Consider the following 72089-nt stretch of genomic DNA (forward strand, 5'->3'; position numbering starts at 1 on the left):
GCCTTTTAATAAGCCCATAAAGTACAAATGAGATCAAAACTTTACATCCGAGCATATACAACAACAAACTTTCACAAAATGTCACATCAGCTTCACATCATATTTCAAACTTTTCCTCAAAAACTCTACTTTCTTCCACAACAACAAACATTTACAAACCACCACATCGTCACCTACATCTATAATTAATTTATATTTATTTAGATTACTTTTAAAAGAAATTTAATTTTTGTATTGTGCATATATTTAAATGAAACAATAAATATATAAAAAATATGACTTTTAAAAAAGAACATTAATAAATATAAATTTAATAATAAAGCATTTAAGAAAATAAGAAATTTAGTTTTTTTTTATGTATGTTATGTGTGTGTTAAAATTTATAGAACTAATATTTAGTTCTTTTAACATCTATTCATTAGACATGAATTCAATTTAGTTAAACAAAAGGTGCAAAAATAAATTAAAAAATAAATTATAAAGTTTATGGTCAATTTTGCGTATAACAATGAGGATGAATTATACAAATTAATTAAAGAGAAGGTACCAAAAAGAAATTGAAGAAATATAAAAGTTATTAACCTAGTTCCATTACACACAGACGCCAAGTTTTTTAGTTTGCGTCTAAATTTCAAGTGGACGGGACTACCTTCATAATATTAGGTATACACACATCACTTTTGTTGTTCTTGTAGTTTTTTTTTAGTATCATACCATTTACATGATCGGTTACCTGGAATATATTACTTCTAATATTTTCAATAATCGGAAAAATACTAGATTAAAGGTTAACTATTTTAACTTATATTATATTATGCATTATGTAATTTAGTGTTATTTTAATTACGGTTGTTAAAATATGTTTTATAGTCTACAATTCATGGTTTATAAATATTATTTTTGTATTGTAGGTTTTTTTTATTTGTATTATTTATAAATTACTAATCTAAGTGTGGTGGTTAGTTATTAGTTTATTTGGTAAGCATCTTTTCATTCCACATATTCATTCAAGTTTATATACACAGGGATCTAGAAGATATGACCGTTCAAATTCGTTGTATTCATTTCCTCAAATATGAAACCATAATGCGTACAAATAAAGAATTTATCACTTTAATATTTTAGATCATGTATCAAATTAGTAATAGTTTGTATACCTGTAAGAGATACCTAAGGAACATGACAAGATCAGTGTAATATACTAAAATTCGAAACAATAAAATAATAAATGTCGATTGTTAGAAAATTGATAAACCGATGAACCGTTAATAAACGAAAAATCATGATTTACATATAAATTATATTTAATATAAAATATTAAATAATAAATTGATATGATAATCTAATTGAATAAATATTAAGTAGATTGTTGGTATATATATATATTTTTGAAGGGGTTTTCAAAATATAAATATATGTATTTAAATAAATTAAAACAGGAAAGGATAATAAAACAAATGAATTTGAGACCTGCACCATGTCATCTACGTTATTGTATGTTCGGAACAAATTCTTTGAGTTATCCTAATCCAAATCTAAGCGATTAAACTGAAAATTTGGTTCCTTATCACTTGTTTAAATATCATATATCGCTTCTCTCTTTTTCAAAAAAAAAAAAAAAAAAAAAAAAAAAAAAGAATCCTAAATCACCTCTGCTCATTTTACACAACCCATCATAAATATTCTTGAACTTATCCACTAATGAGAGATTATCTCAAATATTTAGTTTTATCTCCAACAACTAATTTCACAACAGCATTGGGAAGAAGAGTCGTGTACTTGTGTTTATCTACTTTGACCTACTCTTTTTATATCGATTATACTTACAAATTCTTCCCCACAAAACCCTACCATCTCTTCGATCTCTCTTCGTGAAATACTCTGTTCCAGCTACGACGACCGCCGGTGATTCTACTGCTGACGAACCGTCATGAACCGACCACCGACCACCTAGCAATCTGAGTTGTTTCTATTTAGCCATATTAGTTTTAAATTCCGACAACATACGCCACCACCACCACGTATCATGTACCACCAACAACCGCCGCAAGTCCGACGCCACCGGTGTCTTCGTTAGTTCACATCTAGTTTCCGGTAACATACGTCGTGCACCGCCACTCGTTTCAGTTTCCCGCAAGCACCGACCGTTTGAGTTCCGCCTTCGATTTGTTTTGTTTATAGAACCATCTCGTTTCGTGCATCACCGACTGTGTGTTCAACTGCTTAGGTAATCGTCTGATTCCTTTCTTCTGTTATGTATATGATTAAATTATTCGAATACGGCGGCTAGTCGTTGATTTGTCCGGTGACGGGAAACGTTGTTTTTTTTTGAAATAGTATTTAAAATATATAGTTATATGTACTATAAGTCATGCATGATTGCATGATATGAGAGAAGACTAAAGAAGCAATGGTTACTGTGTGTTTATGATTTATTATTTATTTATCTATTTTATTGGTGGGGTATAATAATATTATTATTATTATTATTATTATTATTATTGAGTAAAGTTATTTAAATTACTCTATTCTTTTATAACTATGTAGAGGTTTTAATCTATAAATTATATAACTAGCTATATTTTATAAGCATAAACGTGTTTGAGTATTTACTAAGACGATTATATCATAATACGTTATGTCCATCACGGGAAAATCAACGAATCCGTCAAAATAGTTATGTTAATACATCTAATTAGAATTGTAATCAAACCATAGGTTATCGTATGACGTGCACACACTTAGATTTAATTGATTGTGCTTTGCTTACTCAGTGACCATTAAGGTACGGTTTTTGTTTTTGTTTCCTTTTAGTATTATTTATACTCCGTTACTTTGTTGTACGGATTCTGTTTCTTGTTACTTCGTAGTACGGTTTCTGGTTTCTGTCACTCATAGTATAAATTATATTCCGTTACTTCATTACGGATTCTGTTTCTTGTTACTTGGTAGTACGGTTTCTGGTTTCTGTCACTCATAGTATAAATTATATTCCGTTACTTCATTACGGATTCTGTTTCTTGTTACTTCGTAGTACGGTTTCTGTTTTTGTTACTCTTAGTATCAATTATATTCTGTTACTTGGTAGTACGGTTTCCGTCTTTGTTACTCTTAGTATTAATTATATTCTGTTACTTGGTAGTACGGATTCTATTTCTTGTTACTTCGTAGTACGGTTTCTGTTTTTGTTACTCTTAGTATTAATTATATTCTGTTACTTGGTAGTACGGTTTCCTGTTTTTGCTATTTTTAGTATTAATTATAGTCCGTTAGTTTGTAGTACGGATTATGTTTTTATTACTCTTAGTATTAATTATAGTCCGTTACTTTGTTGTACGGTTTCTGGTTTCTGTCACTCATAGTATAAATTACATTCCGTTACTTCATTACGGTTTCTGTTTTCGGTTACTTATAGTATTGAATCTATTCCGTTACTTTGTAGTACGGATTCTGTTTCTTGTTACTTCATAGTACAGTTTCTGGTCTCTTTCACTCGTAGTATTAATTATATTCCGTTACTTCGTAGTACGGTTTCCGTTTTCGTTTAATTCCGTTACTTTGTAGTACGGATTTTTGTTACGCGCCAATTATATTTTGAGTTCATTTATTTTATATAATATATTTTAGTTATATGTTTTTAGTTTTTGTACTCTGTTACCTGAGCAATTTCTGACTTGTCGTTGGGGCGTCAACGACATGGCACTTATCGTGACAGTGCGTAATCAAAGTTCACGGCGTCTCTAACTAGTACTTTTGAAGTATTAGGGCCACTTAGAGGCGTATAGATCGATCTTAGCTCCGACTCCTGACTCCTGACTCCTGACATGGCACTTATCGTGACAGTGCGTAATCAAAGTTCACGGCGTCTCTGAAAGTACTCATGTAGTACCTTGGCCACTTAGAGGCGTATAGATCGATCTTAGCTCCGACTCCTGACTCCTGACTCCTGACTTCTGTTTGAGATGGAACAATGTGTGCACGCCACCCACACCGTCTCTTTGGTGCATGGACTAGCTAGCTGTGTACCCCTCTGTTTAGGCTCTGGGTGCTTCCGTATTACACGACCTATTTATTTTAACATCATCGTCGTGTATTTTAGTAATTATATTTTGTTTCGCTATATTTCTGGTCCGTTTTGATATGTGTATATGTATTTGATTAAATTTGAGTATATTCAGATTTCGTCCCGATCGTGTATCGGATTATGTTTCGCATTTAATTATAGTTCAGTTAAATGTTACACGTTATATGTTACACGTCACACATTATATGTTACAAGTTATATGTTTCTGGCCCTGGGTGTTTTTGTTATAGTTCTGATATATTTCCGCATGCGTTTGACCATGTTCTGGCCAAGTGTCGGATCATACATCCGAATTTTGTTAAGTATATGTTTCGGTAAAAAGGGTTGGTTTCGAGTTTGAATTGAAGTTCGTATATTTATTCTCTTACGTCTGTCCTTACCTATACTATTGTTCTTTCCGTTACTGGGCAATTTTTGGCTCAGCCGTGTTTTCTTGTTTTGTTTTTCTTATTTTGTTTTCAGGTAATCCGGGATTCGGGGAATTTAGTGACGAGAGATAAAAATGAAGTTCAAGCTTCTAAAAGTTAATTCATTTTGTTTAATAATATGACGTAGGTTGCATTAATTTTTGTTGTATTTTGGATTGTGGCGTTGATTTGATATCTGTAATGGTAACACGTTAGCCTGTTCCGGGTTGGGGTGTTACAGTTATGGTATCAGAGCAAAGGCTCTTTCCTGTAGAAAACTTAAACCTAAAAGTAAAACCTGTGAGGAAATGGGTAGACGTTGGGTTAGGGTTTCATGTTTCCTGTCATTATTCATCATTTTGTGATTTTCCCAATGTCAGTAAGAAACCCGTCGTTGTTAGCAATAGGCGTCTTTTCAACCTTATAAATTAGTCAAGTACAATGAGTTAAGTTATTCTGTCTTCTCCACCGCTTGCGCTCTATGACTTAAGAAGTGACTTCCGAAGACATTGTTTGAAGCCACCAAAGAGATCATGACTTTGACTAACCCTCTTTACACTCGATTTAGACCTTGCTACCTCGTATGCCTCGAGACATATTCCGCAGGACCTATAATCTAAATAAATATGAGAATTGGTGTTAGTAAACACCTTTAAGTAACCGACATCTTTCATCATTTGTTTGTCATCGCAACGTTATTTCTTTGTAATCATAGCTAGGACTTTGAGATGCATTATGGGTGGACAATTATGACACTACTGTAAAGTAAATTGACGATTACACTTGATCAACGTAATGGTGAATTTACAGTTACATATGTGTGCTATTGAATTCCTATGATGTGGATTAATGTCTTTCTGAATCCGTAAAGACACTGTAAAGTAAATTAACGATTGCACGTCGCGAATGTAACCGTGAATTTATACGTACGCATGAGTGCTACTACAATCTTATTTTGCATATTAATATTTCTTTGAATACGCCAATCTGACCTTGTCATAAGTTTGCCATTATATAGTTATAGGTTTATACGACTTTATTAATATAAAACCACTTTGAATGCAAAACTCATGTTTGCGACCCCGTTCCAATATTTTTTTATTGTTTACGTCATAGTACCCCGTAATCCGGTTAAATCGGTTTGATTTTGTATAAATTTTGATTTCTCAAGTTCAATCTCTGTTTATCTGACGTTTCAGGAAATCCGAAGTTTTAGTGTCTTGTATTCGCATATCTGAATTTATGAAGTTTACATTCGGTTCGGTCTTCGTTATATTTGAATTTACTTGTTTCCATTATGCAATTTCAAGGACGAAATTCTTTTAAGGGAGGTAGTATTGTAATATACTAAAATTCGAAACAATAAAATAATAAATGTCGATTGTTAGAAAATTGATAAACCGATGAACCGTTAATAAACGAAAAATCATGATTTACATATAAATTATATTTAATATAAAATATTAAATAATAAATTGATATGATAATCTAATTGAATAAATATTAAGTAGATTGTTGGTATATATATATATTTTTGAAGGGGTTTTCAAAATATAAATATATGTATTTAAATAAATTAAAACAGGAAAGGATAATAAAACAAATGAATTTGAGACCTGCACCATGTCATCTACGTTATTGTATGTTCGGAACAAATTCTTTGAGTTATCCTAATCCAAATCTAAGCGATTAAACTGAAAATTTGGTTCCTTATCACTTGTTTAAATATCATATATCGCTTCTCTCTTTTTCAAAAAAAAAAAAAAAAAAAAAAAAAAAAAAGAATCCTAAATCACCTCTGCTCATTTTACACAACCCATCATAAATATTCTTGAACTTATCCACTAATGAGAGATTATCTCAAATATTTAGTTTTATCTCCAACAACTAATTTCACAACAGCATTGGGAAGAAGAGTCGTGTACTTGTGTTTATCTACTTTGACCTACTCTTTTTATATCGATTATACTTACAAATTCTTCCCCACAAAACCCTACCATCTCTTCGATCTCTCTTCGTGAAATACTCTGTTCCAGCTACGACGACCGCCGGTGATTCTACTGCTGACGAACCGTCATGAACCGACCACCGACCACCTAGCAATCTGAGTTGTTTCTATTTAGCCATATTAGTTTTAAATTCCGACAACATACGCCACCACCACCACGTATCATGTACCACCAACAACCGCCGCAAGTCCGACGCCACCGGTGTCTTCGTTAGTTCACATCTAGTTTCCGGTAACATACGTCGTGCACCGCCACTCGTTTCAGTTTCCCGCAAGCACCGACCGTTTGAGTTCCGCCTTCGATTTGTTTTGTTTATAGAACCATCTCGTTTCGTGCATCACCGACTGTGTGTTCAACTGCTTAGGTAATCGTCTGATTCCTTTCTTCTGTTATGTATATGATTAAATTATTCGAATACGGCGGCTAGTCGTTGATTTGTCCGGTGACGGGAAACGTTGTTTTTTTTTGAAATAGTATTTAAAATATATAGTTATATGTACTATAAGTCATGCATGATTGCATGATATGAGAGAAGACTAAAGAAGCAATGGTTACTGTGTGTTTATGATTTATTATTTATTTATCTATTTTATTGGTGGGGTATAATAATATTATTATTATTATTATTATTATTATTGAGTAAAGTTATTTAAATTACTCTATTCTTTTATAACTATGTAAAGGTTTTAATCTATAAATTATATAACTAGCTATATTTTATAAGCATAAACGTGTTTGAGTATTTACTAAGACGATTATATCATAATACGTTATGTCCATCACGGGAAAATCAACGAATCCGTCAAAATAGTTATGTTAATACATCTAATTAGAATTGTAATCAAACCATAGGTTATCGTATGACGTGCACACACTTAGATTTAATTGATTGTGCTTTGCTTACTCAGTGACCATTAAGGTACGGTTTTTGTTTTTGTTTCCTTTTAGTATTATTTATACTCCGTTACTTTGTTGTACGGATTCTGTTTCTTGTTACTTCGTAGTACGGTTTCTGGTTTCTGTCACTCATAGTATAAATTATATTCCGTTACTTCATTACGGATTCTGTTTCTTGTTACTTGGTAGTACGGTTTCTGGTTTCTGTCACTCATAGTATAAATTATATTCCGTTACTTCATTACGGATTCTGTTTCTTGTTACTTCGTAGTACGGTTTCTGTTTTTGTTACTCTTAGTATCAATTATATTCTGTTACTTGGTAGTACGGTTTCCGTCTTTGTTACTCTTAGTATTAATTATATTCTGTTACTTGGTAGTACGGATTCTATTTCTTGTTACTTCGTAGTACGGTTTCTGTTTTTGTTACTCTTAGTATTAATTATATTCTGTTACTTGGTAGTACGGTTTCCTGTTTTTGCTATTTTTAGTATTAATTATAGTCCGTTAGTTTGTAGTACGGATTATGTTTTTATTACTCTTAGTATTAATTATAGTCCGTTACTTTGTTGTACGGTTTCTGGTTTCTGTCACTCATAGTATAAATTACATTCCGTTACTTCATTACGGTTTCTGTTTTCGGTTACTTATAGTATTGAATCTATTCCGTTACTTTGTAGTACGGATTCTGTTTCTTGTTACTTCATAGTACAGTTTCTGGTCTCTTTCACTCGTAGTATTAATTATATTCCGTTACTTCGTAGTACGGTTTCCGTTTTCGTTTAATTCCGTTACTTTGTAGTACGGATTTTTGTTACGCGCCAATTATATTTTGAGTTCATTTATTTTATATAATATATTTTAGTTATATGTTTTTAGTTTTTGTACTCTGTTACCTGAGCAATTTCTGACTTGTCGTTGGGGCGTCAACGACATGGCACTTATCGTGACAGTGCGTAATCAAAGTTCACGGCGTCTCTAACTAGTACTTTTGAAGTATTAGGGCCACTTAGAGGCGTATAGATCGATCTTAGCTCCGACTCCTGACTCCTGACTCCTGACATGGCACTTATCGTGACAGTGCGTAATCAAAGTTCACGGCGTCTCTGAAAGTACTCATGTAGTACCTTGGCCACTTAGAGGCGTATAGATCGATCTTAGCTCCGACTCCTGACTCCTGACTCCTGACTTCTGTTTGAGATGGAACAATGTGTGCACGCCACCCACACCGTCTCTTTGGTGCATGGACTAGCTAGCTGTGTACCCCTCTGTTTAGGCTCTGGGTGCTTCCGTATTACACGACCTATTTATTTTAACATCATCGTCGTGTATTTTAGTAATTATATTTTGTTTCGCTATATTTCTGGTCCGTTTTGATATGTGTATATGTATTTGATTAAATTTGAGTATATTCAGATTTCGTCCCGATCGTGTATCGGATTATGTTTCGCATTTAATTATAGTTCAGTTAAATGTTACACGTTATATGTTACACGTCACACATTATATGTTACAAGTTATATGTTTCTGGCCCTGGGTGTTTTTGTTATAGTTCTGATATATTTCCGCATGCGTTTGACCATGTTCTGGCCAAGTGTCGGATCATACATCCGAATTTTGTTAAGTATATGTTTCGGTAAAAAGGGTTGGTTTCGAGTTTGAATTGAAGTTCGTATATTTATTCTCTTACGTCTGTCCTTACCTATACTATTGTTCTTTCCGTTACTGGGCAATTTTTGGCTCAGCCGTGTTTTCTTGTTTTGTTTTTCTTATTTTGTTTTCAGGTAATCCGGGATTCGGGGAATTTAGTGACGAGAGATAAAAATGAAGTTCAAGCTTCTAAAAGTTAATTCATTTTGTTTAATAATATGACGTAGGTTGCATTAATTTTTGTTGTATTTTGGATTGTGGCGTTGATTTGATATCTGTAATAGTAACACGTTAGCCTGTTCCGGGTTGGGGTGTTACAATCAGTGATGACCATGACGACGTAAATATCAAATCTCCTCAACATATATGCTAAACTCAGCGAAGCATTTTACAAAGACACGAAGTTGAGCTCATAATCACTATCTTTTTCTAATGCCTAGTTTTAGATAAAAACAATACAATATAATTTTTGAAATCGAAAGATCCTTGAAGGATTAGCCCAAATAACAGACAAATCCACCTCCTAGGAACGGAGGAAATGCAATGTTCAGGTGGATTTGGACTGAAATGGGCGAAGGAGGTGGAGATTATGAATCAATATAGTAATAAAAATATGTATATGTTAGGAATTTAATTGGTATCCTAGAAATTGAATTTTTTTAGATGAAATTACGAAAGATGCGTTTCGGGTTCCAACAAGTCTACAACTGATGCAGTTTCGAGTCTTTTGATGTGAGGTTAAAAGACAGATGGTGGGGGTGGCGCACAATGGGTGGTGGTGGTGGTGGTGGTGGTGGATATTGGATGTTGGTAGGGTGATAAGACGTGTGAAGATGGTGAATACTAGCTTATTATTTAAGACCATATAAGCAGTTTTCAGATCTTTTTCTTTTTTTTTAAACAAACTGTTTTCAGGAACTTATGTCTGCGAGCCCGCTGACGTAACCTTCCTGCAGATGTTTGAAGCAAAAACAAACACAACCTTATTAACTTAATGAAAGATTATAAGAAGGCAAAATAAGAAATCCCAAACACCCGAATCCCAAACACCTTTATATAATAACTATTATTATTATATATGTATACTTTCTATATAACTATTATTTTATTTTGATATATTTGTCAGGTTAGCAAGAAAAGAAAAAGAAACAAAAAAAGAAAAGGCAAAAAATAGGAAGATAACTATTGGCAGAAATCCAGTATCTTAATTGAAAAATCAAGGGTTTGCAGATTAAAAGGAAGTCCAGAAGATGTGGATGAGTGCATTGGTTTACTCACTGAAGCAATAGACACTATGGTGAGTTATCTTCATTAATTTAAATTTAAATTTGGATTATTCCGTTTCAATTATATACATTACATTATGGCTTACCAATACGAAATAACCAATACAGAGTGGTGTCTACGACAAAACCAAAGAACTAGATTGTAGTCTCCTGGCCAAAGCGTATTGCTTACGGGCCTTGTGCACACAGGATGCACAAAACTCAAAGGTATATATAATACATCACAAAAGGTTCAGTCTAATATGCACAAGTGATTATTATTATTTTTTAGTTAGTTCATTCATATGCTCGTCTATCTTTGCTAACTTCATACATATTATGGTACGAAAAGTTCGATTTTGAAGACATTCACAGGGCTTTATACCTTTGGTTGATAATACTTTTACCTTGCTATATCATGTTGGCGATATGCTATCACTTAAGGTTCGTTTTTTTTACCTCTTCTTCTTCTCCTCGTCCTCGTCCTCCTCTTATCTAGTTAATGCCTTTTTGTTATAGGGCCGCATGGACTTTCATAACGATATATATGAGCTAATGATCAGATTTTGTAAATGCAAGAATTTTCATATAGAAAAGGATTATTTGGTTACGCTCTTGACAACTAAAAGCACAAGATGCTCTTTGCACCTTGCACGTGAACGATGCGTTTATCTCAACAGTTTCAGATCACTACCAATCATCAAATACTATGGATTTTTGGAGAAGTTGTATGACAAACTCATAGTTCCTAAAACTTAGTTTTGAACAGTGATTTTCAGGGACAGATCACTCGCGTATAACAATTGATGATATTCACAAGACTCTGGCATATCCTGCCCCCGAAGTTATAGGCTAAAACGCCTTCTTATTTTTATAAAGTGTTTGAGAACACATAAGTATTAATTTCAGCACCATGGCTCAGTTTTCTAGCACAATGATAGTTGTTGGATCCAAAGGTATTGATGATGAAAATGGATTTGGAGATGTCCGATCCGTTAAGGTGTACAAAGCTTTAAGCTTTCAGTTTGCGTCTAACTTACAAGTGGATTGGACTATCTTTATAATATTGGGTATCTACACCACTTTTGTTGCTCTTATAGTTTTACACTTTTACTAGTATCAATTCATTTACATGTTAACATACCTAGGGGGTGTTTGGGTGAGCTTTTAAAACTTGCTTATTTGCTATTTGTTTGTTGAAAAGCAAAAAGTATTTGGTAAAGCAAATCTAAAAGCTTCAAAATGGAGCTTTTGAAAAGTTGTTTTTGCTTTTTTAAAAGCAAATAAGCATAAAAGAAAAAAAAAAAAAAACCTACAAACACCCCCCTAGAATATATATTACCTCTTATATTTTACAATAATCGGAAATAATACTAGATTAAATGTTACTGGTTGACTAGGGAAATCCTGTAATATTCTTATTTTGTTTGCAATTGTTAAAATATTATACTCTACACTCCATAGTTTATAAATATCTTTTTTATATTTATAAATTACTAATCTAAGTGTGGCGGTTAGTTATTTGGTAGTTATCTTTTTATTCCATTTATTCATTCAAGCTTATATACACATATGTGAGTTCAGACGATGCTGCATGGCCTTTATGATAGGCCAGAACAAAAATCTAACAATTATGCTGAACTCAGTAAAACAGTTTTTCCATAGAGACGCTAAGTTGCACTCAGAATTGCTCATATATGTCTGTCGTTTAATTTTAAGTGAAAGCAACACAAAAGAATTTTTGAAATCAAAGATCCTTGATAAATCCACCTCTTAGATACGGGGTAAATGCAACGTGGGAACGAAGGAAATTCAATGTTTCCATTGTATTTGAATTGAAAAGGGCGTAGGAGGCGGATATTATGAATCGGTTTAGTAATAGTTGCAGTGGGTAGACAGAGATTATGAATCAAAGTAGTAAAAATTGCTTACGGTGTTTCGAAGTTATTGTATATGACTTTCATTTATGGTACTTTGAAACTTTTTTATTATATTTGTCCATATTAATTTTAGGGTAAACATAAATTATGTGTGTTGTGAATTTATTAGGTATCCTATAAATCAATTAATTTTTTTTTGGATGAAATATCAAAAGGTGCAATTCGGGTTTCAAGTCTACAAATGATGTGGTTTTCAGCCTTTTGATGCGATGCTAAAAGATGCGGTTTTAGGAACGCAACTTTTGGCCAAAAGAACTGCACCAATTTCCATGTTGTGTACTAGTGAATGCTAGATGAACCCGACAAAAATTCATTATCATTTTAAAAAATATATTCAGACTTGCTTATTACAAAATTCCAGTTAATTTTTTTTTTCATTATATAGAAAAGTTATAAACTACACCAATCATGGAGTGATAGAGTAGCCCAATGTATATGAGACGAGTAACGAGTTTCCAATTCTAATTCTTCCTATCCGAAAACCGAATTCATAATTCAGCTCGTTCTCTTTGTCTAGAGACACGAATACGATTGCTTGTCGGATTCTTTCTATTTTCTATATTTTTTGGTTTTTCCACACCTGAAGATTTGTGTAGGAAAATGGTATATACGCCAAAAAATCATAATTAACAGATTATGTGACATATTGTGTAATAGACTAGTAGTGACCTCTCTGGCTTTGCACTATGATCATACTAATCAACAAATAATAAACAATAATAAAGTGTTAATTACTTTACGGCAGTGGACGGGTGCTTTTATGGGACTAAGGGGCTGTTTGGTAGAGTCTGAATCTGAATCAATAAGAGGTAAATGTCTGAATCGCTCAGATTCAGAGCGTTTGGTTCAAACCTTAGGTCTGATTCGGTCAGATGTTTTGCCTCTGAATGGTTCAGCGTGTAATGGAATCTGAATGAGAACAGATGGTTGCTGAATGGAATCAGGACCAAATTACCCTCCATAGTTCATCCCATAGTCTCTATATGGGATGAACTATCCCTATAGAGGTAAGGCTGTCTACATCTTACCCTCCTCAGACCCTACCATAGCATTGCTATTGATGGGATATACTGAGTACGATGATGATGATAAGTTCATCCCATAGTCACATAACGAATTTCGATCTGGAACCCAGTACCAAATAGCGATTTCAATCAAGAGATTGGTGTTCCATAATTTTAATTGATTCATACCGGATGCTATTAGGATCGTGAACGTAGAGACAAACTTGGAGGTTCTCCGGTGTTGATCCGGTGCCGGTGTCGGTGGTGTAGATCCAGTGCCGGTGTCGGCAGTGGAGATCCGATTCCCGTGTCGGCGATCGTAGAACGTAGAGACAAACTTGAAGATTAATAAAGGTGTGGAGACATGGAGATGGAGGTTCTCCGGTGGAGATCCGGATACGGTTCAGGCATCGGCGATGTTGAGATTTGATTTTGGCTGTTGGAGTAGGTGGTTGAAAAAATGAGATTTGAGGGCTGTTGAGTTTGCTGGTAGAAAAATGGAGTTATACAATAAAATCGATGTTGAGATTTGATTTTAGTATATACAATAAATAGTTAATTTCTAAATATTTTAAGTTCTAAATATATAATGGTTATAGATTTTAAATTCTAGTTTTTTGTTTAAACACTTGTAATTTTTTTCTTTAATGAATATAAATCCAGTTTGTTTAATATCTTTTAGATTTTTTGAATGAAATTAATAGCAAATTTACGTAAAGGGGTAAAATAGTAATTTTGCATAGTTATTCAGATGTCTAAACAAACAGATACATTTCATTCAGTTCTTATTGGTTCAGATAATCTTACTCATTTAGACCTCTTACCCATTCAATACTTACTCATTCAGACCTCTTCCAAACAGCCCCTAACTATCTTGCATTGCAGCCGACTTCGTTATTTCTTCACTCCACTAACGGCCGTCAGTGTAGAAAGAATCCACACCATCCACTTTAATTCTTTTAATGTTAAAAAATATAGGATGTTTTTTCAGTTATAAAGGTTTAAGCTAAAAGAATACTTGTCATTTTGTGTTAGGTTGTTATCATAAGCTTATTATAATGTATGTATGTTTGTGTGGAATGAATTTTTGATATATATTTATAATAATATTTTATTGTGTATTAGAATATTTTAAAAAGGAAAAATTCCCAAAATAAATGTTTATGAAAACGTTTTTCAGGTTTTAGGTGTCATTTGTAATAAATTCCCAAAATAGGCATTATAATCTAGTCGTGACGAGTAGTTTGTATAACCAGTTAAAACTTGACATGCGTCTTTAAACTAACCGTAACGAGCATATTTACTAACCATTTACTCGTCACGACTTAATAAGTTTTATGTCTTGTAATCAACGCCCACGAATAATTCATAAGTTCTTTAGTCGCGACGAGTAGATAGTAAGGTTAAACTAGTCGCGGCGAGTTAAGTACTAATAAACTACTCTTGTAGGGAATGTAAACCAGGTAAACTAGTTGTTGCGACTAAGGGACTTATAAATTACCCGTGGACGTTGATTACGAGGCATGAAACTTATTTATTCGTGACGAGTAAATGATTAGTGAATCTGCTCGTTACGGTTAGTTTAAGGGCACGTGCCAAGTTTTAACTGGTTCTACAAACTATTCGTGTGTAATCATAAACTATTCATCACGACTAGTTTATAATAACTAGTATCGGAATTTCTTGCAAATGACACCTAAAAACCTGAAATCATAAATGCTTGTTTTGAAAATTTTTCTCTTTTAAAAATGTACTACAAGAATATACAAATGGTAGGACACTCACTTTATAAGTGAGAGGTAGGGGATTCAAACCTCACTATCACAAATTTATATGGGAGATATGAGAGAGCCGGGGTTTGAGTCCTGATCTCACCCGGTTTTACCGGCTCCTCGCTGTTGTGCCATTTGGCGGGCGTGGGGTCGGGTTTTATCCGGTGAATCCCTCAATAGGTGGACCGCTAGGGGCTTTGTCCGTTCGGACTAGTGGCCGGCTCGGGCTACCTTTAGCCAATGAAACCGCGTACGAAGTACCCGACGTTACTTAGTTGGTTGTTAAAAAAAGGGTTATTTATGTAATATGATGACCATATAACCCAATTGTGATATACCCTAAATTTTACAACAATGCAATCTAAAAAAAATATTCTCCTATAATATATGAACAATTCATCGTATACTACATATATATAGTTTACCAACAACCTAGAGAAAACAGCTGGAAATAGAGGCGTGTATGGGTTGGTTTTGGACCAAATCTATAACCATAACCGAATAATGGATAACCATAACCGATCTGTTATGGCGGTTTCGGTTAATCGATTTTCAAAGTTACAGCGAGTTGGTTATGGGTCGGTTAACTGTAACCAAGACAATGTAATTGGACCTAAAAGTTTTGTACCAAATATTAAAAAACACAACATGACATAATCCAACAAAATATATTATTAAAAAAACGACTTTTATAATCCAACAATGACATTCAAATTATTTCGATTACAAATGGTGAACAGAGAATAACAAAATGGTATAATCCGACAATATGTTTGGTGAAAGTTAATCCCAAACATATTGTTGGTTAAATAAATGGTCGGTTCGGTTATGGCGGGTTTGGAAACCAAAACTGACCCGCATTTGACGGTTTTCAAAAATTCATTAAACCGACCCACCGATTACGTCGGTTATCGGTTAAAATCAATTCGATTAATTATGACCGTTAAGTTGTTCACCCTAGTGGAACGACTGAAACGTATATTGATCGGAAATCTTATCCTTAGAATTTGTTGGATTATTGAAGAGCAATTTAAAGGTTTTTTTTTTCTTTTGACATTCTTAGTGTATTAGTTGGAGATTTGTTGGTAATTACTAATGAATTAACAAAAACTATTAAAAACTATATTTCTATTTTATTATTTTAATACGTATGTTGGTGAATGGTTATCCTAAGTACATTCTCATGTCATGAAATTAATTCTTGAAAGTGGAATAATTTGTTATCATGTAATGAATAACGTTGACAAAAATCTAATCTAGTGGAATATATATACCATCGTATTCATTTAGAAAATTAAAACAAAGTTGGTTTCGATTTACAATATGCGTGCATCCATACCTCTTTATCAATAAGTGGCATAATATGACAAAAATTGATAATGGATTATAATATCCGTTGAACTTTTGGTCAAATAACAGGAAAGTAATGGTTAAAAGTTAAAATTTAAGATCTTATTGTTTCACGTTTAAAACCCTGACATAATGAAGTTTTCCTACGGTGGTGAGTTTTCTCCTTGATAGTGCACTTGTGTGAGACAGATCTGAAACATCAAAATCAGTATAGACGATTGATACCCCGTCTCAAAAAGATTCACTCGAATATACAAGGATAGTTCCAGACACTGTTAAAAGAAAAGGATTAATAGAGCATAATACACGTATGCAACGACCAACTAGACAATTAGACATTCCAACCTAACTTTTTGGGCATGAAATAATCGAATGTTCCCACTTTCTTTTTAGATTAAACTAAGAAATTCTTTTTGTGTGCAAGCATGATCCTTTTTTTTAATGGTTGGTTGAACAATTTAAAAAATAAACTGCCATCAAGACGGTAGAAGGTATAATTACATCTATAAATATTATAACTTTTAGACATCCTAAATTATTAAAATTACAATAATGATTCCATGTTAAAACTGTGATGTTAGCCCAATAAATAGAATGTTAGATATATGTCAAGTTAAAAGTTCTTGTCAGAGTCTAATTTCAAGTAAATACTTCAAGCAAATTGGAAGCCACCTAACCTTTTAAATCACTGTAAATATCATTTTTACTAAAATTGTTTTAGATAGGAATGACAATATTGATAAAGTGACTTATTTTTTATATTAAAAATATGTTAATATTAGTTTTGTTATTATCTATTTATTTAGCTTTATTTTTATTTTTATTTGTTGTCTGATTTTTTTTATGATTTGTGAAGTGATTTATCGAACCGTTGCGAATTAAGCGCAGGTTATTACATGCTTGTTAAAATATTATTGGTCTTAATACAACCAAACTAACTATAGAATATGTTTTTGAAGCAAGAATTGCTTGGATGTGCATGTACGCCAAATTAGTCACTAACATAACCAAACAATGCTTAATCATTACCATCACTTAGCTCGTATCTTGCTTCTTCATCTTGGTTGTATATTTGTGAAGTACAATTATTTTCTGATTAATTATTCATAAGTTACAAACTAAATAATTATTACACACACACGTATATATATTACATAGTAATACTGGTGCGTTAATTTTCGTCTAAAACATTTATTTGTGTGTTTATGTATTTATTTTGATTGTGAATAAGTCATCTTTGTCTTAGTAGAAGTATTTCAGTGACATGTTTCGGTCCTCTTCCAATTACTTAGAAAAAGCGAGCTACCGATTAAATTTCATCGTGTTTTCGCTTTAGCGTGTGGGTTGGTACCACTATTCACGTTATTTTTATATTAAGCACGTTTAGTATCAAGTTAAAGTTAATGTAGACATCATTACTTGATATAATTTCAGGTTTTGTACAACCTAATTATTGGTTTCTTGTACCATTAGAGATCTACAGCAATAGATAATCCTTTCTTTTGTTTCTTAATGTGAAAAGACCTTTGTTTTATGTAGCGTGTGACAATGAATATGCCTTTTTCGGTATAATTAATCAACAAATTAAACATCTTAATGATTGTATATTTTTTGAACGGTCAACAACAGAAATTGTTTAAATACTACATACGGGGTAATCCAATGACTTAAAAACAAAAACGGTAATAAAACTAAAGTAAATAAAGTACTAACTATAATCGCTATCATTTTTAGGTAAATAAGACTTTAATAATCTAAACTATAACCCAATGTTTACTAACAATTCATACTTATAATTAAATCAATAACACTCTTAAATTTCGTTTCCGTTACAAAGGGTAGTCCCACACACATAACCGCCATAAATTTACACTTGATTTTATCTTCATTACACTCACAAAAATTGTACATTTTTCATTTCAATTATACTCATCTAAGTAGGTGAAACCGAGTGAAAATTAAGTGTAAATTCATATCAGTGTCAGTAATAAAGTTATCATCATATCATCCATTTAAATAACGATCAACGACTTAGTTTCTTGAATACCGACTCGTAAACATGCCCCCAACGACCAACAATACTAAAAAAACATGATTAATCGAAAACTATATTACTCATCACAAAATTGTCAAATCAAAATAGCTGATTGCTAAAGAAGTTACACATCCCACTAAAGGGCAAAACAGTAATTTCATACCAAAGACAAAGATCTACTTAAACCCTACAACATGTTACAACATTGTTAAGAACAAACAACCCAACAATAATATGGAACTCCAAATGTCCATCATTTTCTTCATCTTAACAATAATAATAATAATCTCCACCTCCGGCCACCCTTCTCCGCCCACACCAAACCAACCCGATTACATCCGAACAACGTGCGAGGCGACTCGTTACCCCGAAACATGTTTGAACTCTCTTTCTAAATACTCAAAAACCATCAAACACGACCCTAGTCGCCTTGCCACCATGGCAATCCACGTAGCCTTAATCAATGCCACCCGAATGTAAAGTTACGTGTCCAAGATGTCCCGCCACGGGGCTTCGGATAACATGACGGAATCCATGGCAATTCGGGATTGTTTGTCCGTGTTTGGAGATGCTGTGGATGAGATTAGCAAGTCGAAGAATGAAATGAAGCGGTTGGGTTGGACCGGTGAGTCTATTAGGTTCCAGCTCAGCAACGTGCAGACGTGGATGAGTGCGGCTTTGACGAATGAGGACACGTGTATTGATGGGTTTGATGAGGTGGATGGGGATGTGAAGGCGGAGGTTTGTGGTCGTGTGGCGGGGGTTAAGGAAGTGACGAGTAACGCGTTGGCGTTGGTTAATAGTTATGCGGATACTATACGGGCTTAGTATTTATTAGCTAGGGCCGTAGAAAAAATAGGCCCTTAAAATATAATTTTTAAAAAGTACAAAGATAATTAAAAATTTTGGGCCCGGAAAAAGCGGGCCCCGGTTTGTTGATGGTCAAAAGGAACGTTAGATTTCTGCTAGTGTGTGATTAGTTGAGTGAATATATTTGGGTGTCTAATATCTATGTTGATGATAGTTTGACGTTTTGTTATTTTGTATGTACATGATCAATATATCATCATGGATATAAATCGTTTGTTAATGTAATATTGAAGTTAAATAAGTTGATCGATCTCGTGCTTAAATTCTTTGAAGTTAAATAAGTTGAGCTCAAGAATGATATATTAACACCCTAAAATCGCACACACATGGATTCGGATACATAAACACAAACTTCGTAACTAATAACGATACTATGATTCACACATAGAAATACAAATTATTTTAGATTTAGGGTGCGATTGGGTTTGGGTATGATCGGGTATTGAACCCCAGCATATATTAATACCTCGTTTTTAATACATATATTGAAAATTCACGAATGCCATGTTGCCCAAGCACAGATTGTGAGCTTTCACCTTAGGCTAACCATTACTGCACAAATAGTTAAGAAACATTAAAATAAGTGCAAGGCAATCTTAAAGCCCATTCACTTCCGTTTAGCCACTGTTGTAGCCAAATTATGACACATGTCGTAATAAGGTTTTGCCAACTCAGTTTTGCATGTTATTCAGTGTCGGCCCTTTGATATCTAATGGTGCCCGAGAGAATTAATAATGCGTCAAAATGTGACTGGTCATGGACTCATGTCTATTATGGTAAACAAAATTTTTCATAGCCTATTTTGAAAAAAAAATGTTGGCCAACATATGTATTTTGGTAATTATCCCTAGAACGATAGGGAAATAAAGGTTTATTGCATTTCTTTTAATATCCGTATTTTATGATCGAAAGAAAGTTAGATGATTCGAGTTTTTGTTTTTGTTTTGATATATGTTCTTTCATATATGAATTATTTTCGAAAGATTTATATGTTTTAAATATGTATTGTTTGTAAATTTTATGTAAGATTATAATGGGCTTGAAGTCCATTGTTGAAAGCTTTATAATTATGTATATAAAATTGGTTCATGCAATTCAAAATGATACAATCAATCCACTTGCAGTAGAGCCCGGTGCTATGGCCCAATATACATATGAGTTACAAAATAAATCGGCACAAGACTGATGCACATGCCTACCCATGTAACACGTAAGTAACCCGAGATCCACCTACAATTTATAGGAAATTTCTTATTATCTTCGTAATTTTTTTCCATCGTTATATCTATGCGAAAATTCCTTATCGCTCCCTGTAAAAAAATTTAATACTACCCGACCAAAAAATTCATTATATAGCGATAGCCCAACTCTAAAAATTTCCGCTCCATGGAAAAAAAATTAGGCACACCACTGCTCAAAGGAGTGTGGAAACACACAAGGAAATTCTGAATTAAATTAGGGGTGAGCAATAACCAAATCGTTAACCGAAACCGAACCAAAAACTGACGAAACCGAACTGAAAACTGCCACACCAAACTCTTGCAATTTTATTTATTTATTTTTTATATATTCAAGCCTTTTTATCTCCATTTCATATATTTTATGTATTAGTACTTTAATATTATTTATATCTCAATTTTATATACTAATATCTCAATTTCATATATTTATACATTCATTTCATGTATTTAACCATATATTTCATGTATTATTAAGCAAAAGTTTAGCCTAAGTTTGATACTGGTTATTGACCGAAATTAACCGAACCGAACCATGCACACCCCAAATGAAAATGGTAAAGAGATGTAACTTCAGTTCCTTCAGAAATGGTAAGATCTTTGGCACAAGAAAGGGGTTGATCCGTATCATGTTAACTTGGTTCTGCTAACTTTTTTATTCTAGTAATACCGGGCTCTCCTAAGCAGAGCCGGAACTCAACAATCGGGGTCCAATATAGGGTTATCGTCTTACGACCACATGTTTAGACCACCCGTAGTTGCATGTTATGGGCGGCTTTATGGGCTAAAACGCCGGGAGCACACTTCCCCCCCCCCCCCCCCCCCCCGGCGGCGTTATGGCTTATTTTTTTTTGGGCATTTTGGACATAACGTAGGTGGAAGGCAAAAAAATATAATAAAATAACAAAGTTATGGCTTTATGGAGGCTTTGTGACTACACCATATTTTTGTATAAGACCCTAACTCTGACTGGACGCAACGTGTCGAATAATACCTGCGAGTGAGGCTTTATGACTACATATGGTCTTAATGTCTAACGTAACATATGTGGTTTATATAGCCTTTCATAAAAGAAAACTATATAGTCGCTTGTGGTTTATATAATTGATAAAAAATGAGAAAAATAACTATCAAACTAAATGGACCCAATATTGAATTTTCATTTCTGACCCAATGTGGTTTATACGCTGGGTTGAAATTTCCAAGCACATTCGTTCACACCTAGGCAGTTAATGCGGAAAAATATCGGATATCGGTCAAGGTGTGCGAAGGTAGGCTCAAGCTAAGATTCTGCTCGTGAGCGTAATGGTATAAGCCTGCCTGACTGTGAGACCGACTGGTCGAACAGAGACGAAAGTCGGCCATATACTTGCCGAACCTTGTTATTTAAAATCTAATAACACACTTATCCTATTCTCGCTCAGCCTATATTGTCGCATAATTGGCCAAGAATGTGTGTACTATCCATGGAGTGGAGTGCTCATCCGACATGGCATGAATCACCGAACCTGCACTCAGGAATAGTAATGCTTTGAAAAAGGCGTGATTAAAAAGGCGTGATATTTCTTTTTCATCAATCAGTAGCTGGTTTTGGAGCAGCAGGAAGAGAGAGATAAATCCTAAGGTCGCAGCTGCCTTCTTGGATGGGTTTTATCTCTTCACTGAAACACTACGATAGTTCAGCTAAGAACTCTGGATCCATATATGAGATATCGGTTATCGCAGTGAGATATCGGTAATTTTAATATCATGTAAAATTCATATATATACCAATTTAACACTAATATTCAGTATAGTCTCAAACCATTAACAAATTAACCTTTTACAGGTTGCAAAAACACTAACAATCGTAGCAAGTAATAATTGATTAAGACTTAAAACACTAACATTGAATACTAAAAGTTGATAATTGAGACTTAAAACATTGATATCGGTGATATATCGGTCAAATATTAGTCCAATATCGGTCAATATCGTTGATATTATCGGTACTGATATTCCGAACCGATATTCTGATTTATATATCGCCAAGGGACCGATAACCGATATATCACTGATATATCGGTGATATACCGGCGATATCAACTACCTAGATTCACAGAAGCAAGGGTGTGAAAGAAGCAGGAAAAATCAAAACATCCAAACTGAAAAAATCAAAACGAAATAAAAACCGACGGTTTAGTTTTATGTTTTTTAAAAACCGAACAACGGTATGGTTTTGGTTTTGCATGTAATAAAAACCGAGAAAACCGAACCGAATTTCTATAAGTATTTTTTTTATTTTTTATTATAAGTAATTTATAAGAATTTAATAAATATATAACTCAAATAACCAAATGTATAATAGTCTATTAGTTAACAATTAACAAAATTATTTATACCTAAATTCATTATTTTCGGCATGCTTTCTTTTCGCCCTAAATATTTCAAGCTCAAATGGCCAAAACCAAAAAAACCGAAACCGTACCAAAACCAAAAGTCCGTAATCGAATAAACCAAAAATGAAAGGTTATAAAATTCCAAAATCTGAAGTTTTGGTTTTCGGTTTGGTTGAAATTTCCTAACACATCCACAGAAGTCCCACTTGTTTATAATATGAACTTTACACATACAATTCATTTTGGAATCAAATATCTCATCTTTGAAAGTTAGCCACCACCAAAAATACCACAGCTTATTCTTTATCATGTATCCCCCAAACCAACCGCCATCGGCACCTCCACAAGCATACAACCAACCACCACTGCAGCCTCAGTATGTCGCGGGTTTCCCAGCTCACTATGCGGCTCCTCCTTTAGCCAAAGCAAGATGGTCCAGCAGTCTTTGTTCATGCTGCTCCGATGTTCCAAACTGTAAGCTAGTCTCACTTTTTAATTTCTTGAATTCTATCGGTCTTGTGGTACGAATAATATTAAGCCGGTTGTTTATGATATATATTGTGTTTGTGAACCACAGGTTGCTTAACATGTTGGTGTCCGTGTATAACTTTCGGACAAATAGCTGAGATTGTGGACAAAGGAAATACTTGTAAGTTGATTATATATGTCATGCTTCAAATCTTCAATTTCACTTACTCATGTAATTAGATATATATGAATGTGTTTAGGAAAATAAACGTTTACAAAACAAAGGGTTACTAACATGCAAAGGTATAAAGGATAAAATATAAGTTGCGTAATCATTTTTATAGTTATATATATATACACACACGTTGTTTGATTACTATATGTAACTAGTTATATATGTTTCCTTAACCTTATACGTAATTTGTTATATGTTTGTAATTAATTTAACTTCTTGCATAATTATTGCCCGGAAGATCTTCGTGTGCGTTAGACGATAATCCCCCTTTGTATGTTAACTCACCCTAAATGTGTGTGTGATTTTTTTTATTATAAAAGAGATATATGATATTTAGAACTCATTTTGAAGAGTACACAAGTCGAACTCAAACTTGTAAAGATAGTCACAAGTCAAACTCAAGTTTTAAAAATAGAACTTAAACTGCGTCAAATTCAAGCTCTCTTAAGTTAGACGAATTAGACTCTAACTATTGATGTCATTTACATATTTAAACATTAAGGCTTGACTAAGTAAATTAAACAACATATCTTTAGCTTTTTTTTTTTCGGAACGCTAAACTCACACATCTTTTCATCGAACTACTTTTAAATTTACACCTTTTGTTAACCATAGAAGTTAAACCCTCGCCAATCTGAAGAGACACATTTCTCCAACACCTTGTTACCACCATGGCCCTTTGATTCAACTGATTTGAATAGTTGCATGATAAAACATATTGGGATGGTCCTATTTTATGGTTTGATTTTTTATATTTAAGAACTTTTCGTGGGTGACAATTGATACGACATAAATACGAAAAACTGTTGTGAATGGTTAGATATTTTAATATTTGAGTGGAGATAGATTTTCAAATTTTGTCCTTTAAACATATGCAATTTATGATTATGAATCATGTCATTTAAATAGTTTATTTGCAGACGATGTGCTTTACATGGCATGTTTGTTTGATCTTCATCCTTTTGACTAACCGACATCCAAACCCCGTTAAGTCTTGGAATGTGAGGGCATTTAAGTCTTTTTGCGTGTACTATTTAAGTATGTTTGGATTTAATTGAGTTTTTTATGATAGTTAGTGTAAATGACAAAAAGAAATTGTATTTTGTCATATAAAGGATACCGCCTGCAAATAAACTTTTTAAATAACTTGATTCATAAATTGCATTATATTTAAAAAACAAAATTCGTAATTCTGTCTATAGTATAATTGGAAAAATACTTGTTTGAGTTTATTATGATCTTCGGTATTAGAACCTCATTAGCTCTTAGAACGAAGCGCTTAAACAATGAGGAATTTAAGGGGGCAACGTCCTCTTGGCCAAGGTCAGGGGCAGCATCCTTGAAGTAGAGTCCAAGGAGTCACAAATTTAAGGGGCAGAGCCTGGAATTTGGCATGTGAAATTCATTATAAAAATTGGGCAAAAATTTGAAGTAATCTTAATTTCATATTGATAATTATTTAAGGTAGTTTATGCTCTAACCCTGCATATACGGATGCTGAAGGTAGATTTGAAAGTGTCTTTAACGACTCTTAGATTATCCAAGCGTTATGAAGTACGAATCTCTTAGAGCATTTACATTGGAACCTATATGAAACATCATCTTCTTGTTAAATTATAGAGATAGAGACGAATACTTCCATGTAAATGCTTTTACATGAACACCATATGAAACATCATCTTCTTGCCTGATAGGTATTGAAACTAAATCGAAGCTCAAAATGAACAACAATTGTGGAATTGAAATATTATTACGGAGAAGATGATGATTACAAGGATCTACAAGATAACTAACCACCTAAGTGGTTCCAGGGCTATGCCCTTCTCAATGCATAAGCATGAGCCAACAAACTAACCAATTCTATTCCTTCCCCTCCACTAGAGACTAATGCCATATTTACAGAACTACTAATTACACTAACCCCCCTCTATTAATAGACAATGACAATTATAGTAGACGTAGGATATGATTCCTATCAATACTCCCCCCTTCGAAAAAGTCTTATCCCCAAGACTTTGATCAGAAACGGGACCCGGAATCCCGATTCGTCTTCTGGTGGCCGCGGCTGCCCATGCTTGACCCAGAGATGCCACGTAACTGAAAACCTCAAACACGGTCTGTTGAGAGGACAATGATACAGTGTAGCTTTTCCCCTATCAAATGGAGTGAACACCAAATTCAGATCCGTTCCAACATGAAAGTTGTGAGGCGAGCATTTCAGCGAGTCCAAATCCAAACAATCCAGTTCCAGAGCTAGTGTCAATGTCACATCGTGGCCCACCACCATTCCTGAGTCCAAATTCTTGGGTGTATCATCCAACATAGCCCCATCAACCCTTACCGGCTTCAAATTTGCAAGGCTGTTTGAGTTTTCGGAGGATCGCGAACATGATACTTTTGCCACCAATTCTCTTTTCTTCTTCTCTAAAGTGTGGATATCAAAATTCAGATTGGCCTGCTGAATCCTTTCTTGCGGATCGAAACCAGTGAACTAAGGCAATTGCACCTTGTTCATAGCCTCAGGCAAACCCACAGGAGGAGCAACCGGACCAGATCCCTTCCCCGAACCAGAAAAACCTTCATCAGAAAGCCCCGAGCCCAACGAACGTGTGTCGTGGCGATGCTCCTGTGAATTCATCCAACTCAAAACCGCCTTACGGAATTCGATCGATTCCAGACGATCTGCTTCCAAAACCTTCAACGTTGCCTTAATTTCGGTAACATCCGATTGTAATTGTAAAATTTGTTGCTCATGTAGATCTAAACGAGATGATTGATTCACCATGATTTGAATCTGAAATTGAAGGAGTGAAATAGGATATGAGATTGAATCTGAAATCAGATCTGAGTTTGAATCTGAAATCGGATCTGAGAATGAATCTGAAATCGGATCTGAAATTGAATCGGAATCGGAATCGGATCTAGATCTGAATAAAAACTCAGATCTGGAATTTGATGATTGAAAGGAGAGTAGAGGTGAGGCAGGTCGAACCAATGATAGGTATTGAAACTAAATCGAAGCTCAAAATGAACAACAATGGTGGGATTGAAATATTATTACGGAGAAGATGATGATCACAAGGATCTACAAGATAACTAACCACCTAAGTAGTTCCAGGGCTATGCCATAGCCCTTCTCAATGCATAAGCATGAGCCAACAAACTAACCAATTCTATTCCTTCACCTCCACTAGAGACTAATGCCATATTTATAGAACTACTAATTACACTAACCCCCTCTATTAATAGACAATGACAATTATAGTAGACGTAGGATATGATTCCTATCATTGCCCATGGACTTTGCAGTCGATTGAAATACACAACTTTTGTGTGTTCATGCTTGGTTAATTGTTTACATTCACACAAATATTACACCGGCTTTCGATAAACCATAAACCAATAATTACGTTTATTAGTAAAATTTCCTGTTAGATGTTCAGATAATCATATGCATAGTAATTATATGCACTAATGTTGAATACATGCAGCTTGTGGAGTACATGGGATAATCTATGCATTAATAGAAGCTCTCACATGTTGCGGATGCATGTATTCTTGTGTGTACCGAACTAAAATGAGGAGTCAATACGGATTGCAAGAATCACCTTGTAACGATTGCCTTCTTCATCTTTTATGTGAACCATGTGCATTGTGTCAAGAGTATCGCGAGCTCAAGCATCAGGGCTTTGACATATCGATGGGTAAAGACACTTGCTCTCGCTCGCACCCATATATCTAAATGTTTGCATTTTTTCCGACAACATATATGATTTTTAAGTTTTAACGTTTACAAATAATTACAGGTTGGCAAGGTAACATAGATAGGCAAAGTTATGGAGTGCAAATGCCGCCAATGGCCCCAGTGGGAATGTACCGTTAAGTATGTATTAAGATTAATTAAATGTTATCATAAGTTTGTTATTGTAAGTTCTTCTAAACAATACTCGTCAAAAATGTATAATGATATTGGTTTTTGTATGTATGAATTTTCGCGCAGTGAGTTTTGTTACGATTTGCAAATTTCTTTTTTCTGAACTTGCTTCTCTTAACCGAACTATATTGAGAACTATTACGTTAGTTATTGTTAGCTATAAAAATGAGCTTGTTGCAAGTTATACAAGTGGCTGAACAAGAACTTTATCCGGGAGTCGTTGTAAGGTTCTTTACCGGTTTTACTCTTTATATTGTTTTTTTCTAGAACGGTCTCATATTTTGTATATAAAAATTCAATAAATTCCTGTGACCCGAGGATTAGTGGACCATCTCGATCCCCTCTTATTACGCTGATATATAAAAGTAGTATCAAATATTTTTAACTTCTTGCTTGCATATGATTTGAATTTGTCATATGACTCGTACATTATATCTTGGCTGGGTTATCACTTTTCGCTAATCAAGCCTTGAAGCTTTATTTCGAGTGTTGGTTGGCTTCGGGCAATTTGTTGAATAATAGACTACTCGGATAAAGTGCAGAATTAAGATGTATTAAACTAAAGGTATTGGTATTGAGCAAAACATACATTTTTTTGTTTAGATAATTTCATTTTTATAGCTTAATTTATGTTGCATGTGGTTTATATATAACAAGCTGTAATTAATCAAATGAGAAAAATAAAATTATTAAACAAACAATTAATTTATATCAACCCAATTTTTAATTTATTTTTTTCTGACCCTGACCTTTCCTTAATATATACGTTGGGTTGAAACTTCCAAGTAGATGCACAGAAACTTAAGTTAATTTATTTGTTCATTAAATATCGTTTAAATTGTTTTGGAGTCATATATATCATTTTTCAAGGTTAATATTAGCAACCACCAAACAACTACAGTTGATTCTTTATCATGTATCCCCAAAAACAACCACCATCGGCTCCTCCACATTCATACGACCAACCGCCACCACCGCAGCCTCAGTACGCTAGCGGTGTCCCAGCTCAATATGTGCCTCCTCCTGCCTGCACTGCCAACTGGTCCAGCAGCCTTTGTGCGTGCTGCTCAGACGTCCCGAATTGTAAGTCTCAACTTTCGGATCATAACTCATCACTTTAAGAGTCTTCTATTGGAATTGTGTGAATTTGCGACTTTTAGAAATTGTATTAAAAAATGTGTGTTATCATCAGTGGCGAATCCATAAATTTTCGCTATAGAGGCAGAGAAATGGGTCGGTTAATATTGATGGGTGGCCAATAATTAAACAAGATATATATGTGACCTTTTAAATTGTTCTCTTAATCTTAATAACACAATTGCTTTAAAACCTAGTTGGACCAACAATGCTTATGCTTTTGCTATGTTTAATACAAAAAAGACCTATAGTATTGTTATATTATGTAAAAGCACTAATGGTACCATGGTAACAACAAATGTTAAAGTTCATTCTCTTTCATAATTTAAATAAGATGTAACCTAAACAAACAAGTTATTTTAAATTTTAATAGTTTTAACAACCATGTTAAGACTTAATAGTTCAGCAAAAAAGTATACTTTCACTAAAGAACCGGGCAACTGGTTCGATTCTGATTTTTACCCTAAAAAAGTTGAGCCGGCCCTGAAAGATACAAGCATGTTGATTGCAATTTGTTTGTGAACTACAGGTTGCTTAACATGTTGGTGTCCATGCATCACTTTTGGACAAATAGCCGAGATTATCGACAAAGGAAACACTTGTAAGTTCATTATCCATGCTCTTTAACATGTTCTTGCTCGTTTAGTTCTTTACAAATGTTTGTAGATCTCATTTCAAAATTCCGAAAACCACAAAATTTGGTTTGTAATTTTTTTATGGCATCATGACAAACATGCTAGCTAATGATATGCACTAATGTTTAATATAGCTTGTGGAGCGCATGGGGGACTCTATGGATTAATAGAAGCTCTCACATGTTGCGGATGCATATATTCTTGCACATATCGGACTAAAATGAGGAGCCAGTTTGGATTGCGTGAAAGTCCTTGTAACGATTGCCTTGTTCATTTTTTTTGTGAACGATGTGCCTTGTGTCAAGAGTATCGGGAGCTCAAACGTCGCGGGTTTGATATATCAATTGGTAAAGACACTTGCCCTACGTACATAATAATATGCTTTATACTTAATATAATCATCCTATTTTTTTTCACAATTTGAATATGATCTTAATGTTTACAAATAATTATAGGGTGGCAAGGTAATATAGAGAGGCAAAATTATGGTGTACAAATGCCACCAGTGGCCCCAGGGGGGATGTACCGTTAGGTAACGATACATTTTTTTTAAACGCTGTTGTATTCAGGCTCAGTGGCACGCCTCATCATATTCCAAAGTAACGACACATCTTGTATTAATGTATTGAGAGTGATGATGTATTATTTGAAATTTGTTTGTATTAACGGTCGTAATTAAAATTGTATGAGATTGCCTTTTGGAGTGTGAAGTCTTATCAAATATTAATCTATTTATATTTTGTTGTATTCGTGAGGGTTAAATTGACTCTGGACTGTAGTAACAAAAGTGGACCCGGTGGCCATGTGTTGACAGGAGACATTCAACGATATGATTCATCAAGTACAATTTATTATTGTTAGATAAACATAAGCATGTGATAGCAGCTGGAAATGCTATATAATTTACTATGTATGATACTTAATTAGAGCATTAATCTAATGTCACGTTTTTCACGAAAATGTGACCATGCTAAGAGCGGAGCACTACTGTGGAATTCGGTTAACCAACATGTTAGGATCTGAGTGAAGCCGCCCATACCCAAGACCAGGCACAACCGTGCTGGTTAGAGATTTGAGTGAAGCCGAGGATGACGTGTAGCTGAGAAAATTCGATTCATCATGACCAAGCACGACCAGACTTACACATATGGGCAGATGAGATAGAAGAGTGTTTGACGTGTTTTATGCTCATTGATGGGTTTTAATTGTTTACTGGGTAAAAACTAATCAAAATTTAATCGATTTAACAAATAAATTGGGTTATGTTTCTAATCCAATCACTAAGGGAGCATGGCGCACCCTCAGGCCTCAGGTACCCCTATCAAGGTACTTGAAACCCAACGGTACACTGCAATCAACATTGAGGGTACACAATGAAAGATGTGGATGTGTGTTGTGATACCCGTTGGAAGGTGGACTTTGCTCAACGACTATCTGGTCATTATGAATTATTAAAAATTGTTATATTATATTAAATATGTATATGACACTATAACCATTTCACTCAAGATCTCATCCTTTCTATCTTTAGATTTAGTTTCACAAAATACCATCAAGAGTGTGGACCGATGATGATGATAAGGAAACGGCATGAATGAATCTGTCTAATAATAAGATGGCCGTAAGTGGGCAATTTTGGCGGCAATTTAGCGAAATTCCAACAAAATTTAGATGTAGCAAATCACAGTGAACATCAAATCAATTTTAAGGGGAGGGGCTTGAAATTCAAGGTTACCATACTCAACAAACTCTACAACTGCGCATTTAACAGACAAACGGAGCTTGAAACAATTTTTGAGGCGTGTCACGAGTACGAAACGCACCACCACATATCAACATTGATTTAATCACTTGGCGGCGTTAGACGTTATTGCGGATTAGTTATTTTTTTAAAAGTGGTTATACTATTTTATGTCTTAATCAATTTAATATTTATTTTGTCTTTATGTTAATTTTGTTACAAATTCGCATTTTATAAATTCTAATAAAAGTTTATTAAGAAAAAAATGTTTAGGGTATATGAAAGGAGTTAGTGCATCAATTAGAATACTTCACACTACAAGAAATCCGCTATTTAGTAGCGACGCTGGACAATAGCGGCGACAGTTAATACTGTTGTTATTGTCTGGCATCACCACTATTGGCTTGATCTGTGCGCCCCATTCACAGCTGCCCAATCATGACCATTGATAAAGAGAAGATCTAATGGTTGCAATTCCTTCTCGTCTTATCCTTCTCAAACAAGCACACCGCCATCAAACATCATATCATCACCTCCACCGTCCACCATAAAATTCATATCATCACTTCAGTCGGCGACCACCGCGGTCAAGAACGTCAATAGCCAATGTTAAGAACCTCAAGATGCAAGTTCCGGCCACCTTTAGTACACTGCTATCAAGCTCCGGCCACTTGCAACTTCAACCAACATCCACAACCTCTTGTAAGTTTACGTAAAAGTTAAGTAGAAGGCTTCACATACACACTAGCAGCGAAGCTTTGATCTTTAGCGACATGGTAGTAGCGCCGACTCAATAGCGACGACCCGTCCCCACCAAGAGTGTTAGCGGCCATATTTATATTCTTGGTTGTCGCCTCCATTACCCATTTTCTTTGTCATGTCAAACAACAATCATCTCCGGTAAATCTAATAAATAACAAAAGTTATCAGAGTCTGTGAATAATATGATATAGACAAACCTTACTTCTATGTCTAATAATACACTTCTATGTCTAATAATACAGAGAGTGTTTTTAACAAAATAAGGACTTCAAAACAAAAAAACATAATAGTATAAAATAATAATATATTTGAATAGTTCAAAATGGTTAAAAATGCACAACCTTTCACTCTTTCGGATGTTGTAAATTGTAATCATTGTGGGTCCAATACTCGGATTCACACACTAAAATCAAAGAAAAATGAAGTCTTCCAAAAGTCTTTGGTCTTCCATCCAATCAGAATCAACTCCCTTTTACTTTCTGGAAACAAATCCCTCCAAAGGCATTTTTTTTTAATTTTTTTTTTCCTTTTGGAGTTATTAATACGCTAAGACCAATTAAGGTGACGGGTTCCAAACAATAAAAGATGAGGCCATTGTTTTAATTTGTTCTTCTTTTTTTTTAATTACTAACATATATATTTAATAATTTTTAATAATTTAAACTACTAATGTCATAACTTGGCCATGTTGGAACATGCATTCAATAAATTATTGGTACGGCTATGCATTCCACGATTGATCCTTGTGTGAATGAATTATGATCCATCAGTTGTGTACTAATTAAATGTGTTTAAGCCATATGCATCGTTTTATATTTAAGGTAACAGATTATTTTACCTCATTAACAAACTTATTGGTCACATTCCTTCAACTAATCTTCTTTGAATATTATTCCAAGCTTCCTTTCAATACAATTTCAAAGCAATTTGTCATTAATTTATGTCCATTGATGATGTCTCCCCAACCTTCAAGAAATTTTCATAATTTAAAACATATATGGATGTCTTTAATTGGACCATCGAAAATGATGGCTCAATTAATGACAATCTTAAAATTCAACTTTACCTTTGACACACAGTTAGTGATTTATAATCATTATCTTTGTGTTAATTACCTTCATATGCAAGTTACTTGAGCAAACAAAGCTAGAAACCAATGGATGACCAATCCAACAAACAAATATATATATCTTTACGGTTTGGCAAATAGTAGGTATCAAGAATGTAATTTTCGTAAGAAAGGGTCAAAACCATACGAAGTATCTAGGCATTCTATGTTTGTTGACCGTTTGAAAAAAAAAACCATACGAAGTACGTATCATTAGTGCCATCCGTGTAACCGAATCTTAATTAAAAAAAGGATTATTTTGTTGATACACGCTTATCCGTTTATTAATCAACTTCGTCTGAATCCTAAAACTATTGTCTTAGATAACAAAATGAGACACAAAGAGAAGCACAATGAGAGTAAGAGTAGATCATGTGTTGTGTTTTCAATTTTATATGTATTTTCTATTGAAGTATTTTTAACTCCTCTCTCCCTCTCTCAAATGTGCTTACGCATATATATATATATATAGGTATTGGATCATTTCAGAAGTTTTTTTACAGCGAGAAGTGCGAGAAGTGAAGGTGTAACTCCATTAATCCCTAATTTCACTCCATTTATTATGTGTAGGTGTGTTGTGTAGGTGCGTATGTACGTGTGTAGGTTCGTATGTTTGTATATGTGTATGTATGTTAGTATGTGTGTAGGTACGTAGGTTTCAATGTGGCTTGGTACATTTCTATGTGTATAGGTAGGTTTGAATGTGTATTAAGACATAAATACAACCAACCTACATACATGTAGGTAACATCATAAGCAAGGGAGTGAAAAATTAGGGGTTAATGGAGTTAAACATTCACTTCTCGCTGTAATATATATAATGGTTCAAATAAAAAACAATTGTTTTGTGAGAAGTGTAAGGATGCTTTAAAATAAAGTTCATCACCTAAATAAGACACTGTATCATGTAAATAGGAAACTATACAATTTTTAGAAACTAGCAATATCAACCACTAGATCCTATATTCAAGGGTCTACATCTATTCATATGTTTCTTACAAAACTATTGTTTTTTACGTTAACCCTACCACACACACACACACACACACACACACACACATATATATATATTATAGGATGAGTATAATTTCAGAACTCTTAAATTATTTAAAAATTCTAAGGAACTCTTAATAACTAACGTTTTTTATAAAAAAAAATTTATGTTAATATTATTTGAGTGTAGTTTTATCACTTTTTATATTTACATTTATGATTACAATTATACAAATTAGTTTTTACACATATCTAATTTTCTTTAACACACATGTAAGTTTATTATTACATAAACTTCACATATATGTAAACTTATGATTTATATATGTAAATCAAAAAATTATATATTTAACATGATAAAACTACTCTCAAATAATGTTATAAAAAAATTAAAATTAAAAAAAATATTTGGTTTTTAAGAGTTCATAGAAGCTCTTATATATATATATATATATATATATATATATATATATATATATATATATATATATATATATATATATATATATATATATATATATATATGGCTGAGTTATAATAATAAAAATAGTAACCTAGGAAGAGTAAGTATAAATCTAAGCCCTTGTATCTATGATCTAGTGGTTGAGATTGGTAGGTAGTTTTTAAACTACCAAATAGTTTCCTAATATCTAGGATTTAGGCTACATAGTTTCCTAACTCTAAATTTTATGTCATTTCTACACTTCCTACAAAACTATGTCTTTTTATTTTAACCATTTTCTATATATATATATATATATATATATATATATATATATATATACTAGTTTGAGCCCCGTGTATTACACGGGAAATTGATGAACATTTTAAAATTTGAACATTAATCAAAATACAATCGACAACACTATTATCATATATCCCCAAAAGTCTCCACAACCACCGCCACCACCAAATTACGGCCAACCGCCATATGCCACTGATGTTCCTTCCCCTAGGGTACCTCAGACCTCTTGGTCCAGTGGACTATGTGACTGTTGCCTTGATATCCCTAATTGTAAGTCATTCAAACTATACAATGTAATATTATTAACTTTCTTTTCATGTTGAACATATAGTAGGAACATGTATTTATCATATATTATTTCATTTCACTTTTTTAAACACAGGCTGCTTAACATTCTGGTGCCCTTGCATAATTTTCGGACAAATTGCCGAGATAGTAGACAAAGGAAATAGTTGTAAGTAGTATGCTTAATATATTTGAATATTTTGGATAGTTTGAGATCGATGCAGATTAATTAATATTTTGATTTGTGTATACACAGCTTGTGGTGTACATGGAGCCATATAGACAATCAGTTGTTGCCTCTATTCTTGCGCTAATCGGACCAAAATGAGGCGACAATATAGATTGCCCGAAGAGCCTACCAATGATTGTTGTGTTCATTTCTGCTGCGAGCCATGCGCCTTGTGTCAAGAGTATCGAGAGCTCCAACAACGCGGATTCGACATGTCAATTGGTAATGTTCATGAAGAATTTGGTTGAAAACTAATATATTTTTTAAAAGTTATTATTATTATTATTATTTTGTTTTCTAGGATGGCAAGGAAATATGGATAGTGAAGAAACACTAACCGGACCCCGGGCAGATTACGGGTAACCTGGGGGTTAGATAGATGTTTCCCACGAGGGGTTAGACCCGGCAAAGATGGTTCTTCTGATAACCTACAAAACAGACACCGTGAGCTTGTCACTGAGAAGGGGGGGGGTTCCTCCTTGTGACCACCCTCCGGCGTGAGAATCAGACTAGATTGCTCTTTAAATATAAATGTATATTAAGAGATTGCTAGAGCAGATATCAGGTATAATATGATAAGATGTGTTAAGATCAGATGATCATACCATTTGTGGTATTTATAGCCGGAGGTAGGTTTCCAAGGAGGTGTGGCCTGCTGAATAGTATTCCTGTTCCACCAACAGTGGCCTACGCACGTGCCATGCTGGTAGTTGGTGGGTAGGCAGCGGCTGATAGTGACCAGGCCTGCTGTGTACTATTCCTTTTTCACCAACTACAGGCTATGCACGTGGTATGTCAGGAGTTGGTGAGTAGGTAGCGGCTAATAGTGACATACAGTACAAGAGCATGCTGCTCGCCATACTGTTGTCAATGAGCTGTCGTATCTTTGGACAGATCTTTTGCCCATACCTCGTCAGGTACAGTAAAAGATCCTCAGTATCGTACGGACTGGCTCATTTGGGCGGGAGTATTCCCCCTCCCGCCTTTGTGCGGGAATGTTCCCGGCTTGCTCATTCCTTCTTCAGGTGACTGCTGAATTATTATGAGAGTTAAGCCTTGTGCGTGTAGCCATGCTGCGCGGGTGGCCTTCCCTGATGGCCGGTATCCGTAACTGCGGGAACAGGCGGAGTACCTGGAAACCATTGGGAGGCGTTTCCTGCGGGGACAGCTTGCGTACCGCACGTGAGGACGTCACGTCTCTGAGCGTGGTGGGTCCTGCTGATCCAGTTGGTTTCTGCGCAGACGTTCCTTTAGTTTAGTCTTGCGGGTTCAACCGCGCAGACGTCCGTTAAGGAGTCTTGCGGGTTGAACTGCGCAGACGTCCCTTTTCAAGGTGAGTCTGTGGGTCCAACTGGGCTCTGCTGGGACCTACCTCTTTAGATAGGATGATGCCTAACAATGGAGTCCAAATTCCACCCATTGCTCATGGAGGAATGAGTCGTTAGTTAGCAATATTGTTTTAGGGTTAATACTTTAAGAAAACTAAACATATGCTTTTATCTTTTACGAAAAAATCTTTCAATAACTTTAAAATCTTTTTAATATTGTAAAATTAAACGAAAATTTACTAAACTAATTTTGTATATTAATATCCTAAATTTGTCTCAATATGCACACACTTATAATTTCTTTAAATCAGAAATTAATAACTTGTTAATTATTAAATTAATTAGTTAACAGTTATTGGTTTTGAAAATTATATAATTTTCGTGCATTTTAGACATGTTTATAGACTTCAATATACAAACATTAGTTTAGTAACTTTTGTGTTGGTTTTATAAATCTAAGGGAACTAAGTACAATAAAATTAAATTGTGGGTCTTCTCAATAAAAGATAGGGTTGTATATTAGTTATTTTTATTGTTAACCCATTTTATTTTTCACCATGAATGTAAATCTCAATATGATATCATTGAATATTGCTTGGTATTTGCTTAGTATTTTCTATGATTGCATGTGTGTACAAAGTTGTATGTTTGTTAACCTGGCACAAGGGCATTTTCTCACATTCGTGGACTTCCTCTTTGATGAGTTCTTGTGTGAGTCAAATTTGTAATGTCGAAATCAGTATAAATAATTAACATCTTGTCTCGTCTGAATATTGAGGGTGTCTTCAAAGTACAAACGCTTTTAGACTATGTTTTGCGGGGCTTCGTTGGGGCCAACAGGGGGCTTTAGCCACGTCACTCGCGAACACCATAACATCTTCTAGCGATGAGGGGCTTCATCCCACTCGTGACCGCAAAGGAAGTTGAAGGGGAATGTTTGGTTATTATGGCTCTCGAGCATGGGCTTTATCCACAACATGGTCAAGTGAACAAGCTAGGGCTTTATCCGAAGCTTAGTCATCATCCAATCGACATGATGTGACGTATGGGACGAATCTGGGGTAACGAAGCCCCACAAATTGACCCCTCGACGACTTCAGTGAGTTGACTTTTTGAAAATAACCACATACCCTTCTGCATGCAAACTTAATATATATATATAATGACGAACTTATCGATGGAGCTATTAATTTAATGCTATTTGATTACAGTCGCCAAAGTAATCACATTTCAAGTATCAATATTAAATTTAAGAATCGGGCGTTTAAAAATAAAAAATTCCTACGAAATCTTCCCACGATTGCTTAGAAGTCTCTGGTTTGCATGTTACTTTTAAACTTTTAGTTATAAACTTGTATTGTGTTATGATAGAACTCGTTTTCCTTATTGAATAAATAAGGGCTAATATACGGCTGTTAGAGGCACATATAAAGAGATATTGGGTTTAAACCTGGGCATGGCAAAAGAAGCAATTTAGATATATTGATGTAAAGAGTATTTTGAATGAGTAATGTTTACCGTTAAAAATAATATATTTACCGTTTGGTTAGTAGATCAGAAACCCGAGAGATACTTTATTATATGATACGAGTAGACTTTTAAGCTAGCTAATGAAATCGTCATATGTATTATTAATTGTTGTTACATATACACAAGCTTATAATGAAAAACATAAGCACAAACAAAGAGTAGAATAGGGGGGGGGGGGGGGGGGGGGGGGGGGACTTTGTCAAAGCTTCAAATTATAAACTAAAAGCTAATTAATAATATTATGTAAATAAACAAGCAAATTAATCCAGACAATTATTTACAGTCGAACCTCTATAATTAAATACACGATAAATTAATAACCTCGATAAAATTAATAATTTGTTCGGTTCCAACTTGAGACCAGTACAAAATTGGATCCCAATCGATAAAACATAATAATAATAATATTTTTTTTTTGAAAATATATTGTTCCCAACGAAACTATAAGTTAATAGTTACAAAATATTCTAAAATTCTAGAATTGTCTAATAAAAAATAAATCTATAGGCACTTGTTTTTTTTTTGTAAATCATTGTGATCTCTCTTATACTCGCATATTAGTTTTTGTTGTTGATTGCTCATCGTTGATTTTTTAACACCTTTTAGTTTAGAAGCCATAGTTGATGTGATTTTAAAATTTATCATTAGACATTTTATATTGATCAATCTAGATCTATGTACATTGAACTTGACAATTTCATTAACGTGTGAATGTACATGAGAATTTTGAAGGTCTTTGTTTATGTTTTATTCAAATAGGTAAGTGAACAGACATGGAAATTTTGAAGGTCGAAACATTAATTTTAGAGTTACTCACGAATATAAGTAACTCTTTATATTAATAAATTATTAATTTATCGTTATTATAATATCTCGCTAAATTAATTAAATATTTTGATCCCAACATTATTAATTTATAGAGGTTTTACTATATACGGTATTAGAATAAGTTCTAATGATATTTTATCCTCAAAAAAATGTTCGGATCAAATTAAATTTGTAGAAAAATTGACAGTGTGAAGAAATTTTGACCATCAAATTCTTTTATTCCATGTACAATGATCAACCCTATTAACATGCAACAATTATCGCATCTATGCAAGTCCTATGAAAAACATCGTAAAAAATCATTGGATAAAATCATTGCCGAAGAATAATTTCTAGTGTATAAATAGGACACTTATTATCAAATTAACTCAAAGGATAATTAAACTCGATTATCCAATAGTACCATTCTATCGGATAATTGAGTTTAAAAATGAATTCCTCATCCCCAAATGACAACAAGGACAAAGCTCCTCAACCTACAAATGATGCCCAACCGACAACTGCCACGCCATCTTCAAACCCTTCGTCTACATCTAAACAAGACTCCACCAAAGGTGACCAGCCGGTGGTTGGGGCTCCACCACCACAAGACGCGTTTCCTATTTGGTCTACAGGTCTTTTTGAATGTTTTGATGATATCCCAACCCGTAAGTATAATTATATAATATTCTTTTACTTTAATTATATCAAAAGAATAACTATTCATTTTACTAATTATGTATATATGGTTTTAACAGTTCTTATAACCTTCTTTGCGCCTTGTGTCACTTTCGGGCAAATAGCGGAAATGGTAGATAGAGGGCAAAATAGTGAGTGTTCATTGATCAATAGATATTTAGTAGTTATACAAGTTACAAGTTAATTAATTTTCTAAAATCCCGATGTGTGACAACAGGTTGCGGTTTATATGCTATGCTTCATGCTGGTATACTCTACTTCACGGGTTGCGGGTGTTTATTATCAGCATACTATAGGATCAAAATGAGCCAAATATATAAGTTGCCTAATGACCCTATCTTTAACATACTAGTACATTTAATATGTGAACCATGCGCCTTGTGTCAAGAATATCGTGAGCTTCAGGCTCGCGGATTCAACATGCAACTAGGTAACAATATTATTTATACCCGTCCTTATCATTTTTTTTTTAAATTTTACAATTTATAATCATGTGGATTAACTTGCACAATGTGTTTAATTACTATTTTAGGGGTCGGGTGGCGCAATCAAACGCCGGAGATTCAACAAACCGGAGGACTCATGGTGGCACCAAAGGTTCCTGGAGGAATGACTCGTTGAAACAAAGATACATAATCAACATTGGGAGTTGAGGAATTAATCATGCTTGTTTTTGAACATAATCAATAGCTATTTGGTAATCATTATGTGATTATGCTACAATGATTATTATTTACTATGTTGCCCTTAAGGTTTTTTTTAAGTCATAGAATCTAGAGGGCTGTTATGTTCTGTCAAGTCTTTGGTTGTTAAAGCTTGTAACACATTATCTAGTTTGATATTAATGTAAAACAAACAATGCTTAACATGATTATTCCGTTCATAATTATTGTTTTTTCATTATTTATTTTACATTAAAAGTTTTACTAGATACCATGCTATGTCCAAAACTATCATATAATGTTTATCGTGATACACCTAAATGCAACATCAATCGATTATATATACCTTCTTTACTTTCGACGTATCTTGAAGTGGAACCAGGGGTGGCTTTTCTTACCCTCCGTTTAGTGGGATGTATCGGATTTTTCTGTAAAACCCCAAGTTTTTCTTTATCTCGACTTTTGTTCAAATTTAACTCACACTGTTTCGTCCAACTATAAACGTAAATATTTGTTGGTTTGCTATATATTGTTCGTCCAACTACACACGTAAATGTTTGTTGGTTTGCTATATATTGGTCATATATACGAATAATATTTATACGATAAATGAACCCCCGTTATTTATACGATGAGATAGTTTAATCCTCAAATACCTATACACCTTGAGAAGAAATTTTGATGTGTGAATCCCCAAAAACGAGTTTTGTGAAAGAGGCAATCCATTTCCTTAATCAAATAGAAGGAAAAAAGGTGGAGAATATGAAGATGAATGAATATTAATAACGCTATGAATGTTCGCATCATAATGAACACATTATGATTATGATGATCACATCACACAGGATATTTAGAGAGAAAAAATTAACACGATATGAAAGACAATTGAAGAACAACTCTTTGACCCATGAGAAGAAAATAATTATATAAGAAATTTGACATATGAAGTATTTCTGACCATCAAATTCATTTATTTCATTTGATAAACCCTATTAACATGCAACAATTATCGCATATATGCAAGTCCTTCCAAAAATACCGCAAAAAATCATTGGATAAAATCATTGCATGAGAATAATTTCAAGTGTATAAATAGGACCCTTATTGCATTAACATCAAATCAATTGACAGGATAATTAAACTCGATTATCCAATAGTACCATTCTATCGGATAATTGAGTTTAAAAATGAGTTTCTCAACCCCAAGTGACAACAAGGACAAAGCTCCTCAACCTACAAATGATGCCCAACCGGCGACTGCCGTGCCATCTTCAAACTCTTCGGCTACATCTGAACCAGACTCCACCAAAGGTGCAGCTGGTCCACAGAGCCAAGCTGTGGTTGGGATTCCACCACAACAAGACCCGTTTCCTACTTGGTCCACAGGCCTTTTTGAATGTTTTGATGATATCCCAACCCGTAAGCACAATCATATTATATTCTTTACTCTATTTATTTATATCAAAACAATAAGTGTTCATTATACTTGTTATATCTTTGGTTTTAACAGTTGTTATAACCTTCTTTGCGCCTTGTGTCACGTACGGACAAATTGCCGAAATGATAGACAGGGGACAAAATAGTAAGTGTTCATTGTTCAATTGACAATTAAATAATTTACAAGTTAACTAATTTTCTAAAATCGCAATGTGTGACAACAGGTTGCGGTTTATATGCTGCGGTTTACACTGGAATAATGTACCTCACGGGTTGCGGGTGTTTGTTGTCAGCATACTATAGGATTAAAATGAGCCAAATATATAAGTTGCCTAATGACCCTCTCATTAACATACTTGTACATTTAATATGTGAACCATGCGCCTTGTGTCAAGAATATCGCGAGCTTCAAGCTCGTGGGTTCAACATGCAACTTGGTAATAATATTATTCGTACCCATCTCATTCACTTTTCGAAATTTATGTTTATAATCATGTGGAATAATATGTACAACGATTTCATATACTCGTTTAGGGGTTGGGTGGCGCAATCAAACGCCGGAGATTCAACAAACTGGTGGACTCATGGTGGCACCAAAGGTTCCTGGAGGAATGACTCGTTGAAATGAAGAGAAATGATCAACTTGGGGTGTTGAGGAATTAATTAATCATGCTTGTTTTCTTGAACATAATCAATTTTGCTATATCGTAATCAATATGTGATTATGCTACAATGATTATTATTTACTATATTGCCCTTAAGGTTTTTCTAAGCCACAGAATCTAAATCTAGAGGGTTGTTATGTTCTGTCAAGTCTTTGGTTGTTGAAACTTGTAATATATACATTATCTAGTTTGATGTTAATACACAACAAACAATACTTAACATGATTATTGGGTTTGTAAATATTGTTTTTCCGTTTTTCATTTTACGGTTATAGTGATGCCATGTTATGTGCATAATTGCTTATAAAATGTTTATCATGATACATAGATACACTTAAACGCAACATCAATCGATAACAACCGAATGTAAATATTAATATAAACTATACTTTTTTATCATATTTATTATGTAATTATTATATATAATAATTAAGAACTTTGGTGCCTTTAAGTCTCGATTGGGCTACTTGACCGCACCTTATTGGTCCTGACATTTTTTTTTTTTAAGTTACGGTACCGTAAGAAACATAACGGAAGCCGACCGAGTGTCAATTTTGTGTTATTTTTCTTTGTTTTAATTTCGGTACGGTAACGAATATGACGAAAACCAACCGAATTCGTGTAGATTCACATCTTCAACATCCGAGACCAACAACCCTCGGGCTTTACCAACATCGGAGTTTACTGACCGACGCCACCTCATTAGTCGACCTCAATTTTTAATTTTTATTTGATCCAAACTCTGATTCTAATATTCTATATACTATCTGTTTATGATTTTCCATATTTTTATTTTTCATGATTATCATGTGTATATGTTATAATTGGTTCTTGATTACCAACACCAGAGAAGATATTTTAGATATGATTGTATTACAAAATTTATATATTTCTGTTGTAATCTATTTATATAAAGAGATTCTTCAGTTTACAGAATCATTCACCAACATGATTATATATTATATAACAACATAATCAACAAAGTTTATTCTTGGCACACTATACTTAGAAGCACATGGACTCACATGAGTCCATAATTATAAGTACTAGCAAACCATTTTTTATGGTACGTGAATAATACTGGGGCTGAGGAATCTTTATACCAACAAGTGAATCTGGGTTCAACCGAGTCTCAACAAATTTGGTAATATTTTGAACAGCCTCAACAAGTGAATCTGGGTCAGGGATATCTTCGTTCATCTTCTCATACTCTAAGGTCCATGTCACTGTGCTGTTGTCGCAGGTTCCATATGCACGCTTGCCTTGAAGCTCTTGTAAATCTTCAACAAATCTCCATCAAACAACTTATAGGTGATCAATTTGTTTGCCTCATCCACAGCTTCAATATTATGTTTGACGACTAGACTTTTTCCATCTACAAACAATCAACAAACCTTGTAAACGAACTGAAATGAATAACTCATTGTTCATGTTCGTCCATTAGTTTTTATCGGACAATCGAATGGTTAGCGAACAACTAAACGAACGACATTTCAAGTTCGTGTACATTCACTACGAGATGAGCTTATAGCTTGTTCGTGAACACAAAATGAACACAAACAATCTTTTATTTGACATGGTTAACCGAGAATGGTTAGTGTCAAGTGTCAACAGTTCGGTCTAGCTACCAAGTTTTAGCCTTTTTTTAACAATCAAATTCATATGTTTAACTAACACATATACTCTTATATATTTTGTTTTATACTAATAAATTTGCTTAAATCTATAAGATAATATTAGAAAATTCATTAAAAACTATTAAAAATCATAATGAACAAACTTAAACAACCAATAATTAGCGAACGCAAATGGATGAAACGAGCACAATAACTTACACAATTATACGAGCACTGCATATGTTCGTGTTCATTTATTTATTTAATTGAACGAAATTTCTTGTTCATGTGCGTTAATTTATTAACGAAAAGCATAAACAAACTTCCTACAAAACAGTTCATCGAACTTTCGGTTCGTTTAACAGTTCGCCTTCGGTTCGTTTTGAATTTTATAAAAGAACGTTTTACAAATTATCATATATACCACTAATAATTACAGCTTGTAAAGTTTGAGTGAAAGTATTATTGAGTCTTACAAAGGACATAGTTCCAGTTGATGATGGATCCCACTGAACCCCATTCACCTTGTTGTAACTCACAACTCTTTTAAGTACTCAGGGGCTAAGATCAAAAAGTCAGATAGCCTGTACCTGAAGAGTCCATGAAGGACATCTGCACTGCATTTGATATCAACTTGGATAACCTTCTTCCCATTTAAACCCATTCTTCTCACACTTATTATTAACTGGGAAATATTGTGATGAATAATACTCTAGTATCCCTTAACCATTATATAGAGCTAGCTAGTATTTGCTTTAGAAATGGATAAAAAGCCTAAAAAGATTGGGAATGTACAAATACTAAAGCCAATATTGATGATACAACCAACTTACGTTTATGCAACTCATTGACTGGTGGTGCGTTAAAGATCGAATCGAACCCATGGTTGCTTGGTGGTCCATTGGTTTTGGATGTTTCAGTTAGATATATACTCCCAACTTGTAACCTAAAATAGACATGGGAATATGTCGATATCAATCGTGTTGGTCTTGGTTCAAAATGTATAATCCTCTATTTTGTTCTTGAACAATTCACTTCTGCATGGATGTTCCTATTGTTAAGAATAATGTTCTTGTAATACTTTTTTTATTATTTTTTTACCAAGATTCGAAGAACAACGTCAGTGATTAGTTCCCTTAGAAAATTTAGAGGATCATTCCTCCGGCCAGGAGCGAGACACATGAAATTTAATGTATCGTATACCCAATACTTTAAGATCAGCCATTTTCATAGAACAAAACCTTTTCTTGATATGCAATGAAAATTTTTTGAGATACCCGTGAATTTTTCTTCTGTATATCTTCTAGTTATCATCTGCTTGACATAAAAAGTTTTGCCACACTCTCAAATTTCGACTAACAGAGTTTAACCGCGAGGCGTGTGACATACCAGGATCTAGCTCATATATTATACCAAACATCCAATATTCAAAATATTATTTAGGTCTCATTCAAACATGAGAAAACAAAAACCAAACCATAGAATTTAAAGTTTTGCGGAAGCGTAAAGTAAACGGTTTAAAATAATAAACCACGTGCTCAAACATGCACAACCCATCAAATGTAAACAATGTGCAATAAAAGTCCATGCAACAAGTATGACTCCAAACATAAGCAATCAAACCCGCTCCTTAGCACATCTAGCAACCTGGGCAAGTATAAATACTCAAGGGTCAACACGAGGTTGGTGAGTTCAAAAGTTTTAGTAAAAAGTAGTATATATATTATATGTAGTATACGTAGCATAAGTAAGCACTTTTCAAATATACCAGGGTAGCTAACCCATTTACAAGCTACTAGACGTTTGAACCGAAGCTGACTGTATGTATGCCTTCTTACCAGGTCTATCACCAACACTGGCGTATAAAAGTTAGGTAAATGTAACACTCGTTTTACGACATCACAGCCGTGCTAGTGCGACTAGCCCGGGTGGGGTTTATTAAACCCAGTAGTACTACTCCAAATAACCCCGCGATCCCATCCTAACGGTTCAAGGTATGTAAGGACTTTAAGTGATATGAGGGCATCTAGTATACACTTGTGATATATAAGAAATTACATAAATCCAAAATAAGTTGTTGTGTTTTCCTCCAGAACACCAGTATGTAAGTACGTCCGTGTTTTCAATCCAGAAAACATGTATAGGCAAATGTATTGTGTTTTCATTCCAGAAAACAAGTATACTAAAATAGTTTAGTGTTTTCAATTTGGAAAACATGTATACAAAAATAGTTTAGTGTTTTCAATCTAGAAAACAAGGAAAATGTTTGATGTTTTCTTTCTAGAAAACAAGTATACGAAAATAGTTCTGTGTTTTCTCTCCAGAAAACAAATTGGAAAAGGCATGAACTCACCTGGTGTCGCGTGTAATAGACTTTTCTCAAAGCCAAAAAGATGCACTTGACTCGCTAACCGTTACCTAGTACAAGTGTTTAAGTTATGAGAACGTGTTCAACAACACATGACTCTTAAACCCAAGTATGGGCTCACACACAAACAAAAACTTGACACGATGACTTTTTGGTGATAATAAGTAATGTCAACTGTACCAAAAAGTCTTAACATGTATTCACACAACATATCATGGCAATTAAACCAGATATTCATCATACAACTCAACTTATGATCATTCAATTCACGAGACAGATAGCATGTATAAACGAATTTTATTCACTAAGTAAAACTTAAGGATAAATTATACAAAATTTACCACAGTAGCATATAAGAAGTAGGTTTCTCAAGCAATTTTTAGTATATTTTCTCATGCACACAAAACTCACAATAATTCAATCATTGAAGATAGGTACAAACAATTCAGCAGATTGTGCAACAATAAGTTGTTTCATGGGTCTCTCAACTCATTTATCCAAATTGTGCAAGGCCAATTGGGTTGTCTTTTAGACCCATAATTCTAAGTTCCAGAAGTTGAACCAACTCATTTGGATTTGTTAATCTCAAGTAATGATATCGGGAAAACAGACCATAATTTGAATTCCCGCATCAGCTTTGACACATGTTTTTGTAAAATCATAAACACTATTCAAAACTTGTCCAAATATTACAAAATTTACCTTTCTGGAAACTAGACTCAGAATACTATATCCTAGAATCAAGAATCGATCAATAATCATCGTTTAACATCAAGTTAGAAACCAATCAATAAACGAGAACGAATTTGTCAGCAAACTGTTATCATCAAAACTCAAATCCTAACATGTTTATGTCATATCTAGGGTTCTAATTAATCAATTAACATCATAATCATCAAAATTACAGAGATTTAACATCTAGAGTTTCAAAATAACTCATCAAAAACATGAAATCAATGCATAAAACTTACCAACTAGCATTAGGAATAATAAGAATCAGTTAAAGACACCACCAATTGCAAGAATCAAGATTAAATTGAAGGACTTGTGTGTGTGTGGTGTGTAGTTCTTGAGAGAGGTAGAGGGGAGGAAGCAGGGTCGACATCTGGTTAGGGGGATTTAGGGTTTACTTATTTTACTTAATGTAATTTAATCAATTTTACAAGTATGGTCCATGTTGAAACAAGTTTGGCTTTAAACGAGCTTTTTAACAACGAACCTTGTTACAACAAATCATTATGACTAAAATACTAACCCATGTTTATAAAATAAAGTCTCATTGATATCTTTGAGAAAACTATTTTATAAAATGCGAAAAAGTACAACTTACGCGCAATCAATCAAAATTTCACATAACAAGCTACGAACTAAACATATAATTATTAGCATGTAATGTCACATAGAAAATATTATAAACATATGCCTGAGGTATTATTTTCATATAATAATTAATAACATGTTAAGCGAGCATAATGTACTAAATCGTGTAACACATAAAATCATCTAACACAAAACAATTAAATCCGAATTATTTAAACATATATGATTCGACATTAATCACCAACGCGTACTGACTGACTCATGAGTGTGACTCTTTATTGACTCATGTAAATGTCATGCATGACGTGTAAGATAACAGAGTTTGGGTTAACGGTGTTGACGTGAAAGTGCGGGGTTTCACAAGTTTAAAATCAGTTAAGTTCCCACAAAATTAAATTCTTAAATATATGAGGATTAGTTCATAACTTCATACCCAAATACAGATAACTATGATATACAGTAGAAACTCTATAAAATAATACACTTTGGACCACCAAAATTTATTAATTAAAAGAGTTATTAATTAATCGATAAATTAATAATTAATTTATATATTAATTAATATTTTATTAATTTATAGTATAATACTTAGTTTACAAACACCTTTCAAGTTTCCACTTAATTATTGTATACAATGCATGTATATCAAATGAACGGCCCAATTTGAAAGAAACCTTCAATCTCCCACCTTGTTATGCTTCTTGTGTTCAATGTATCACTACGCGAAACGAAACTATTAAAGCGGCAATCACATTAAACAATATCTTGTTGAGCTATGGGAAAACAACGCCAGAAGTTCTTACCATGCTAAGGAAAATTAGAGACGAGATTCAAGGGGAAATTGATTTCAACAAAAAACAAAAGACAATTGAGTCATTTTTCAAGAAACCATCATAAATCATTCATGTAATATGCTATATATAAGGAATTATTAATTTATATTTTATATGGGGTCTAAAGAAATTATCAAAAATGTATTATCTTATAATTTTAGCGAATTATTAATTTAGCACCCTATCCCTGAGTCGGGACCGACAAAAAAATATTATCTTAGAGAGTTTATTAAATAATCGAGTATTAATTTATCGAGTTTCTACCGTATGTGAATATACATCACCGATCAATTAGTTTGATTCGGTTTCCATTTACAAACTTATATATATCCTATGCCAATTGTTGTGTAACATATTTGGGCAAACAAGTTGCAAAAACACCCATCTACCACTCAATAATTGATGGGATCTATGCTGTGGTACCGAATAGTGAAACCGAATATATAATATACGAAGGTCCAGTGGCCATAAAGATGGTGGATTTTGCTTTCGTATGCTTTTCGATTAATATTCTCTTTTATTTTTATTCTTTAAAACTCTATATAGAGGCCAAATGGGTGACTTCTAGTCATCAAAAGTTTTAACCATATTACTAGAAGAATGGCTTCTGTGCAAATAGGAAAGAGGGTTGCCCAAGTAGATATCAAATGCAATGCAGATGTTTTCCTTGACCTCTTCAGGTACAAGCCAAAGAACTTGTCAAGCATAGTCCCTAATCATGTTAAGAGTTGCGAGTTGATCGATGGTGAATGGGGCGTCGTTGGATCCACCGTGGCTTGGAACTATCTCATTGGTAATAAATTTAAACTTTCGTACAAGTGTCAAGTGATTTCGTACTTTTTTTATTCGTGCTACCTATATATATTATCGTAAACATTGTCCTCCTAAGTTATTCGGACAATAAACCTAAGTTAATTTTGTGTGTTGTAAAAAACAAATAATGTCATTTGGTTGGACTTGTTTGAATCGTGGTATAGAGGAGTGTGGTACAAATGACTGGGCTATATAGATAACAAGTTAAAGTTGTATAGGCAAAGGCAATACTTAGTTTCTTAACAAAGTTTTAGATTCGCTGAGAGCAACTAAAAAACTCGACTTGAAAATGAAATCGCCTTCAAAGGTCATACGAACCAAACCAAACAGAAAATCATACACATTCAAAAACCCAGAATATTCTTGTCACCTGACAGGGACAGCCCAAAGGCCGTTATAAATAAGTTAGGGCTCTAGGCCCAATTTTTAAAAAATATATAAATACGTATTTAATGTATATTAGGTTCATTTTGACAGTTATAAACCAAAACACGTCGCAAGTATAGACATAGGAAGACCGAAAATTCTTAAATATATGAAACTAGTTTGGGTTATCCGTGGCTATAAATTTACTATTTTTAGGTTTTCTTGAATACTATAACGAAGTTTTATATAATTTACTATAAAACGATTACAATAAAGTGGCAGGCAAACGGGCAACAAGCTGCGCCGCAAGCTTCCAATCAACTTCTTGAGGCGGCAGATGAAAAAAACAAATCGATCACCTACACCGCGTTTGGAGGAGATCTAATACAAGCTTACAAAAGCATAAAAGCAATCATTCGTGTTGAGCCGAAAGATCATCAAAACAGCATGGTGATATGGACGGTTGAGTATGAGAAGGTTAGCGAAGATATTCCAGACCCGGACTCACTTCTTGATCTTGCTTATAAGATTACCAAAGATGTTGAGGCTCGCCAGTTCTAATAATCATGATCCGGATGAATTGAAGCGATGGTGAAATTATCCATCTACAAGAAGTATGAATAATTAAAGTTTATGATAATGGTTTGTAAAATATGTATTGTGGTTTCGTTTTTATGTTGTTTGAAGATGTTGCTTGATTGCTTGCATGCGAATGCATGGGCTTCAATCTTAAGTACGTGTGACATGAATAAACTTGATATAAGTTTTATAATACTAGCTTGTAAAATGAATTTGTAAAATAATATACATAAATGTAATCTTATGACCAACTTCTTTACTAGTTAAACTGTTATCCAATCGTTTGTTAGAAGAAAAATCGTCGAAAATGAATTTGATCGACTTCTGCACAAGGTTTGAAAGACCAAAACTGAATTAGGGTGAGCAAATTAGATAGAATTTGCTAACCTTACATCTTTCTAATGGCATAGTTGAAGATATAAAAGACTTTGTGGATGTCTTAACGTTTCCCCCATAATTATGTTGGCCTCTAAACTAGAGCCGTCTTCGAGAATAGTAAAAAACTTTAGGGCCGAAGGTGAAAAAACTGTGTGCCTTATGTAAAAGGGTTTGTTTTGTTGGTTAATTTATACAACTAATTTTTTTAATTGACATACTTGCTTATAATTTGAGTTGTGCAAAACAAAGTTTTTTTAAAAAAAATATATGCTTACATGAGCGGAGTAATTTGATTTTAATATTAAAAATACATATTTGTTTTCATAAAAAATATATTAAAAAAAATTAGGCTTAGCGGTGTGTTCAGACAAGGGGACGTCGACCACCTTGCTCTCCGGCCTATCCAAGGCAGCCATATCAAAAAGATGAGTCCATCATTCTAGTCGTCTTTTCTCATTATTGTTTCCATGTGTTTGTTTGCGCTTTCATTTGTTATTTGAAAAGTGTCGCTTCTGTTTTCACTAAATTGGGCTAACAAGAACTAGTAGGCTTTTGTTTTCGATGTATAGGGCTATCAGGAACTCGTGGGATTACTAAGGAGGTGGGTTCCTCAATTTAGTCTTGTTTTACTCGTTATGGTTTCCATTTATTCGTTTGTGCTTCCATTTGTTTGTTTAAAAAGTGTCGCTTTTGTTTTCACTGAACGAGACTAGCAACAACTGGTGAGTTTTAGTTTTCACTGAACAGGGCAATCTGAGACTCATGGGATTATTAAGGAGGTGTTTCTCTCATTCAAGTATTCTTTTACTAGTCATGGTTCATATTTGTTTGTTTGGGCTTCTATTTGTTTGTTTGAAAAGTATCACTTTTGTTTTCAGTAAACAGGGCTAGCTACGACTTGTAGGCTTTTGTTTTCACTGAACGGGCGTATCAGGAACTCGTGGGATGATAATGAGGTGAGTCCCTCATTCCAGGCCTCTTTTACTCGTGTTAATTTCCATTTGTTCGTTAGGAATTACATTTGTTCGTTTGAAAAGTGTCGCTTCTGTTTTTACTAAATAAGGCTAACAACGATTAGTGGACTTTTGTTTTCATTGAACGAGGCTATCAGGGACTCATGGGGTGATTAATAAGGTGATTCACGCATTCTAGCACTTTTTTTACTCGTCGTGGTTTCCATTTGTTCGTTTAGGCTTTCATTTATTCATTTGAAATTATAGCTTTATTTTTTCACTGAACGAGGCATACATAGCGGCGACTGGTGGACTTTTGTTTTCACTAAATGGGGCTACCAGGGAGCCATGGGATGATAAAGGAGTGGAGTCTCTCATTCTAGTTTTCTTTAGCTCATTGTGGTTTCCATTTGTTCATTTGGGCTTTCATGTGTTTGAAAAGTACCGCTTCTAGTTTCACTGAATTGGGCAAGCAACGACTGCGTGACTTTTGTTTTCACCAAACGGGGCTATCAGGGACTCGTTGTATGATCAAGTAGGTGAGTCTCTCATTCTAGTCTTATTTTGTTCGTTGTGGTTTCCATTTTTTCATTTGGGCTTCCATTTTTTCCTTTGAAAATTGTCACTTCTGTTTTCACTTAACTGAGCTAAAAGCAACTCGTGAACTTTTATTTTCACTGAATGGGGCTATGAAGGACTCGTGGGATGATTAAGGATATTAGCCCCTCATGCTAGTCTTCTTTTAATCATTGTGGTTTCCATTTGTTTGTTTGGGCTTCTATTTGTTCGTTCGATTAGTGTCGCTTCTGTTTTCACTAAACAGGGCTAGCAACGACTGATGAGCTTTTGTTTTCACTGAACGGGGCTATCTGGGACTCGTGGGATGATTAAGGAGCTGAGTCTCTCATTCTAGTCTTCTTTTACTCATTATGGTTTCCATTTGTTCGTTGGCGCTTCCATTTATTCGTTCGAAAATAGTCACTTTTGTTTTCACTAAATAGGGATAGCATTGACCGGTGAGCTTTTGTTTTCACTGAATGGGACTATCTAGGACTCATAGTATGATTAAGGAGGCATTATTGTCTTCTTTTACTCGTTGTGGTTTCTATTTATTCGTTTAAAAAGTGTTGCTTGCGTTCTCACTGAACGGGGCTAGCAGCGACTGGTGAACTTTGAATTGGTTTTCAAGAAAAACAAACTGGTGTACTTGTCGGTTCGTTGTTCAATTCGGTTGTCCAGTCCAGTCCGGTTTTAATAACGTTAATTGTTAAAGCTTGGATTTTGTATAACTTGATCAATGAGCTATAATTTCTATTTTTTATTTTATATATTTATATTTTTGGACGTCTTAGCTTGTTCACGTTTGCATCCAACTTTCAATATGTAGATTATTGCTAAAAAACAACTAGTTGGATTACTATAAACGTAAATTATTTTAACTCTTTCGCTATGTATATTATTCTAAAAGTTTTGGGACCATTTCTAGAATATTCATTAACTAACTAGATATAATAATTAGTTAATTACTTAAAATGACATACCAAATACATGTGTTACAATCAATGACCACTTTAATGAACATCGTGTCGAGCCTTGTCCTAGTAAGAACTAAGAAACAGTAGTAGGTCTCGCGTATGATAGAGGTTAAGTGACGTGAGTGGCCCAATAAAATGCTGAGATGAGTATACACTTGTAACATGTACGGCACAATTAACAATAAGGCACTTAAAAAGATAAGCAAGAGGGACCAGGATTTTAAGTGTTTGATATTTTTTTTAAGTAGGCACGCGCCTTAAACTTTCTCCCACCATTATATTATGCATACCCTCGAATGAAGTGCCGTTACTTTGATTTCATGTTTAAAGGAAAGCTTGACATTTAGACGTCAAGTAGCAACATAATTCCTACGGATTTGGTCCATATTAGACACTTAAATATATAGTATTATATTAGAGGGATTAATGTGTAACTTTGTATTCTATTTATAGTTCATGTATTATTCTATTATACAATACAATACGTAATACAATTACCAAAGATTGTTTTGGTATCACAGCCGATCCTAACAACCCTAATTATGTCGCCACCCTTCTAATAATCCCTGATCAGATTCTGTTCTTCTCCAACTGGTCAACAATGGCCATCGTTTCTTTCGCTAGAGAAGATAAAACCAGCCACAACTCTCACAAGTTTGGATTTACTCTAAGTCCTACCAATTATGGATATTGGAAAACAATGATCCAACATTTTCTTCTCACTAATGGACTCTTTCCCTACATCGATGGATCCATTGTTTGTCCATCGAAAACTATCACAGTTTCATCTTCATCCTCTGACAAAGAACCTGCGTTGCTGACCCAGCAACCGAATCCTGAGTATTTAGCATGGATCTCCAATGATGCTCATGTTCGCATGCTGCTCCTCTCAACGATTTCTGAAGCTTCTTTCAAACATGTTCAGGGTGATACTTCTCGTGAACTGTGGCTTTCCTTGGAGCGTGCCTATGCACCACATATATCTTCACGGGAATACACCCTCAAAACCCAACTGCTAAAGATTCAGATGAAATCAGAAGAAACATCTACCGCCTATCTTACACGAGCACAAGAGTACGCAGATGCCTTAGCAAACATTAGTGAGCCTATGAAAGAAAAAGATATTGTTATGTTGGTTATCTCAGGTCTTAGAGAAGAATATAATTATCTGAAACCCACATTAATTACAAGACACCCTCCTTTTGTTTTTTTGGAAATTCATGGATTGCTTGCGGACCATGAATACATGACCAAGAAAACTGATCCAGAACCCACTGTTCCAGCTGTCCAAGCCTTTACGACTACTAGCAGTCGTGGCTCTTCCACTGTTTCACTTCCATCTGAAACAGTCCAGTCTCTTCAACAGCTGATGACACAATTAGGGCTCACGGTGCAACCTGCACAGCAGCAACATCAGGCCTTTAATAATACCCGTGGACCGTCCAACCGTAACCGTGGGTACTCAAATCGTCGCGGTCATGGCAACTACAACAACAATCAAAACAACAGAAACACGGGACCTACCACAGGTTATAATCAAAGATTTGGTTGGGCATCTAGTCAGAATACAATCTATGGTTCTTGCAACAGATGTGGAATTGATCATATTCCATCGTTGTGCCCTGATATTGTACTTAGAAATGATGAGATATAAGTTATGATATATTTTCTAAACCTTGGTAATCCGAAAATGGCTTTGCTTAGGATATCAAATTAGTTAAAGAAATCATATGTTAATGGAATGTGTAGTTATAACCTACATAAATCAACCAAGGGGAGGTTGTGTGACTAAACTACAACCACCCGAAGTTGTTAGAATTGGTATTTGAGAAATCGAATTCAATCCTAATCTTTCTACTTTACGAAACTACTTGCCAACTTAAATTGACATCAATGAGATGGCATGACATTAGGAAAGGGTGGACTTTAAAATACGCATGCTATCTCCTTTGTGCCAAAGATGCTCACTTAAGGTTTAAGGAGTCATCTATCATATATTATTATGGCAAGTTTACCACATGTTCAAATATTATTTATCAATGCTAAAATGAAGTGGATTCTTGATCTTAGATGGTAACATTCGCATAATTGAACAACTCGTTTAGAATCTCTTTTCTTGGTCACCTATATATTATATATATAAGTATTTACATTTTATAAGAAGTTTGAAGAAAATTAACCCCAAAATGATTAAAACCTCCGATTAAAGTAAAACAACGATTCATTATTAGAAACATTTGTGTCCACGGATCGATACTTGGTTCTTACCAATACTATTCTACATATACGATAGGTACACTTGTATATTTTGTGTGTGTTTAGTCTTTGTAGAAATCACTTTTATAAATTTAAAACACGATCTTGTGCAAAAGCTAAATATCCAATCCATCATATTTTTACAAGCCGCGCACACAGCACATCAAAGTTTTTGGCGTCGTTGCCGGGGATACAGGGTACGTTTCTAAGAACGATCCAAGTTTTAATTTAATCATTGTCTATAATTGTACAAATTTTTAACTTCTATTTTATTTTATCTTTAATTTTTACTAAATATTAAATTATATAATTTTACGGCTAGCCTACTTTTTACCTTTAGTTACTTTACTTTACTTTAGTTTAACTAACTTAGACATTAGTATAGTTTAAAATAGCTTAGTTTAACTTAGACTAACCTTTAGATTAACTTTAGCTAACTTTTACTTTAGTATAATTTTGATTTAGCCTCATGTATGTCCTCTACTTTTGAGCGTGAGCTTGTTTCTCCAATTTCTGAACCGGAACGACTCTTTCGTCGACGAACTCGTAAACGGACTACAGAAACCGCAAAAGCAATCAAAGACGAATCGGTAGACGCCACCGCATCAGGAGAAAATCAAACCGAAGAAATGATGGTGGCCCAGAACAATGAGCCGAACATGAGCCAGTATGCCAAGCCATCTCTCGAAGGCTACGGCAATGGAGTGGCTCCACCCGAAATTACCAAAAACTTCGAAATCAAATCTAGCATCATTCATATGGTGGAAAATTCAGTTCAATTTCATGGTCTCCTCGACGAAGACCCTCTTTCTCACATATCTCGATTCTTACGAATCTGCGAAACTTTTAAAATCCAAAACTGTTCAGACGATCAAATCAAACTCAAACTCTTTCCTTTCTCTCTAAGGGGTCAAGCCTTAGAATGGATAGAATTTATTTCCTCTGGTTCTATAACCACTTGGGACCAGATGGTTGAACAGTTCCTCCTCAAATATTTTCCGCCTGACAAAACTGCCAAATACCGAGCTAGCATTACCGGATTCCGGACCGATGATGATGAGTCGTTACACGCAGCATGGGAAAGATACAAAAGTATTCTGAGAAGATGCCCACACCATGGACTGAGCGTATGGTTACAAGTACAAACTTTCTTTGACGCACAATCCAGTCAAAACAAACAGGCCATCGACCAAATCGCTGGTGGAGACCTGGGATCCAAATCACCTAACGAAGCATTTGAAGTCCTGGAGAAAGCTGCAAAGAAGAGTTTCGCTTACAACCCATCAAGATCTACACCTACCCATAAAGGAATACACCACGTTAATTCCAACACTCTTGTCACAGCACAGCTTGAAGCCCTTTCTAAAAAATTCGAACAACTTCAAGCCGAACTGGCAAAAACCAGACCCAACTATGACACTTGTGGAGGAAGTTATAAAGCAAGTGACTGTAAACAAGTCATTATGGCCATGGAAGAAGTCGATTTCATCGCTCGTCAGAACAATGCTTTCAGCAACAACTACAATCCAGGATGGAGAAACCACCCGAATTTCAGCTGGAAAGACGGAGGTAACGCTCAAACTTTACCAGGATTCGAAAAAAGACCGATGAATCAATCTTTTCAGCCTAAACCCCAATTTCAAGATCAAAGTTCTAGTAGCCATCAAAACCAAAGCTACTCGAAAATCGAAGAGATGTTAATCCAACTCATAACCAAAACAAATGAAGCAGAGAATAAGGCCGACTCAAGAGCTGTTGATATCAACGGAGTATTGTTAAAACATGAAGCCGACCTCAAAAGTCAACAAGCATCATTGTGGTATCTAGAAACTCAGATCGGACAGATTGCCCGACAATTGTCAGAAAGAACACCCGACGCTCTTCCAGGAAACACTATAACAAACCCAAATGCAGCAGCCAACGCTGTTACATTAAGAAGTGGCACAACCACTGTTGCCTCACCAACTTCAGAACCAGTTATGGAAAAAAAATCCCCTGATAAAACGCATGAAAGACTGATCCCAACGGGCACCGTACAACCCAAGGAATCAGTCCGAACTTATATTCCACCTATTCCATACCCTGGACGGCTGAAGCAGGAACGATTAGAAGCTCAATACGGGAAGTTTTTAGAACTCTTCAAACAACTCCACATCAACATTCCTTTCGTCGAAGCCATTGCTCAAATGCCGAACTATGCAAAGTTTCTCAAAGAAGTGCTGACCAACAAAAGGAAGCTGGAGGAGCTCTCACATGTCACCTTGAGAAAAGAATGTTCAGCTGTCCTTTAAAGCAAGCTGCCGCCAAAATGACCGATCTAGGGAGTTTTATTATCCCTTGTCTCATAGGAAATTTGTCTGTTAGCAATGCCCTAGCTGACCTAGGAGCTAGTATTAATTTAATGCGTTATGCGGTTTTTGCAAAACTAGGGATAGGAGAACCAAAGCCCACATTCATGAGCATTCAGTTAGCTGACTGATCCGTTAAATATCCTCGGGGCATTGTTGAAAACATGCTTGTCAAAATTGACAAGTTTGTTTTCCCAGTAGATTTTGTGATTCTAGACATGGAGGAAGACAAAAATGTACCTCTGATTTTAGGAAGACCCTTCTTAGCCACTGCAAAGGCTATTATTGATGTTTGCACCGGCAAACTCACTCTCAGGTTCAATGACGAGGCATCACTTTTGACATAGGAAAATCTATGCAATATCGACATCATAGATTCTATCGTGAGTTGCTATATACGAGATTCCTCCATCACTAGCAGGATGGAAACACAAATCTTATCCGAAACCATCACCAAACCTATCTTAGATAACGAAAATCTCAATGCTATCAACAACAATCAAGAAACATCAGAAATAATATGTGAGATCACCGAGAACAATGAAAAATCAAAACCATCAATCGAAGAACCACCAGCCTTAGAGTTAAAAGAACTGCCAAAACATCTCGAATACGCCTTTCTAGAGAAAGATTCTCAACTCCCAGTAATTATTTCATCTCACCTTTCTAAAGAAGAGAAAGACGAACTTCTTAAGGTTCTCAAAAACAATAAGAAGGCTATCGCATGGAAGATCATGGATATCAAGGGCATCAATCCTTCGTTTTGTACCCACAAAATCCTCATGGAGGAAGAATACAAACCCGTGGTCCAACATCAAAGACGTCTCAACCCCAACATGCAAGATGTGGTGAAGAAGGAAGTAATCAAACTGCTTGACGCCGGATTAATCTACCCGATCTCGGATTCACCTTGGGTTAGTCCCGTTCAGGTAGTACCCAAGAAGGGAGGAATGACAGTCGTAATGAACGAGAAGGACGAACTAATACCAATGAGGACCATCACAGGCTGGCGAGTTTGCATCGATTACCGAAAGCTTAATGATGCCACAAGAAAAGATCATTTTTCACTTCCTTTCATAGATCAAATGCTCGAACGATTATCTGGAAAAATGTTCTACTGTTTTCTTGATAGATTTTCCGGATACTTTCAGATTTCCATTGCTCCTGAAGATCAGGAGAAAACTACTTTTACATGTCCATACGGAACCTTCGCTTACCGAAGAATGCCATTTGGATTATGTAATGCTCCAGCCACCTTCTAACGCTGCATGGTGGCCATCTTTCATGAAATGATCGAGCACTCTATGGAAGTTTTCATGGACGACTTCTCAGTCTTTGGAGACTCCTTCGATCACTGTCTGAAAAACCTAGACAAAATGTTGGCTAGATGTGAAGAAGTAAACTTAGTACTCAACTGGGAAAAATGTCATTTTATGGTCAAAGAAGGCATCGTTCTAGGTCACAAGATATCCCAAGACGGACTAGAAGTTGATAGGGCCAAAAAAGAAACCATATCCAAACTTCCACCACCAACTTCAGTCAGAGCCATTAGAAGTTTTCTAGGTCACGCAGGATTCTACCGCCGTTTCATAAAAGACTTTTCCAAAATTTCTCGACCTATGACCAAACTTCTGGAGAAAGACACACCTTTCGTCTTCTCCAAAGAATGTATTGAATCATTCAACATATTAAAAGACAAACTCGTCAATGCACCAATCATGACTACACCCGATTGGACCCTTCCATTCGAAATCATGTGCGATGCGAGTGACTTTGCAGTTGGAGCTGTACTCGGACAACGCAAAGAAAAACATTTTCACCCAATTTACTATGCAAGTAAAACTCTTAATGATGCACAAGAAAACTACACCACAACAGAAAAAGAGTTATTAGCAGTAGTTTTCGCATTTGAAAAGTTTAGATCCTACCTAGTTCTTTCCAAAACCATAGTTTACACGGACCATGCCGCCATACGTTACCTCTTCAACAAGCAGGATGCCAAACCCAGACTTATCAGATGGATTCTACTACTCCAAGAATTCGACATAGAAGTCAAAAACAAAAAAGGAGCAGAGAATGTAGCCGCAGACCATCTTTCACGCTTAGAATGCCCAGCTTCAAAAGAACTTCACAAAGAAATTATCGATGATAATTTTCCGCACGAAATTCTCATGCAAATCCAAGCAGTCATGCAGGAAAAGGATGAAAGTCCTTGGTTAGCCGAATTCGCAAACTATCTGGCTTGTAGAATCTTAAGAAAAGGGCTAACTCATCAACAACGGAAGAAATTCTTTTCCGACCATAAGTTCTACTTCTGGGAAAATCCATACTTGTTTAGGATAGGGGCTGATCAGGTTGTTCGTAGGTGTGTAGCGGGAAAGGAGGCCTTTGTGACACCCGGTAAATTCCCAACCCCTTAAACTAAGTAATCAACCTAATAATTAGGTGATTGTAAATATTATGCGCGCCATGATAGTCAGCGCGTGCATGTGTTATGTGCCCCCTGCGCGAGCGCACCATGTTAAGAACCAGCGTGAGCATATGTTATATGCGCCATGCGTGAATGATTTGGCTTTATGTTTTCATGTAACTTAAACGTTATGTTGTCTATGGGTTGACCATCCCGCATGATGCTAAGGCGGGTGCATCCTACATCGTTTATGCGCGTGCGGAAGGGAACTAACCTACCCGCATGGCGGGAACGTTGAGAGCTAGTTTGTCTGAAGCTCCAAGATGGAATTGACTTCAACATGACTGATCACTATGTTGAAATACCAAGACCACCTGGAGAATCTACAAATGAAACTCAAATGTCCCTAACTGCGAGAAGGTTACGCACCTACCCGCAGCAAAGACATGTCCTACACGCAGAAAGCTATGCGCACCAAGTTATACGCGCAGAACACTTAGTCAAAATGTTCAGATTTAAGGAAATTGTCCCCGCCCAAAAGAGGGCGGTAGCGTGTTTCAGAAAACTACTTTTTACTGTACACTGTCTAAAGCACTGAAAAAGCAAACTGTAAAAGTCAACTGCCAGCCACCCACTCTCACCAGCCACAGCCCTGCATGTCCTGTCCATATCAAATCAGAATCTTTAATCTACTTTTCTACTCTTTTTAATAAATAATAATAATTTCCATACTTTATCATCATTTCAAAAGATTACAATTCCCTAAAGCAAGGGATTGTGTTCCCTTGAGTTTGCCTATAAATTTGTAGCCTAAATTATCACCCAAAACACACTTCAAAGAACTACGAACTTGCACTAATCCTTTCCCAAGCATCCGTTGTTTCCAGCTCCGATCTTGTTACTAGGTAAGCCGAGAATATAACCTTGAAACCTACTATCCAACCCTTGTATTCTCCTATTTCTTGATCTTAATATATATACTTGTTATTTGATCGTATTCTAGACCTTCGATTCCGAGGCCAACACCAAGAAAACCCGAATCTCGATTAATCCCTTAACAAGAACCACAGGTGAGTCTCACAGCCCCTATTTTCACTGTTTTCACTATTTTTAAACTGTTTTCGGGGCGAGGGACACGTACTTAAATAATGTTTTATCATGGTATACTTACAAGCTATGCAAGCGATTATGTGTTTAAGTTATGTTTCATGATGAGCAATGCAAACGGTTATCTAAGGTTTTCTATGTATGTGCGCTAGAACTCGAGTAAGTGATCACTTTACCATTGGAACTCTAAGGGTAGGGACTGCTGGTCTGATCCGCCCACTCGTAGGGGTCGCACCTCTTACACAGACGAGTGCCTAGTATGGTCATGGGGCAGTACTATGGGTTTGAGCCCGCTCGTAGAGGTCGCCCCTCTTACGCAGACGAGCGCCTTGTTTTCCGGCACAACGTCCGCGCGTAACCCGCGGGACGGTATTACAGTATTATTCGCTCGTAGTGGCAGCGCCACTTACACAGACGAGCACAGTTTTCCAGAAGTGTCCGCGCGTAACCCGCGGGACGGTATTACGTTATTTTAGCTCGTAGTGGCAGCGCCACTTACACAGACGAGCACAGTTCCCAGAAATGTTCGCGCGTAACCCGCGGAACGATTTTATCAGAATATGTTGATATAACTATGTTTTACCAAGCATGTGTTTAATGATGCTATCAGAATTATGTTTCAGAATGATTTGTATCAAGATTATGATGCAATACGATTTATCAAGTTACTAAAACTTGTGAACTCACTCAGTTTATACTGATTCAAATATTTTTACGTGTCTTTCAGGAGATAACTAGGTAGCGCATGGAGTCACACTTAGAGCACCTCACGCTGAACATCTAAACTAGCTTTTTGGAAGATTTTAGTTCTATCCCTTCGATGCGCGTGGTTGTTCCCGCCGCGCATGGGGATATGGCGTGGAAATCTTCAACAGTTTTTATACTTGGATGTTTTTATAATTTTTAAACAATGTAATGTATTTGTATTAAACTCTTCATGCGCAATGAAAATCTTTGAATGTTTGCAATGGCCCGTGCTTAACTATCAATCCCCACTCGCGCGCGCCCGGCTGTTTCCGCCGCTCAGGGCCGGGTGTGACAGATTGGTATCAGAGCACTGGTTATAGCGAACTAGGAAAAGAAGTTTTAACCTAGACTATAACCGTTGGGGAATCACATGAAATACTTTTCAAAGAAAATATTTTCAAAAGAAACTATACACACACTTAGGAACACGGGTCACACAGTGTCTAGTAAATAATGATAACATTATGTGCTCAGAGTACATGCGCTAAGTTTGTTATATTTTCTTTTTATGAAAAGAATGCCTCCAACCAGAGCCAAGGGAATTACCATGACACCCGAGGAGCTCGCAGAAATAATCGCGCAGGCGATTGCAACACATGAGGCCAGCAAGGCCGAATCTAGTCAGGGTCGCCAAGAGAACGAGACCCCAGAACCCGAATCAGGAGCCTTGGACAAAGGATGCTCCTATAAAACATTCATGGCCTGTAGGCCTTGGCCGTTCAAAGGCACCGAAGGAGCCATTGGGCTCTACAATTGGATTGACAAGATGGAGACAGTTCTCTCCATCAGCGGATGTAGTGAAAACCAAAAGGTCCTTTACGCGACCTGCATGTTCCAAGAAGCAGCTTCGTCTTGGTGGAAGCTCCAAGTAAAGACTTTGGGGCGAGAAATTGCTCTTCACAAGACCTGGGAAGAATTGAAAGAAATGATGATGAGAAAGTTCTGCTCTCGCGCAGAAATTCAGAGTCTGCAACAAGAATTCTGGAACCACACTATGGTAGGAACGGATATCGACGCCTACAACAACCGGTTCAACGAGCTTTGTCAGTTGGTGCCAGATATGGCAAACACAGAGGAAAAGAAGGTCGAGAGGTATATCTTTGGGTTGCCTCCTGTTGTTAGGGTTCCGCTCAACGCCGCAGCGCCTCCAACCTTCGATGAGGCGGTTGCGCGGGCCATCACCCTTACAAGGGATACGGTCCGTGCAGGTATGTTGACTACGCGCGGAAGCGAGCAGCGAACCTCTGACTCCAAGAGGAAATGGAACTCTCACCACCGAGGGTCCGACTCCAAGCAGCCACCGTTTAAGAAGCAGGAAAGCGCAAGGGTTTACGCGATTCAGGCCGCGGAGCCACCACGAAAAGGATACAGTGGCCCTTACCCATGGTGCAACAAATGCAAGTTTCACCACGAGGGTGAATGCGCGAACGTCACGTGCGCCAAATGTGGCAGACCAGGACACAAGACGATGAATTGCCGTGCTAAAGAAGCTGGAGCCAATGACAACTGCTACGCATGCGGGAAGCCAGGGCATTTTAGTCGGGATTGCCCGCAAAAGGGAAACTAAGCTCGCGGGAGAGCTTTTGTGATCGGCGCAGGCGAAGCAATAGAAGAGCCGAATGTGGTAACCGGTACGTTTTTACTTAACGGCCATTTTGCATCTGTCTTATTTGATACTGGCGCTGATCTAAGTTTTATATCTGCTGAGTTTAAAAACTCCTTAGGTCTAGCAACCAGTAGGCTAGACATACCTTATACTATAGAACTGGCCAATGGTAGGCAGTTGTGCGCGAGCGAAAGGGCTGAGCAATGTGTTTTATTCATGGGAGGTCACGAGTTCAATATTAACTTGTTGCCTATAGATTTGGGAAGTTTTGACATTGTGGTAGGTATGGATTGGTTGGTCGAGAATCTCGCGGAGATTGTTTGTCATGAGAAGCAGGTTCGGATTCCACTGTTGAACGGAGAAACTTTGATGATTCAAGGGGAAAGAAGGGGAGTTGCGACGAAACTGATTTCATGCCTAAAGGCGCGTAAGTGCCTAAGGAAAGGGTGCTACGCCTTCCTGGCGCATGTAGTAGAGAAGAAAGATGAGCGAAGAATTGAAGACTTACCAGTAGTGCGCGAATTTCCAGAAGTTTTTCCTGAAGATCTGCCCGGATTACCGCCGCCGCGACAAGTCGAATTTCGCATCGATTTGGTCCCAGGAGCTGCGCCAGTAGCACGAGCGCCTTATCGATTAGCTCCATCTGAGATGCAAGAACTATCCAATCAGTTACAGGAACTATTGGATAAGGGTTTCATTCGCCCAAGTTTCTCACCTTGGGGAGCTCCAGTACTGTTTGTAAAGAAGAAGGATGGTTCCTTCCGGATGTGTATTGACTACAGGGAGCTGAACAAGCTGACAGTCAAAAATCGGTACCCTTTACCGAGGATTGACGACTTATTTGACCAGTTGCAGGGATCCAGTTATTATTCAAAGATAGATCTACGGTCAGGATACCACCAACTTAGGGTCCATGAGGAAGACGCGCCAAAGACAGCCTTCCGAACTAGATATGGCCATTATGAGTTCTTAGTGATGCCTTTCGGGCTAACTAATGCGCCGGCTATATTCATGGATCTGATGAACCGCGTGTGCAAACCATACTTGGACAAGTTTGTGATTGTGTTTATAGATGATATTTTGATTTACTCTCGGACCAAGGCCGAGCATGAGCAACACCTGAGATTGATTTTGGAATTGTTAAGGAAAGAAAAGTTGTATGCGAAGTTTTCCAAGTGCGAGTTTTGGCTTAGAGAAGTTCACTTTCTCGGTCACGTTGTAAACGAGAAAGGAATTCACGTTGATCCTTCCAAAGTCAAGGCCATCGAAAACTGGGAAGCGCCAAAAACCCCAACTGAGGTGAGGCAATTCCTAGGACTAGCTGGCTACTATCGACGATTCATTGAGAACTTCTCCAAGATAGCTCTACCTCTGACCGCGCTAACTCAGAAAGACAGGATGTTTGTTTGGGGCGAAAACCAGGAAGCAGCGTTTCAAATGTTGAAGCAGAAGTTATGTAGTGCGCCAATTCTATCTCTGCCCGAGGGGACAGATGACATCGTCGTTTACTGCGACGCTTCACATCAAGGACTCGGATGTGTCCTTATGCAGCGAGACAAAGTCATAGCGTATGCCTCGCGCCAACTTAAGACCAATGAGAAGAACTACACAACGCATGATCTGGAACTTGGAGCGGTTGTCTTCGCGCTAAAGATCTGGCGCCATTACCTCTATGGTACAAAGTGTATAATCTTTACGGATCACAAGAGCCTTCAACATATATTTGATCAAAAGGATTTAAACATGAGGCAACGAAGATGGGTTGAATTGTTGAACGATTATGATTGTGAAATAAAGTACCACCCTGGAAAGGCGAATGTGGTAGCAGACGCGCTAAGTAGGAAGGAGCGAATAAAAACGCTACGAGTCAAGGCTCTAAGATTGACCATTCACGCAGATCTCTCTACTCGCATCCGCGAAGCTCAGCAAGAAGCCTTGAAACCAGAGTTTGTTAAAAACGAATGCCTTGGGGGTATGGTTAAGAATTTGGAACTTAAAGAGAACGGCAATCTATATTTCGCTAACCGCATATGGGTCCCTCTCAAGGGAGGATTGCGCGAGCAGGTTTTGAACGAAGCTCACAAGACGCGGTATTCCGTACATCCTGGCGCAGACAAGATGTACCAAGATGTTAAAACACTGTATTGGTGGCCCAATCTTAAAGGCGCCATCGCGACGTGTGTCAGTAAGTGCCTGACGTGTTCAAAAGTAAAGGCTGAATATCAGAAACCATCAGGGTTGCTTCAACAGCCAGAAATTCCCATGTGGAAGTGGGAACAAATCTCTATGGACTTCATCACCAAACTGCCAAGGACACCTGGGGGTTATGACACAATATGGGTTATTGTGGATCGGCTAACTAAGTCAGCGCACTTCCTGCCGATCAAGGAAACCGATAAGATGGAAAAGTTAGCCCGATTGTATATTCGAGAAGTAGTTTCAAAACATGGAGTCCCAGTGTCCATCATTTCTGATAGAGATAGTCGGTTCACATAAAGATTTTGGAAATCGTTACAAGGAGCTCTAGGTACTCGCCTTGATATGAGTACAGCTTATCATCCTCAAACGGATGGGCAAAGCGAGCGAACAATCCAGACATTGGAAGATATGCTGCGCGCGTGCGCAATCGATTTCGAAGGTAGCTGGGATACTCATCTCCCATTGGTTGAATTTTCTTACAACAATAGCTATCACACAAGTATCAAGGCTGCGCCGTTCGAAGCTTTGTATGGGCGCAAGTGTAGATCCCCACTGTGCTGGGCTGAAGTGGGTGACAAGCAAATGACTGGTCCAGAATTGATCCAAGAAACAACAGACAAGATTTTTCAGATAAGGGATCGCCTTAAGACAGCGCGCGACAGACAGAAGAGCTACGCAGATGTGCGAAGGAAACCATTGGAGTTTCAAGTAGGGGATAAAGTACTTTTGAAAGTCTCTCCATGGAAAGGAGTCCCCCGTTTCGGCAAGCGAGGAAAGTTGAATCCACGCTACATTGGACCATTTGAGATCCTGGAAAGGATCGGTCCGGTTGCTTATAAACTTCGTTTATCCGCCGAACTCAGTGGAGTTCATGATACGTTTCATGTGTCCAACCTCAAAAAGTGCTTATCTGACGAAACGTTAATTTTGCCGATGGAAGGGATTCACATCGACAAACAGCTGCACTTCGTAGAAGAACCTATAGCCGTAACCGATTGGAAAGAACAAAGGTTGCGCAGAAGCAGAATCAAGTTGGTAAAAGTTCAATGGAACTCAAGGCGTGGGCCTGAATTCACTTGGGAAAGAGAAGATCAGATGTGCATAAAATACCCACACCTCTTTCAGAACATGGCTTCTGCCAGCAACGTCTCCTAAATTTCGGGACGAAATCCGTTTAACGAGGGGAGAATGTGACACCCGGTAAATTCCCAACCCCTTAAACTAAGTAATCAACCTAATAATTAGGTGATTGTAAATATTATGCGCGCCATGATAGTCAGCGCGTGCATGTGTTATGTGCGCCCTGCGCGAGCGCACCATGTTAAGAACCAGCGTGAGCATATGTTATATGCGCCATGCGTGAATGATTTGGCTTTATGTTTTCATGTAACTTAAACGTTATGTTGTCTATGGGTTGACCATCCCGCATGATGCTAAGGCGGGTGCATCCTACATCGTTTATGCGCGTGCGGAAGGGAACTAACCTACCCGCATGGCGGGAACGTTGAGAGCTAGTTTGTCTGAAGCTCCAAGATGGAATTGACTTCAACATGACTGATCACTATGTTGAAATACCAAGACCACCTGGAGAATCTACAAATGAAACTCAAATGTCCCTAACTGCGAGAAGGTTACGCACCTACCCGCAGCAAAGACATGTCCTACACGCAGAAAGCTATGCGCACCAAGTTATACGCGCAGAACACTTAGTCAAAATGTTCAGATTTAAGGAAATTGTCCCCGCCCAAAAGAGGGCGGTAGCGTGTTTCAGAAAACTACTTTTTACTGTACACTGTCTAAAGCACTGAAAAAGCAAACTGTAAAAGTCAACTGCCAGCCACCCACTCTCACCAGCCACAGCCCTGCATGTCCTGTCCATATCAAATCAGAATCTTTAATCTACTTTTCTACTCTTTTTAATAAATAATAATAATTTCCATACTTTATCATCATTTCAAAAGATTACAATTCCCTAAAGCAAGGGATTGTGTTCCCTTGAGTTTGCCTATAAATTTGTAGCCTAAATTATCACCCAAAACACACTTCAAAGAACTACGAACTTGCACTAATCCTTTCCCAAGCATCCGTTGTTTCCAGCTCCGATCTTGTTACTAGGTAAGCCGAGAATATAACCTTGAAACCTACTATCCAACCCTTGTATTCTCCTATTTCTTGATCTTAATATATATACTTGTTATTTGATCGTATTCTAGACCTTCGATTCCGAGGCCAACACCAAGAAAACCCGAATCTCGATTAATCCCTTAACAAGAACCACAGGTGAGTCTCACAGCCCCTATTTTCACTGTTTTCACTATTTTTAAACTGTTTTCGGGGCGAGGGACACGTACTTAAATAATGTTTTATCATGGTATACTTACAAGCTATGCAAGCGATTATGTGTTTAAGTTATGTTTCATGATGAGCAATGCAAACGGTTATCTAAGGTTTTCTATGTATGTGCGCTAGAACTCGAGTAAGTGATCACTTTACCATTGGAACTCTAAGGGTAGGGACTGCTGGTCTGATCCGCCCACTCGTAGGGGTCGCACCTCTTACACAGACGAGTGCCTAGTATGGTCATGGGGCAGTACTATGGGTTTGAGCCCGCTCGTAGAGGTCGCCCCTCTTACGCAGACGAGCGCCTTGTTTTCCGGCACAACGTCCGCGCGTAACCCGCGGGACGGTATTACAGTATTATTCGCTCGTAGTGGCAGCGCCACTTACACAGACGAGCACAGTTTTCCAGAAGTGTCCGCGCGTAACCCGCGGGACGGTATTACGTTATTTTAGCTCGTAGTGGCAGCGCCACTTACACAGACGAGCACAGTTCCCAGAAATGTTCGCGCGTAACCCGCGGAACGATTTTATCAGAATATGTTGATATAACTATGTTTTACCAAGCATGTGTTTAATGATGCTATCAGAATTATGTTTCAGAATGATTTGTATCAAGATTATGATGCAATACGATTTATCAAGTTACTAAAACTTGTGAACTCACTCAGTTTATACTGATTCAAATATTTTTACGTGTCTTTCAGGAGATAACTAGGTAGCGCATGGAGTCACACTTAGAGCACCTCACGCTGAACATCTAAACTAGCTTTTTGGAAGATTTTAGTTCTATCCCTTCGATGCGCGTGGTTGTTCCCGCCGCGCATGGGGATATGGCGTGGAAATCTTCAACAGTTTTTATACTTGGATGTTTTTATAATTTTTAAACAATGTAATGTATTTGTATTAAACTCTTCATGCGCAATGAAAATCTTTGAATGTTTGCAATGGCCCGTGCTTAACTATCAATCCCCACTCGCGCGCGCCCGGCTGTTTCCGCCGCTCAGGGCCGGGTGTGACAGCCTTAGATATTCTCAAACACTGTCATGAAGGACCTACTGGTGGGCACCACGGTATCGCCACTACGGTCAGAAAAGTGTTTGATGCAGGATTTTTCTGGCCCACCATATATAAAGACACACATGCTTTGATCCAAGCATGCGATGCTTGTCAAAGAGCCGGAAACATCTCAGCCAAAAATGAGATGGCTCAAAAAGGCATTCAATTTTGTGAGGTCTTTGATGTATGTGGAATAGATTTCATGGGCCCATTTCCTAACTCATTCGGAAATAAGTACATCCTTGTAGCAGTCGACTACGTGTCTAAATGGGTAGAAGCACAAGCTCTTCCCACTAACGATGCTCGAGTAGTTGTACGATTTCTGAAAAAGTTATTTTCACGATTCGGTACTCTGAAAGCCCTAATCAGCGACAGAGGTACCCGCTTCTGTAACGCTCCGATGGACAAAGTCTTAGCACGATATGGGGTTCACCACCGACTGGCAACACCATATCACCCTCAGACTAGTGGGCAGGTGGAGGTCTCAAATCGAGGAATTAAAAGGATTTTAGAAAGAACTATAGGAATGAATCACAAAAATTGGGCAGAAAAGTTAGATGACGCTTTGTGGGCCCTCAGGACGATACAAAACCCCCATAGGAACAACACCATCCAAACTTGTTTATGGGAAGACATGTCATCTACCCGTAGAACTAAAACACAAAGCGTATTGGGCTCTGAGAGCAGTGAATTTTGATCTAATGTCTGCCAGTAAAAACCGAGAAGATCAAATTCACGAGCTCGAAGAACTAGAGCACTCGCATATGAAAATTCCTGGTCTTACAAAGAAAAGACTAAACGTTTACACGACGCCCATTTAAAAGGAAACAAGAAATTTCAAGTTGGCGACCGTGTACTATTATATAACAACGTTTACGTCTTTTCCTAGGAAAGTTGAAATCTCGTTGGACAGGTCCACACATAGTTGAATCAGTTTTTTTACTATGGGGTAGTCGAGATTTCAAATTCTGAAGGCCATAAGTTTAAAGTTAATGGACATCGATTGAAACCATACATCGATGGACCATTAGAGACCGTCTCGGAGGTACTAATCCTCCACCCAGATCAATGAACAATTTGGAAGTAGTGTCTGGCCAAGACCCTGATTAAACTAGGCATTGAAATAAGGTTAAAAATATATAATAAATAAATAAAATAATAATAATTTTAAGTATTATTATGCTTGTTGGTCGTATGCAGTTTTTATATAGGTACACTACAGGAAAACGGATGAACAACAGGGGACGCTCTGTCAAAATTTCGTTGGCCCGTAGGGAAGTTCCTTTCCATTTTACCCTCCATACTTCACATGAATCTTATTATTAATCTTTTATGAATCTTTTCACATTGAGGACAATGTGAGATTCAAGTGTGGGGAGGGAATTACTTGACCAATTGCTTGCTCAATTAATTACAAGATTATCTAATAACAAAATTTTTTGTAGCAAACAAAGACTATTTTTGACAAAACCAAAAGAAAATCTAAGAGAATTTTTTTGCAAATAACTAACTACAAATCTACTATAACCAAAAAAGTGAAAAAGTAAAAAGAAGTTTTGTAATAATGAGAACAAATTTATGCAAAATATGGCGTTTATACTCAATCCCTTCGTTATTGTGAGATAAACCTCATGCCATATAAATATTTTTTCGGAAGCATTGAGTGAGTCATATGTTTCGTGTGATTTAGAACTTGTCGCAATTATTCATTTCAAGACCGCACGAAGCGTTGTATAAGGAAAAAGGTAATATTGTCACAATCCTCTCAAACCATTCCCCAAATTACAAAACCCGAAAACCCTATCACACCACTTTATCCCTCTCACCGATAATATACAACACTGGTCTTTTTCCGGCAGACCCTAAAGAACTGGAAATGCATTCTTTCAATTTCAATTTCTTTTGTTGCATACATTACGCAAAAACCTAGGTTGCCTCCAGAAGTTAGGGAGAAAATCTTTCTCTTTAGCAATGAGGTGAAGAAAAAGTGGCGTCAAGACGAACAAAGGCCACCATTTTGTGGAGTTTTCAAAAGCGCAATGAAAAGAAGAGCACAAATATATGAATGATGCTTAGGATACGGAAACTGTTCCCACGAAGGAAGATGTAGAAAAAATTCAAACTCAGTCTCACATGAATATACCGAACTAATAAGGATGGGGGCTATTAGGCTCAAAGCCGAACGATCCATTAGAGTTTGGATTTATGTTCAGAGCAGGATTGAGGAAGACCTGATCCACATCCTCGAAAAAACTGGTCTTAAAAGAGTCACTTGTTTAAAAAAATAGCAATCGGGAGAAGGGAGCTAATCGTTGAAGACATCTTAAGACTCCCGACAATCAGCAGAAGTTGTATTTACCGTCCTCATCGTCATTAACCTAAAACCCTTGAACCACCACCAAATACCAAATCCCTACTCAAAACCAACCCATATTACCTTCTAATCTATGCAACCCTTCACAAAGGTGGAGATTTGAAATTGCTACAAGCTTATTTTTCACATGTTGCATTTTGACTAAGAGTGTTCACATACATACATCACAGGTATGATCAGATATAAAACCGAGTGTGAGTGAACATTGTGAGAACATGACGTTTTGCATAAACAAAAACTCATAAAAACAAAATCACCTTTTTATATACCACTACATATATTCCTATGATTTAAGGTTGGTTATTTTGTTCCCATTTTCTTGGAACTCTTTTGGGGATGTTTAAGATGTGGTCCTAACTTCCTATTTTAAGAGAATATTTACAAGTAGCTTGCTTGAGTACAAGCAAGGTTCAAGTGTGGGGATGTTTGATGTATATAACAATATACATCTTTTTAGCATCAAATAATCTCTAAAAACTGCAACTTCTATCGTATAATATATTTAAAATAACTACTTATCATGTTAAAATGTATTTTCAGGTGAATCCAAGCCTCAAACGAAGAAACGAATGAAAAGCCAAAGAAAA

At 36.0% G+C, this 72089-nt stretch overlaps 4 protein-coding genes, 1 long non-coding RNA gene and 2 pseudogenes across 8 annotated transcripts; all 7 read left to right on the forward strand.

Moving 5' to 3' along the window:
• Window positions 1-611: 611 nt before the first annotated feature.
• LOC143627528 (uncharacterized) lies at window positions 612-11140 on the forward strand. 2 transcript variants are annotated; one of them, XR_013152607.1, is made up of 5 exons: window positions 612-663; window positions 10277-10343; window positions 10441-10539; window positions 10664-10755; window positions 10831-11140. It is a non-coding gene; the product is annotated as an uncharacterized LOC143627528 (long non-coding RNA). The 2 variants fall into 2 exon arrangements; XR_013152606.1 differs by having other exon boundaries at window positions 10441-10755.
• Window positions 11141-18383: 7243 nt separating this feature from the next.
• On the forward strand, window positions 18384-19290 carry LOC143627530 (21 kDa protein pseudogene; annotated as a pseudogene).
• A 3827-nt stretch (window positions 19291-23117) lies between these two features.
• Window positions 23118-27564, forward strand: LOC143627531 (protein PLANT CADMIUM RESISTANCE 3-like). The gene is made up of 4 exons (XM_077097320.1): window positions 23118-23372; window positions 23476-23547; window positions 27093-27305; window positions 27408-27564. Exons 1-4 carry the CDS (start codon window positions 23207-23209, stop codon window positions 27482-27484), a joined length of 528 nt encoding a protein of 175 aa, XP_076953435.1. The 5' UTR covers window positions 23118-23206; the 3' UTR covers window positions 27485-27564.
• An 829-nt stretch (window positions 27565-28393) lies between these two features.
• Window positions 28394-29905, forward strand: LOC143627532 (protein PLANT CADMIUM RESISTANCE 7-like). Its single transcript, XM_077097321.1, has 4 exons — window positions 28394-28618; window positions 29202-29273; window positions 29442-29654; window positions 29763-29905. Exons 1-4 carry the CDS (start codon window positions 28450-28452, stop codon window positions 29837-29839), a joined length of 531 nt encoding a protein of 176 aa, XP_076953436.1. The 5' UTR covers window positions 28394-28449; the 3' UTR covers window positions 29840-29905.
• A 3366-nt stretch (window positions 29906-33271) lies between these two features.
• Window positions 33272-35533, forward strand: LOC143627478 (protein PLANT CADMIUM RESISTANCE 11-like; annotated as a pseudogene). The gene is made up of 5 exons (XR_013152602.1): window positions 33272-33277; window positions 34800-34926; window positions 35039-35110; window positions 35198-35392; window positions 35472-35533. The product of XR_013152602.1 is annotated as a protein PLANT CADMIUM RESISTANCE 11-like (transcript).
• A 3596-nt stretch (window positions 35534-39129) lies between these two features.
• Window positions 39130-40155, forward strand: LOC143627534 (protein PLANT CADMIUM RESISTANCE 2-like). Its single transcript, XM_077097325.1, has 3 exons — window positions 39130-39665; window positions 39752-39964; window positions 40067-40155. Exons 1-3 carry the CDS (start codon window positions 39287-39289, stop codon window positions 40153-40155), a joined length of 681 nt encoding a protein of 226 aa, XP_076953440.1. The 5' UTR covers window positions 39130-39286.
• Window positions 40156-41156: 1001 nt separating this feature from the next.
• Window positions 41157-42633, forward strand: LOC143627533 (protein PLANT CADMIUM RESISTANCE 2-like). Of its 2 annotated transcripts, XM_077097324.1 has the most exons (4): window positions 41157-41615; window positions 41707-41778; window positions 41858-42070; window positions 42168-42633. In XM_077097324.1, exons 1-4 carry the CDS (start codon window positions 41384-41386, stop codon window positions 42254-42256), a joined length of 606 nt encoding a protein of 201 aa, XP_076953439.1. In that variant the 5' UTR covers window positions 41157-41383; the 3' UTR covers window positions 42257-42633. The 2 variants fall into 2 exon arrangements, with proteins under 2 accessions (XP_076953439.1, XP_076953438.1); XM_077097323.1 differs by having other exon boundaries at window positions 41858-42633.
• Window positions 42634-72089: the final 29456 nt, after the last annotated feature.

Source organism: Bidens hawaiensis, unplaced genomic scaffold (assembly GCF_021521415.1).
Source record: "Bidens hawaiensis isolate Kalapana, Puna unplaced genomic scaffold, B.hawaiensis_p1.1 tig00004685_1, whole genome shotgun sequence".
NCBI classification, from domain to species: domain Eukaryota; kingdom Viridiplantae; phylum Streptophyta; class Magnoliopsida; order Asterales; family Asteraceae; genus Bidens; species Bidens hawaiensis.

What these genes read in the sequence shown, in the direction of transcription:
- LOC143627531 (XM_077097320.1), top strand. Translation starts at nt 23,207, where the DNA reads ATGTATCCCCCAAACCAACCGCCATCGGCACCTCCACAAGCATACAAC. An exon ending in CTGCTCCGATGTTCCAAACT is followed by an intron (nt 23,373 to 23,475) that starts GTAAGCTAGTCT and finishes TGTGAACCACAG; the next exon opens with GTTGCTTAACATGTTGGTGT. An exon ending in GGGCTTTGACATATCGATGG is followed by an intron (nt 27,306 to 27,407) that starts GTAAAGACACTT and finishes AAATAATTACAG; the next exon opens with GTTGGCAAGGTAACATAGAT.
- LOC143627532 (XM_077097321.1), top strand. Translation starts at nt 28,450, where the DNA reads ATGTATCCCCAAAAACAACCACCATCGGCTCCTCCACATTCATACGAC. An exon ending in TATCGACAAAGGAAACACTT is followed by an intron (nt 29,274 to 29,441) that starts GTAAGTTCATTA and finishes TGTTTAATATAG; the next exon opens with CTTGTGGAGCGCATGGGGGA. An exon ending in CGGGTTTGATATATCAATTG is followed by an intron (nt 29,655 to 29,762) that starts GTAAAGACACTT and finishes AAATAATTATAG; the next exon opens with GGTGGCAAGGTAATATAGAG.
- LOC143627534 (XM_077097325.1), top strand. Translation starts at nt 39,287, where the DNA reads ATGAATTCCTCATCCCCAAATGACAACAAGGACAAAGCTCCTCAACCT. An exon ending in GGTAGATAGAGGGCAAAATA is followed by an intron (nt 39,666 to 39,751) that starts GTGAGTGTTCAT and finishes GTGTGACAACAG; the next exon opens with GTTGCGGTTTATATGCTATG. An exon ending in CGGATTCAACATGCAACTAG is followed by an intron (nt 39,965 to 40,066) that starts GTAACAATATTA and finishes TTACTATTTTAG; the next exon opens with GGGTCGGGTGGCGCAATCAA.
- LOC143627533 (XM_077097323.1), top strand. Translation starts at nt 41,384, where the DNA reads ATGAGTTTCTCAACCCCAAGTGACAACAAGGACAAAGCTCCTCAACCT. An exon ending in TTTTGATGATATCCCAACCC is followed by an intron (nt 41,616 to 41,706) that starts GTAAGCACAATC and finishes TGGTTTTAACAG; the next exon opens with TTGTTATAACCTTCTTTGCG. An exon ending in GATAGACAGGGGACAAAATA is followed by an intron (nt 41,779 to 41,857) that starts GTAAGTGTTCAT and finishes GTGTGACAACAG; the next exon opens with GTTGCGGTTTATATGCTGCG.